General features: G+C 36.6%; 1 pseudogene; it reads left to right on the plus strand.

Moving 5' to 3' along the window:
* Positions 1-2384: 2384 nt before the first annotated feature.
* On the plus strand, positions 2385-42891 carry LOC149255439 (uncharacterized; annotated as a pseudogene).
* The last annotated feature ends 29198 nt before the right edge of the window (positions 42892-72089 follow it).

A 72089-nucleotide genomic window follows, 5' to 3' on the forward strand; every position in this document is an offset into this window, starting at 1 on the left:
TCTTTACCTAAGGATACCCAACAGTGTATTCTTAGCACTATGTCTAGACCAGGTGAGACTGCAAGCATCGGAGGAACTGTTGCCTCCGAAGGAGCGGCTCGGGAAGTTGTGAGCATGGAGGCTCCGACTCCTGTGCCTACAGTGTCGAGGTCGCCTAGGCTAAAGCCTACATTAGTGCATGAAAATCCCAATCCCAAGAAAGATAAGAAGAAGAGGTGAATGTCGATGCGTGAGTCACCAAGGAAGCACTCTACTACCGAGGCCCAGAAGAAAGATAAACAACCGACGCAGGATAAGGAGAAAGTTGTAGATTTGGAGGCTGAAGAGGGCGCGAAGGATATAGATGTTGAGGGAGTGTAGCCCATCTCCAAATTTTTGGGTTATATCCCTCTACGTAAGGGAAACATGAAGGTCACTAAGGACCCAGATGTGGCGAAATTCCTTATAAATATGCCCCTGTTACCAGAAGGCATCACCTTTGAGGACGCGCGCATGGCGTAGATTCCACTAGGATTTGGTGGACCATGAAAGGTTCCCCCACCTCATGACAAAGAACTACATAAATTAGGTGTACTATAAATAATCTGGTGTAACCACGTTGGAGCCAGTCGAGTGGATTCACAGATTGAATCAGTCGAGGCTGCTGAACCTGTTGTGCATGCCCCACTACCATCACTCCAACATCAATATCATTTGTATCAAGCAATTTCTGACCCTGGTACATGATGGATATTTGTGGCCAAGCACACCAATCCCAATTATAGACATGTTGTTCCATCGGATCATGCTCCTACCACATTCAAGCTTGAATCCAACCAAGGAGTTTGGTGGAAAAACCATTGAGCGCAACCTGGTAGAAAAGATGAAGAAGAAGTTCGATATAGTTAAGAAGCCGCAAGGGTACTCCATCACATTTATCACTAACCCCGCAGTGAAAATCACCACACAGATCCTCACTGGTAAGGTCATGAGGAAATGTCACGTGGAGGAGGTTCCGATGCCAATAATCTCATTAGATGCACAGTGCACGTAAGGCATACAGTTTAACTAGTCATGCTACCTCTGTAGTGTGTTCCTTGTGAATTATCACAAGGCTTAGGATGAGAGAAAAACCTTCCACTATGTGTGGTTGTTTCTCTCCATCGAAGTAGTAGCTTGTGAGCTTCCGGAGGATAGCAACTTTTCTCCCTTGGAGAAAGGATTGCCGAAGGCTACATAGTCTGCCTCCCTTTGGGCCACAAAGGACTCCACGTGGATCATGAAAACAAACATTTTCTGGGTATTTATGGAGGTGAGCCTTTGCATAGCCATCAACCAGAAGCCACGGTTGTCCCCGACCGTGTTTGAGTAGTTATCAGAGTACGTAGAGTTTATGCCAGACTTCCACCTTGTGTATATCAAGGCGCGGAAGGATCCGTAGTGGAAGTGGTTTGATTTTCCTTATCTTACCACAAATGGTGCCATTTAGGAGGTTATCAAGCATTGGCCAGCAGATTGGCATTCTCCATCTAATCTGGCCGCAGACACTAGCAAAGGTGCGGGGAGTTCCGCGGAGAAAAAGAAGAAGGAGGCATCAAAGCAAGTGATCCAGCAATTGGTCGAGAAGCAAAGGAAAGAGGCCAAGGAGAAGGTCCAGATGGAAAAGGAGTGTGCTGCATAGCAAAAGGCTAAACATGAGCATCATGACTTTAAGCAGATTGGTAAATCCCCGTCACCCTTGAGTAAGGAAGACAAGCAGTCAGAGCAGGGAGGTGCTAGAGATGAAGAACAAAGCACTCCATTTCGGGTGAAGAGGTACAAGGAACTACATAAGGAGGGGCCCTGGAAGAAGTCAAAAGCTATGAAGCCACTGCTAGATCCCATCACACTCATAGAAGGCAATCTCCACGAGATCGGAGAGAAAGTGTTCAATACCACAACGAAAATATTGTAGGAGTTCGATCAAAATAACCTACACTCGCTAGGCACTCTTCAAAAGGATCTGCATGAGTTGCAGATCCAAACCAGCAAGATACAGGTGGTTGTAGGGCAAGTGAGTGCTCCACAGATGAGCTTGCCACCAGGCACTAGTCAAGCTGCAGAGATGGTCATATCAGTGGATCTCCGAGCAGTTTCACTAATAGAAGGGTCCTTGATGTGGAATTGGCTGATGACAAGGTCATTGTGAACACTATAAAAAACATTGGCGCCAACCTCGCAGCACTTCCAATGCATATCTTCACATGCTGCAGACAGGTGTGATAGGGGAGCTAAGAGTGCGGGAGCAGTGCATTCTCAGCTTAATCCGCAAATTCCAGGTGAACAATGAGCAAATGTTCACAGAGAAGACAGAGGCCTTGAAGGCAAAGGAAACAATCCAGGCATAGAGCACCCAGCTCGCATCCATGGTGGCAGAGGCTTGCAGGATAGTGTCGGAGTTGCACATACCTGAGGAGGCGCTGCTTGAGGCCAAGATTAGGAAACTTGCAGTGGGTGTTCGTGATGCTAAGATAGAGGTGGCTTGAGTTCAATTCGAGCTCGACTTGAAAATCACAGAACTCGAGCTCATGTCACAGCCTTCGACGCCGCTAGAATTTAGGGAATAGCGCGAAGCTTCTGTTAAGGATACAATAGCCACTATGGATGCTATGGTTTAGGATTGCATAGCATTGATTGAGCATGCCATGGAAGTAGTGACAACCTTACAAGAAGATCCCAACATGTAGAGAGTAAAAACAGAGACCTGCAAGCTTTAACAGTAGTACGATGAAGTGCGAGTGACGATGTGCATAGTGGCTACAGTGCAGTGCCTCGTGAAGTTGTAGAAGGGGAAGTAACTTGTTACACAAGTGGAAGCCGTGTAGAAAGAAGAGGCAGTCCTTAAGGCGTGATTGGATCCTTCATTGGAAGAAGCCTATCCAGTCTCCGCCAACATATAGGATAAGTAGGCGAACCTGTAGCTTACACAACATAAGATTAAGTTGGATAGTAAAGGACTAGCCATAGAATAGATGGTCAATTAGGTGAATCAGGAAGCCATGCAAAACACAACTGAAGTTGTAGTGGTGCAAGTGGAGCTGGGGGATCTTTGTAGAAAGATCTTCATGCCAAGTGAGTGACTTGAGGGCGAGTCACGATCTCTATGTTGGGGGCCTGTTGGGATGGGGTCCCCTGGGTTAGGTTTGGGGAAAAAACCCAAATTTTGATGTAAAAATATGTAAAGCCTCCGCAAAGTGTGGTTGCAAAGTGCATAGCTAGTTAAGTGTCAAAAAGGGTTTTACCCTTGTTTTATGTAACTTGAGTTGAATTTGAAGATCTACCCATGGTTCGCGAACCATGGGATTGTATAAATAGATGTGTATTAGAGAGTTTAAGGCAAGTAATTGAAGTTGTCTATGGGTACGATGAAAAGAGTCTAGAGAGTTAGCATAGGAGAGTAAGAAGGAAGGCTTTGCAGCTGAGTGCACAGAGGCCGAAAGTGGTGTTTACAACTGTGTGCGCAAAAAAGTCTTGAGTCTATAAGCTTAACTGAATATCAATAAAGAAGATTGTTGCAGAAATTCTTGTGTTTTATCTATTAACTTTTGTTATGTATGAATGCACTTTATGTTGTGATGAATGATGGTTTTATGAAATAATGATGTATTGATCCACGACTTTACTTAATCAGTATTACTATTTGAACAAACTTAACGTTAAGCGATTACATGAAGAGAATAATGCTTTCTGTTAGAGTTATCAAACATTTAAGTAGATCTGAGTGAATAATGGTCTAAAAGTAATCTATGGTGAACATAAGTATCTAATTCGCATGTTCAAGGTCCACAAAAGCCAGTCGTATACCTTTGCAAAGGTCTAGAGGTTGATTAAAGGAAGCTACGTAATAGGCTACAGGAGCATAGTGGTCTACGTGAAGGTAGATCTAGGTCGCTGAAAGGACACCATTGATATTTGGGTGCGGAAAATTGGTTCTGTCATCCCCCCATACTTCTTCAGGTGAGACTTCAGTCCGTGCACCATGGATTGATGCTGAAAGGGCTAGTAGTGTAGGTATTTGTTTGGCACAACTAACTCTGAACCTGTGTCAGCACCCCCTAAGCCAACAATCTTTAGCACCCCATGATGCAAGTGTCCCGTGTTCCTGTGCCAAAATTCACCTACACCTTGTTAATTTTAGGTTAACATGTTATTTGGTTAGGTCAATTACTTCAATCATCCATATTAGCCCAATTTACATTTTCATTTCAAATAGTAACAAAAGAAATAACATAAACAAGATACACGAAAAACAAGCCAAGATAAGAGAACACAAATTTGGAACAAGAGAGGGGAAAACCCGAAGATGGAGAAAACCTTTGATCAATTATTCTTATTATCAATATTAAATTTTTAGAGAGAGAGAGTACAATATTACTTCCCTTAGATAAGAAGATGACCCAAACAATAATGCAATTCTAGCATTCTGTCAACAACAAACAAGTGTGAGCCTTGTCCAATGATCAACGATGGTCATGGCATGGGAAAAGTAGCCTCTATTGAGCTCAGACTTCTTCAACAATAGACAATATCCTAGTTAGGGTTTATTTTCTGACTGCTACAACTGCTCTACTTATCTTCAAACCTCCTTTCAGGACAATGACTACTCTTCTAGAAATTTTGTCCATAGTTAGAGGTTGATCTGGGCATGATTTAACCCTTAAGCTAGCCACAGGACCCATATGCTAATTAACACAAAGATTGTTGTCTTCACTTAGTAGACACTTTCCATTTTTACCCTTGGCCAAGCTAATTTAGGCTTGTGGCCTACTTGTAATGGTCTCTCTGTGTTGCATCTCACCTTCACAATGGAAGCCCTTCACAAAACAACCCACAACCTTCCTCCAAATAGCCCCTAAGCCTGTGACTACCTTTCTATAGGGTCTCGGCCTGAAGAAGAAGAAAAACATGCTCCTTGAGCAGAGCTCAAACTATCCCAGACTATTCCCAAATATCCTCGGCTCCTTTCCTTAATATCTCGGACCAAAAAATAGCCTTGCAATGGTGACAAATTAGCCCTTCCTCCTTCACTAGTGCCATCCCTCCCCCTATGGCCATTTTAGAGAGAAAGATGTGTGTTGAAGATGTGAATATTGACGTTGGAGGATTCCCATATATATAATTAGACATGATTTTTTGTCCTTATGGAGGTGAAGCTAAACTTGAAACTTATGGAGGCAAATTCAAGTTTCAATTTTTCAAATTTTCCCACCTTGATAAAGTCATGCCTTATAAAATTTATTTTGAATAAATAAATGCTTTTTCTTATCCAAATTTGATAATCTTTAGGTCGATTTCGGTCCTCTCGAAAATAGGAATTCAGTGCAATAATAATCTCGAACAAAAGAGTTGTCCAATAGTGAAATTTGGCCCTAGTTTCCAATTTTAACACTCTCTCTCAACTAGGGAGAATTCTACTTGCCAATCCATTCCATTCTGTCATCATGAAACATCTAGGCATCCCATCTCAACTTTTTTGAACACTGATATAGATAATAAAGAAGAATCAATCGAGAGTGAGTCACAAGACCTTACCAATCTCAATTGACAAAATTCAATCCACATAACCAAGGGTTGAACCCCAATCGGACTTGATTCAAAGTGATCATGGTGGTTGAACATCACCCCCTAGACATGGGGAGTATGATAGTACATGATGCATCTAGCAGTAGTGCTATGGTCCCTAATGTTAGGTCCCTATATTACTATTGTAGCCCCTTATTGTTATTAGTGCAACCCCCTTATGGCATTGTTGTGTCCATGTAGTCCCCATGTTGTTATTATTGTGCCCCATAGAAGCCCACTATTGTTATTGTTGTGCCCCTACAATAATATTGTTATGTAGGCTCTGATTACATTGGGACCACTTAGACTCCTATATATAGAAAGGAGGTATTGTCATTTGTATCATCCAAGAATTTTTCATTTGTGTAATGTAAAGGAGGTTTCCCCCTCGAAGAGGCTAATTTTTAAGTCATTGATCCACCTTTCCTATCTTTTTGTGAGCTGGTTTCATAACATTTGGTATTAGAGCTTTGAATTCTAGGGTTTCGCTCCTCCAAACAGGTCATCGTGGAATTTTTGCTATAACATTTTATCTAAGAAGTTTCAGAAGCTAAGAAAGAACCATTTGAGTTGAAATCTTTCTGAACCTCAGATCCGAATTTTAGATCTTGTATCACGATATTTTTGGAGATATGATATGAGAAATTTAGGGTTTTTGCAAGCTCGAGAATTCCATCTCAAACAAGTCATCATGGAATGTTCATTATAACTATTTTTATACCAAGGATCAGACTCTGAAAATAAAACCCATTTGAGTCGGAATCATGATCAATCTCGAGACCAAATTTTAGATCTTGATTCACTATATTGTCAGAGATATGTTCCAAGACATTTAGGGTTTCTGCAGGCTCCTGTATTACATCCCAAACAAGTAACCTTGGGCAAATTATCATAACTATCTCTCTTAGCATCTGATTGAAATTTCGTAAGAAGTTACAGAAGGTGGACAAATTTTTCTTTTCTACGTATTATTTTCAGGATCGAAGGTCGAAAAAGTGACACATGGCACTTCGTACAATTTCTCTCTACTAAAAAAGTATATAATTAGGTCATCTTGGGAGATTGGGCATAACTCTTTCTTGGAGAATCCAATTTTGATTAGACTGGTGGCATTGGAACAAAAACATAAAGGGATACTGCAGGTCGCAATTTCAAACCTTGTAGATCCAACGTTACAGAGATATAACAAATTCAATATCAAGCTACTAAAAGAAAGAAAAAGAATGACTCTAATTAAGAAAATAGAAACACCTAGTAAGAAAAATTGGATGGATGATTTGAAGAATGAGATTGAAGCTAAGATAAATACTTTTATATGTTCCATGGAAGCTAATATTGATGGTAGGCAAGAAGATTTGAAGAAAGGCATGGAAGATCTGAACAAAGACATGGAAGGTTTGAAGGAAGATGGGATAAAGTTGCTAGAAGAAAGGCCTCCTAATGACGAAAAGGTAGTAGAGGAAACTCATGATAAGAAAAAATAGATGTTAATTATGATTTCATACAATCTAACATTGGATTGAAAACCCACCATATTCCAAATATCGATCTGAGGAAGTTTGATGGCAAGGATCCCATAACATGGATACTACATATGGAAAAATATTTTGATCTACATGATGTGCAACTGTTACAAAAGGTACGTATTACATCTTTATATTTAGAGTTGAACCATTTTTTATGGTATAAAGGGATTTGTTTTCATAAACCAATTGTCACCTGGTCAATTTTCACAGAGGAAATGATAGCACATTATGAGGATACAAAGAGAGACACCTTCTTTATTCAATTGATAAATCTCAAACAAAAGGGTTCAATGGAAGAGCACATTGAGGACATCCAAAAATTGAATGTAAGGGTAAATGATATTCGAGGGAAGAAGAGGATTGATGTCTTCATAGGGACTTTCAAGGATAACGTTCAACATGAGGTTTGTCTTTGAGAACCTAATTCATTAGAGAAGGTATTCAGGTTGGCAAGAAAAATTGAAAGAAAATTTATGGCAACAAGGAATCCTACCACTCACAATTATAAAGATGGAAGTGTTGTTGCTCCTATCCTTTCACAACCTACAAGGTTGACACCAAAAAAAATTGGAAGAAAAATGAGAAAATGAACTTTGTTACAGTTGTGACAGAAAATACACTAAAGGTCATAAGTGTGTTGAGAAGAAATTATTTTACATTGATTTTAAAGAGGAGTGTTGGGCTAATTTATTAACACAAATTAACACAAGTATTTAATTATCAATCCGGGTTTGTAAAACTTCGAGGCAAGTCCAGAGTGTATGGATATTAGATGTAGCCAAGCTTAGAAGATAAAATTTGAAGAGTTAAGGAAGTAAATATTACAAATGTAAACCTATTTTAACAATTTCTAATTCACTTTTGCAATGTATGAAAGATGAAGTGGCTCCTAACTTAAGAGATCCATTTGTGTCATTCTCCTTCAATATCCCTTAATGAATAGAAATTAGAAATCATGAATTAACAATAGCTTAAGATGCATAAATAAACAATGAAGGAGACTCTTAACTTAAGATATCTTTGGTATTCTTCATCACAATTCATTCATCATTATGCTATCATTGGAAAACTGAAATTACATAAAACTACTTGAATGTAACAAAGATGAATTCTAGTTTTGATCTATTAATTCAATAGAAGGAGAATTAAACTTGAACACTTTGTTGTCCCTTCTTATTAAAATGATAAACAAACTAAGATTCATCACTAATATAAATTATCACACATTAATTCAAATAAGAAAATATGAAACAAAACAAGTAAACAAATCTAAAGCAACCAACTCATGAAAATTAAACTAGTTAACAATGAAGTGTACTTAGCTTGGAGTGGGGGCCCTCCACCCTTGTCTTGCACACTTGAGGCTGCTATCAAATGCTGAAACTTCAAGCACTCATCCACACTAATGAACAAAAAAATTAAAGTAGAACAAGTTTTTCTAATTACTCTCCAATACTCAAATGTCTCAGCATAAAGCTATATAAAAATTACATATATAAGCCTTCAAAGTTTTGGCTTAAATAGAAGATCATGAAACAAACTGATCTAAAGTCTCTCTAACAACTATATCTATTCATATACATCTATCTAAGTCAAATCCATCCAATTGATCAATAAAAATATCGACAATCCCATGAAATCATAAAACTGCCCTATTTCCTAGGGATTTTCTGGGTGGTTAGTCATGTTTGACCAGCCTTGACCGGGCCTAATAATGCTTGTTTTGACCGAACCAAGTGGAATTAGTTCAGTCCTAGTTCCCAGGCTTTCCATTTATGTATCCAGCTTGAGCCCAAGTGTCTTGCAAATATGTCATCCACATAGCCATTACGGGAATTTCTGATTCTGTCCAAAAATACTCTTAAAACCCAATTTTTGCAAAAATATCTAAAAATTGAAAAACATAATTTATTTTCTTTAATATGCATAATAAGTCCAAAATAAGGTGTATGTGGATGGTATATGGTGGAAAATGATGGAAATTAGGTTGATTTTAACAAGAAAAATTTGATCAAAAACGAGGGCCAACATCTCCCCCTTGCTTACTCTCAAGCATGTCCTCATGCTTGCCTCTGTCTCCTTGACCTTTTGATTCTATATGGTCCTGGCCTGCTAATGTACCTATGGCTCTGACCCTTGAAGATGAAGCTTTCTCTTGAGCTATCAACACCATTTGACAACAATGTGCACAACCTTTGTTTTGGCATTTTGTGTAAATAAAAATGAAATTGGGGTCTTGTACTTGATTTTTTTTTATGCCAATCTTAGACTTCGAACTTTGATCTTGAACCTACACTGCCACCAAACATATGTTAATTCTGAATTTGATTATGCTGCCCCAAATATGTTCTGAAACCACCTCTGCTAATTTGAATTTTTAACTTATGCTGCCAGTAAATATCTATTTAGACTTGGATTACACTTCCACCAAAGCTTTTGGGCTACAATATCAATTAGATAATTGGAGTCTTCTGATTTGAAAACCATGTGACTGCAACTTGGACTTGAATTTTTCAATGACAACCCATTTAAAAAAAATCTCTGACCTTGATTCTTAACTGAACTCAAATACTCCACATAATCTACAAAATGAGGGTTGAAAGAACCAGGAAAATATCCCAAATAACAATGAATTTGAGAAAAATATCTCCATGGAGCCTAATTAGGCTCATTCTAAAGAAAACCCATGTTTTTGTTTTTCAAATTTCATTATAGTTTGCTCATAAAAAACAACGAAAAATAATGGCTTCTTAGCAATTTCGAATTTAATTTTAGAAGATATGGTGCCTGATTCCTTGCCTGTTATCTCCACTGGCCTTGGACTCAATTCCTTCTATCTTTGACTGCACAGGTATTTGCTACTTCTTGAGAAATCAAAATCTTGGAGGAAATCAATTTTTTCCTTTACCAGCAACCCATCTCTAGCAATGAAATCAATTTTTCTTTGCCACAACATTTTATCCCAACACTGAAATCAATTTTTCTTTGCCTTCAATTTCTATATTTTGTCTGTTTATTCATGGATATATCATGGCAAATGGCTTACCTGGTCTTCGAAGAAAATAAAATAAAATTATTCCTCTTTTGAAAAATTCTTCAATCTTCCTCTGTTCTGGTTTTAAAAGGGAGTCCTCTGCGCTTTAAAAAAAAAATGATCTGAAAGTATTCCACCGTGTGAGAGATCAACAAAAAAATATTAGCACTGTTCCATTGCTTAGAAACTTGTGTTTCGTTCCGTGTCTATTGAAGTTCTGTTTTGAGAAAAATGTGCCCACCGTGTAAAATGATATAAAAGTTGCGCTCATTGTGCTTAGAAAATTCTCACTATGTATATAACAAAACTCTCATATTACCCACTGTTTATTAAAAGAAGATTTCTATGTTTCCTTAAATAACAGATTTGCACAATCGATGCATGAAGAGTTTGAGTTTCGAAATACCCATTCTAGAAAAAAAACTCTTTAGTTATCTCTGAGTGATAAACCATTTCCTTGTTTACACAATGTCATTTTTTTAATTATGACTCCACTTAGCACACTTGAAAATTTAATTACAACATCGCTGAGAAGATTTGTTTACTGCTGGCGAAGTTTCAAGTCCATAACTGAAGTTTATTGCCTCAGATGTTGACACTTTTTTTTACTGTATCTACCCTTAAAATTGGTTCAATTAATGATAGAAATCCGGAGATGATTTCTTATCTTCTTTCTCTACAGATTTTCTAGAATTTGTTGGGTGCTAAGTCAAATTGGCATGAGGAAATCTTGGCCTGCGTTAACATCGATGTTCCAGGGCTACCTATTTCTCCATGGCCTCTGTTGTTCTGCTGGCTGCTTATTTCTCCATGGCCTAGGCAATTTTCCACTCAGTTTTTGCTTTTTTCTTAACTCTTATTTCTAATTTGCGAGCTGTCTACGTGCATAGGAATGCACAACATTTTCCTGAGCTTGATTCTAGCTGTAATGGTGGAAGAAAGCTCGAATTTTCTGAGGTCTGTGGTTTAAAGAATGGTGGAGGCTTTCACTGCTAATCACACAGGGCTTGTCTCTGTATTCAAATGCATTTGACTGTTTTGATGTGCCAACTTCTAACCGAGATTAATCCATCTGACTATTCTGTGTGTCTTGCTCCATGGTGCCCAAATGGAATACCACCATACCATCGAATTTTCATTGCATGCCTATCGAAATAATTTCGATTTGGAATGGAACCTTTTGCATTTATCATTATACCTTTAGTAATATGCATGGTTCATCATTTCCATTATCCCTATTGCATTTGAATTCATTTTGCATCATGATTATAACTTCGGTTCATCCATTTTGTTTGTTTCATATTTACTTCTCTACCCATATACCTTAGCTTATATATGATTGCATTCTCAAATATTTAGCTTAAGTTTTCACCTTTGTTTATTTTAATTTTAAAAATGACCAAAGAATGGTCATATTTTAAAATTAAATGTTTTATCATTAAACTAACATTTTTCCTTCTTTTTGTAGATCAAAAGAATTTTACATTTGAGCCTTTCATTTTTGATCTTTATGCTTAAGAAAATTACGGTTGATATGATATGGTACATAGAATATAAAATGAAATATGGTATATGGAATGATAGCTAAATGGGTAGGATAATGGATATGGAAATGAATAGGAATATAGTGGTAGAATAATGAAGGTAGTGAAATGTAGATAATGGAGTAGAATAAATATGGAATGTAAAATGATAGTGTGATAGAATGCATATCAAGTTAAATTAGCTTTAACAACTTCTAGAAAAAATTTCAAAAATCAAAGGTTCTAAGAGAATTTTTTTTACACTTACTGTACTTGTACTTCCATAATATCTTGATGTCAATACTAACTGATAATATCCTTTGCTAGTTCATTTTTTACTCATGATGATGGTTCTTCAAGGATATTCTTTGACGGAATGTAGACACTAGATTCTGCATCTGATATTCAGGTCCCTTTTATATTGTCTTTGTTCAGGTCCCTCTGAAATTGATTTATAATAACTCAAGTCCCTCCTGTCATGTACATTTTTATGCAATATATACATGTTTTTCTTTTCCGAAATGTAATTCAGGTCCCTTCAATTCAACTGCTCACATTGTTTGCATAGTTTTATTATGAATCTGCCCCCTTGCTTATTCTGAGACTTGTCCCCAAGTCTTTCTTTTTCTGGAGGATGCTTCCTGCAAAGTCAAATTGAAGAAATGAAAACAAGATTGAGAATTCATATTGGCCAAACAAGTTGGTTTTTCGATATGAATTCGAATTTTTATTGTGCCACTTTCGTGGATTTTCACAACCAAACTCCTTTATTATTTTTTATCTTTTTCTATTTTTTTTATTTTTTATTTTCTGGATGGAGGTGGGGTGTAATGGAGTAGGGAAGTATGAAAATCTTATGAAAATCGGTTATATTGAAGTCATGATTTAGTAATAAATGGATAGATAATAAGTCTAGACTTCATCATGCATGATCACTGAGCTTAACATATAATATGGATGATGGATGAAATCATGAACAATATGGCTTATGAAAGACTTCTTTGGCAATAGATGTGACTTTTCATGGTAAAAAAAAAACTTGACTTCTTCTTTTGATGATTAGCTTCATGTCTTTTTCCTCGATCTCAATTCACGTTGTAGGGTTTTTTGGTGTTGTTGGTCATAACTAAAGACAAGCTTCAAGAGTTTGTGTTCCATTAGATGAAATCAACATCAGGTGAATTTTCACTTTGGTTTGACTTGAACATTTGTATTCATATTTTTAAATATGAATTTAAAATTGACTTTGAAAAATACCTCATCCATGGAGTTCACTCCTTCATTCTTCCTATGACCTGCAAAAACATAGCACTTGCCTGCAATACAGTATTAGATGATGGAGGAAGAGAGGTGTACAGTCTCTCTTATTCCAATAAATATCATTACAATTATTGCTTAGAAATCAATTCCAAAGATGATATACAAACAAAATGCATTTATTTACCCGTTGAGGAATGGTGGCCAGCCTAGACCTCTGAGCGGTATTTTTTTTACAAAATATTCGTTTTATATCCAAGTAGAGTGATTCCAAAGCCAAGTGGAAGTGAGTTCATATGGCTCCCTCTAGTATAAATAGTTTTTCAAAATGTTTTATAATGATATGATAAAAATTATAAGGAGTTCCATGTTTGATAAAGCTGCTTGTTAATTTTTAACTAGACCAACAATCACTATTTGAAGTGTAACTTCTTCGATAAAGATCAGATCAATGTGATTCCACTTAGAGATTAAAGTAGATTCATTTTAGTCTTTCCAATAGAAACAGGTTTTAAAAATTATTAGGCTTGATATCACAAAATTTGTGATGAACAGACCTAGGAGGCAGAGTTTTACTATGCTATTTTGAAGACATGCAGTCACTAAATGTGGCATAACTTTTCCATTTCACTTCAAAATGGAATGACCAAATTTTTTTCTTAAACTAAACTTGAATATATATCTCCCATATAAACAGGTTTTGAAAATAAGATTATTTGGTATGTCAAATATGTCAATGAACAGTCAAGACCTAGACCATGCAGATTTTGCGAGAAACAATTAGTATTTCAAGAATAACATTTTCATATGATACCAAATTGAAGTGATTCAAATTGATTTTGAAACTAGATTCCAAGGGCTATCTTCCCTATGAATTTCAGGTAAAAATGTTTCCATTAGACACCTAAAATATATGTTGTACTAACTCTATCCTCAACATTTCAATTGAGACCTAGTTTTGATTTTGATCACTTTTTTACTTGTGATATAAATTGAAAATTTCAAAATGGATTCCAAAACTAGACTTTAAGAGATATGTCAAAGAACATGATTTAGAAATAATCCTATTTGGTTACCGAAAATAGGATTGTTCTTACTGCAATTTTCCATGTAGTCCTTTCAAATGAATATTGAACAATGATTTGAAGAAATATTCATGACAGTTTGAAACAAAATTATTATGGAAGTCTTATTGTGAATTCATTCTACTTGTTTATTTATTCTATTCTATCATATTCTATTTTAGAAAAACAATTCATTCTCTCAAGTATAAGAGAATTTCCAATGCATCCATTTTCGTAACAAGATCATGAGTAAACTCACATCCAAATTTGAAAAATATACGTTAATGAAATTTTGGACATGAAAATTTATCTGATCATAAAGATTTGATGAGAAAGAATGTTGAAAAGTGGAGTAGTGTTGTGACCTAATGACTATTTGAAACCAAGTTTTAAGATGATCTTTGTTTGCCTGGCTCTCATTAATTGTCATAGCACAAAACTCTTCTTGTGGTACTTGTTCAAAATCTTGTATGCACAAGGGATCTTGTGATATACATGCTAGAAATTCTTCAATTTCTAGTTCTAATGTTTGATCTTCATTGCATATGATCCATGACTCATTTACCTCCTCACAAAGAAGCTAGAAGAATGTTCTAGATTATTTTCATGTGGATCATCTTCATGGATTTTTTGTTGCTCTTCTATCCTTTGACATAAAGATTCATCCCTGGTGAGCATTCTAAATTGACGACAAGGACTTGAGAAGAGTCTTGTGGTGGCATACCCTCCTTCTCTAAATGATTTATTTAACATCATTTTTAGATCTTGTCTTGCAAATGGATTTTGTAGTTATTTTATTTTTTTTTATTTTTTTTGGGGGTTTTGTTTTGGGAATCTACTTTTAGGATCTCTATTTTTAGGTATAAAGAAACATAACTAAAATAAATGTATCTTAAATATTTTTTTTATCAATTCTTTTAGTGTTTTTGTTTATCTTCTATTTGACTATGCTGATAATTGCCTCCCCGACAATGGCACCAAAATTTTGGGCTAATTTATTAACACAAATTGACACAAGTATTTAATTATCAATCCCAGTTTGTAAAACTTGGGGGCAAGTCCACAGTGTATGGATATCAGATGTAGCCAAGATTAGAAGATAAAATTTGAAGAGTTAAGAAAGTACATATTACAAATGTAAACCTCTTTTAACAATTTCTAATTCACCTTTGCAATGTATGAAAGATGAAGTGGCTCCTAACTTCAGAGATTCATTTGTGTCCTTCTCCTTCAATATCACTTAGTGAATAGAAATTAGAAATCATGAATTAACAATAGCTTAAGATGCATGAATAAACAATGAAGGAGACTCTTAACTTAAGATATCTTTGGTATTCTTCATCACAGTTCATTCATCATTATGCTATCATTGGAAAAATGAAATTACATAAAACTGCTTGAATGTAGCAAAGATGAATTCTAGTTTGATCTATTAATTCAATAGAAGGCGAATTCAAATTGAACACTTTGTTGTCCCTTATTACTAAAATGATAAACAAACTAAGATTCATCGGTAATATAAATCATCACACATTAATTCAAATAAGAAAATCTGAAACAATACAAGTAAACAAATCTAAAGCAACCAGTTCATGAAAATTAAGCTAGTTAACAATGAAGTGTACTTAGCTTGGAGTGGGGGCCCTCCACCGTTGCCTTGCACACTTGAGGCTGCTATCAAATGCTAAAAATTCAAGCACTCATCCACTCTAATGAACAACAAAATGGAAGTAGAACAAGTTTTTCTAATTAATCTCCAATACTCAAATGTCTCAGCATAAAGTTATATAAAAATAACATATATAAGCCTTCAAAGTTTTGGCTTAAATAGAAGATCATGAAGCAAACCGATATAAAGTATCTCTAAAAACTATATCTATTCATATCCATATATTTAAGTCGAATCCATCCAATCCATCACTAAAAATATGGACAATCCCATGAAATCATCAAACTACCCTATTTCCTAGGGATTTTTTGGGTGACTAGTCATGTTTGACCAGCCTTCACTGGGCCTAATAAAGCTTGTTTTGACCAAACCAAGTGGAATTAATTCAGTCCTAGTTCCCAAGCTTTCCATTCATGCATCCAGCTCGAGGCCAAGTATCCTGCAAATATGTTATTCACATAGCCATTACGGGAATTTATAATTCTGTCCAAAAATACTCTTGAAACCCAATTTTTGCAAAAATATCTAAAAATTAAAAAACATAATCTATTTGCTTGAATATGCATAATAAAGTCAAAATAAGGTGTATTTGGATGGTATATGGTGGAAAATGATGGAAATTAGGTGGATTTTAATAAGCAAAATTTGATAAAAAATGAGGGCCAACAAGGATGAAGGAAAGGATCAAGAAACATCAAAAGAAGAGGATATACACTAGGAACAAACCCCAGAGAAACAAGAAATGAATCCGACCATATCATGTAATGAATTGTTAAGAATTACCACTCCTCAAACTCTTAAGATAGTAGGACATATCAAGATGAAAAAGGGTAACTTCATTTTTGTGCTGAATCGAATGAAACAACAGACAAATCAACATTGCAACGAAATAACTTTTGACATAGGTGACTCATAATTTTTATGACTAGAACCATACAAAAAAATGTCCCTCAAGTGAGCTAAGAAGGGTAATAAATTATCACCAAATTACTATGGTCCGTATAAATTACTGCAAAAGATTGGTACTATGGCATACAAATTGGAGCTTCCTGCATCTTCCCGAGTGCCCCTAGTTTTCCATGTTTCATGCTTAAAGAAGGTTATAGGTGACAAGGTCCCAGTTCAAACAATATTGTTGGAACTTGAAGAGGAAGGAAAAATCATACTTGAACCTGAAGCAGTCACGGAAACAAGAACCTGATACCTTCGAAATCAATCAATTTCAGAGTATCTCATCAACTGGAAGAACTTACTGATGAGCACCAATATTCTAGCAAGAATGTTGCAAGTCTTGGGGCTACCAACTTTACTTTATCAACTCGGGGTTCGTACAAACTTGGAGGTGACAGTGCTGTATACACAAGTAAAAGTGATGGTTCTTCACTTTTTTCACTATTCACCTGGCAAGAGAGCACTAGGGTTTTTAAAGCCAGACTTCTATGGATTTAGAAAAAACTTGATTACTAATGAAGGAAAGAGAAATCTACTCTAAGAGAAAGATTATCTACTGCAATAAAGAAAAGGACTAAAATCCAATGCTAAAATCACACCATTTTGTAACTAACTCCTAAGAAACTATGCTTCAGAAAGAATGCTAAGTGAACATGTATGAAACTCTACTATCCTAAGCATGTAGGTTCAAAACATCAAACATTACTACTGTGCATGTAAATGACTAGAATAAATTTGTTTTTCTTTTTATCTTTTTCTTTATGGAAGAGTGTGAAAGCTAATCTCTTTTGGCGATGTGGAAGGTGGCTTAGGAATGTTGGTGGATGGCTGGAAGGTTTGGGAGACCCTTAGGTGACCTTGTTTGGCTTCCTATAGGCTTGTCCCTCAATTTGGCCTCAAAACAGGCCACTATAGGAAAACCTACAAGATGTCCTAAAAACCTACAGGATTCCCTGTATTTCTACAGGATACAGCCGAGAGGAAAATGATTGGTGCTGGAGGTGATGGAAGGCTTAGAGAAGGTGGTTGGTGGATGGAATGAAATAAGAAAATACCCTGGATCACTCAAAACTCAAAACCAAGGTTGGGAGATGGTTGGATTTTCTCAACATGCTTGGAGAAGTTTCCTTGTAAAATGATGAAATTGGTGAGCGTCTTAGTGAAAGAAAGGAATGATCATGGATGGATGATGTTCGAAGGAGGTTGTTGGCTATGAGATCTCTCTTTACTTCTGAAACACCTGCAGTGCATCAAACATTGATATTTTCCCAAAAATCATGTAAATAAGGAGAATTTCAATAAGCTGGGAAAATGGAGTTTAATGAGCTAGTTGTCTACTTCATGCATGAGGAAAACTTGTAGAATAATATGGAATCATTGATGACATCTACTGTAAGGCTGAATATGGTAGAAATGATGAATAAATGGGCTCCCTTCTATTAAACCCCCCTGTCATTTTGTCTAATGAATGGAGGAGCAGAGATGTATGATACAAAATCTGAATGAAGGAGGAAATTGAACAGAAATTTTTGTGGATATAATTCCCTTTTACTGCAATCAATCTTAATAAACTAGAATATTTTTTATTCTTTTCACTTGGAAAAATAGGAGGAAATGTAGAGCCTACCTCTTTACAATTCCTGATGTAGCCAACCCCTATTTTTCTCCCTCTGAAATTTCTCACTGCCAATCCTGTAGACTCCCTGTCTGTATCCTGTAGGATTCCTATGGGATCTTGTAGGATTTCCTGTAGGATCCTGTAGGAGGTCTTATGCAGGAAAAAATGAAATTTTCCTCTCCTGTAGGCTAATTGCGTGCCAAGAGCAACTTTTCAAGTGTGAGCCTCGAGAATGTGAAGGAATATATGAATGGGGATCAATGTTTATTTCCTCTTATGGTTGATTCGAGTGTGGTGGTGTGCTGGCAGACGAGGTACGAATATTTATTTTTGGACCGTTGATCCCTCTACCACATCACCCTTCTCCTCACTTATTAATCAACTCCCACTTCGGGCATCCATAGTCTGAACTGCTTTCGACCTCATCCTCCTTTTTTTTAATTGACTGTTGCCACGTGTGTGAGGACTAACTGTTTTGTCCTCATTGACTGAATGAAGATGGCCAAGTTAACTGGACACCATTCATTTATAAACCAACATGTTCACATTTTTTACATATTTTGATCACATTATGCAAATGAGAGAGTGGAAGCAAGATACTTACCTGTGGTAACAATACCTTGATGCAGTTGTTAAAGAAATGAGGTCTTTGTTGTGTGTTGGCTGCATTGGATTTCTCCTCTTTTTGTTTTTTGTCCTTTGATGATTTTATTTGATGTGTGTGTACTTGGTGTTGATGATGATGTTGTTTTTGTTGCTACTAGGCTCTGGAGGAGCTTCTTCTACCTTTGGATCTCCATGCTTCAAACTTGTTCCAACCTATGATTTCTGTTCTGTGGGATAGGCTGCTACAGGATTTCCTACAGCTGGTTCTCCCTCAAAATTATTAATCATATTCTATTGTTGGGACCTGAGGATGATTAGAAAGGGAAGAGAGGAGGTCTAGGGTTTTGTGAATGATGAAAAATAACCTTCAGGTGTTGTCCCCTTGCTCTCTGTCTTCATCTTTTTTCTCTGTTTTTTTTAAGCTGTAATTTTTTTGAAACTAATTTTTTTTATGAATGCAAGGGCTGATCATGGTGGAGAGAGGTATGGTAATGAGATGGTGATGTAGGAATTTATTTCTTTCACATGGGTAGGCCATTTCCTTGCTCTAGGGTCACTTCCTTTAGGATTCCCAAGCAACTGTAATTCCTATAGGATCATCCTGTAGGTTTTCAGGGGATCTTGTAGGTTTACAAGGAATCCTGTAGAAAACATAGAACCCTTGCAAACTGAGGCAAATGAGTGAAAAAATGAAAGGAATGGTGGAATGATGAAGGATAATGAATGGAGAAATAAAAATATGAGTTGAATAGGTCCCTTTTGATTCTCCATTGTTGCTCTGATCATCCTCCTGCTGACCTACAAATAATATTTTCATAATTTTTCTTTTTTCTTTTTTATTTTTTGTTTTAAAAACAACTAGTCTACCTCCAAGAGGTTTTCATCCTAGCTACTTTCCCTAGGCACCTCAAGAGAGGTTTTCACCCAAAGATCTTTTTATTTCTCTCTTTTTTGTTTTGACACCATTGGGCCGCCTCAAGAGGTTTTCAACCCAACAGTGGGACTCAGGTGCCTCATGGAGGTTTTCACCTGAGTCTCCTTATTTTTATTTTTTTTTCTTTCTTTTTCTTAGGGACTTGATGGGTTAGGAGCTGAGACTTGCTCCACCACCATCACTATTTTGTTGATATCATCAATGAGCCCTTGCTTTGACAATGGCCTTTTGTAAACTTTCAATATGTGCCCATTAACAAGTAAAGGAACGGCATCTGCATCTATGGTTCTAATATGCACTAAACAATTATCATGACATTTCTCTATGACATAAGGCCCTAACCATCTAGTCCTTAACTTGTCCTTGAAGTCTTTATATCCGGAATCATATAGCAAATCCCAATCACCTTCTTGAAATTACTTGTCCTTCATGTTCTTGTCATGCCAGATCTTCCTCTGAATTTGAGTTACCTCTGTGCGTAGTAGGGCCTGCATTCTGAACTCATCTAACCCATTCAACTAGAGAAATCTCTCTTTTTGTTCATTGTTGAGATCTATATCTAGTTGGGATGCCATCCTCAATGTATTGTACTCAAATTCAATGGACAGAAGGGCATTTTTCCCATAGACCAACTCATAGGGTGTGAATCCAGTGGTGGTCTTCCAGGTGGTATTATAGGCCAGGTGGCCTCAACTAGTCTATCTGCCCAATATTCTCTGCTGCTACTAACCACTTTGGTCAAGATGCCTTCCAGCATTTCGTTGGTCACCTCCACTTACCCATTAGCTTGTGGGTGATAGGGAGTGGAGGTCCTATGCTTGATATTGTGTTGGCTTAACAAGTCTTCAATCATCTGGGACGTAAACTGGCTACCTTGATCAGTGACTAGTTCTCTATAGTACCCAAACTTGCAAAATACATTTTCCCTTAAGAACTTAGCCACCTTCTCCTCTGTTGTTGCTTTGATTGCCTTGTTTTCAACCCACTTAGTTAGATCGTTAGTGCACACAATGATGTATTACTTTTCCTTGGAAGGAGGGTCAAGAGGTCCAACGCAATCCATGTCCCACTTGTCAAATGGCTCGAAAGTCACTTGAGCTTGTAGAGGCATTTAATCCTTTGGAGTAGGCTTTCTCGTCCTTTGGCACCAATCACACTGACTAGTATATATTTTCACATCCTGATGAAGAGTGGGCCAATAATAACCAGCTTGTAACATGTCGAATGTTGTCCTCTTTGATGCAAAGTGACCTCCACAAGGCCCATCATGATAGGTCAAAAGGATGTCAAACACTTCCTCCTCCCAGACACATCATCTCAGAATTTGATCCAGCCCTAGTTTGAAGAGGTTGCCCCCAATCCAAGTGAATGGAGCACTCTTCCTCACAATATTTCTTTTCTCTTCCGAGGACAAATTCGGTGGGAACTGTGTAGATACCAAATAGTTTGCTATGTCAACAAACAAGGGACAGGGAATTGAAATGGAAAATAAGTGTTCATCTGGTAGCTAATCATCAACCATTCCTTCCTCAACTATAGGAAAAGCTAATATGGAAAAAAAATATGCAACAGCAGTTTCCTTGCCACTTATCAACAATGGTTAGATCAAACTGTTGTAATAAAAGTAACCATCTAATAATTTGAGCATTCACATCAACTTTATTCATTGAATATTTGATTGCATCATTGTCAGTATGTACAAATGTTTTATAACCTATAATGTAGTGCCTAAATTTGTTCAATGAATGCATAATAGCCATGAGCTCCTTTTCGGTCACTGTGTAGTTCAGTTCGGTCTTTGACATATTCTTACTGATAAAGTAAGTGGCATAAGGAAATTTTTCATCTATCTAGCCTAGAGCTACTCCTATGGATTTGTGTGAGGCATCATCATGTATATGAAAAGGAAGGGCCCAGTTTGGGCCTCGGAGAATCAATGTAGTGGTTAACTTATCCTTCAGGGTGTCCAGGGCCTGTTCACAACTTTTTGACCATACAAACTCGAAGTCTTTAGCCAATAACCCAAATAAAGAGAAGGTAACTTGCTAAAGTCTTTTATAAACCTTCGATAGTATCTAGCTAACCCTAGGAATTTGACATCTCTCTGCTTTTGTAGAGGTGGGACCCTTTAGATGATAATTATTTTGTTCAGGTCTACCTGCAGTCCCTGTTGGGATATTGAATGACCTAGCACAGTCCCTATAGTCATAAAGAACTCACATTTTTCGAGACTAAGAGACAGTTTCATTTCAATGAATTTTTTGAGAACCTTACCTAAGTTGGATAGAGCCTCCTAGAAATCACATCCATAGGGTGTAAAATCATCCATATAAATCTCTACTGCATCATGTACTAACTTTGCAAAGATACTCAGGACTACTCTCCCGAAAGTGGTAGGAGAATTGCATAGGCCAAAAGGATGGACCGTATAGGTGAAAGTACCCCAAGGACAAGTGAAGGTGGTTTTATCCTAGTCTTTCAGGCTGATATAGATTTGATTGTACCTGTTGAATCCATCTAGGAAAGAGAAAAACTTTTTCCCTACTAGGCCATCTAGCACTTCGTTGATGAAAGGTAGAGGGAAATGGTCCTTCTTTGTGGCTTTGTTTAACTCTCTGTAATTGACACAAACCATGCATTTACCATTTTTATTTGGAACCAACACTAAAGGAGATACCCACTCACTGTCGGAGATAGGGTAAATGAATCTTGCATCTAATAGCTTTTGCAGTTCTTCTCTGGATATATCTCTGAGAGCTAGATTCATCCTCCTTTGGGGTTTCTAGATTGGTTTTCAACCTTCTTTGATATAACTTTGGTGAGTACACACTGAGGGGAGCACTCTCTTCATTTCTTTGTAACTCCAAGCAGTGGCATCCAGGTGTTCCTTTAGCATGTTGCACAACTTTTCTTCCTGGTGAACAAAAGGAGATGGGTTGATTTTCAAAGTTCTCTTAGGGTCGAATTCTATGGTTTTGATATAGATAAGGTTGGAATCAGCTAAGCATAGATTAATTTGATGGTATTTTTGGGTTTCCTTTACTAGTTCTTCTAAGGACAATGTACTATGAGTTGGACTTTGGAGTATGTGTTCAATCAAATCATCTTTGTCCAGTTTTCCCCCTCCCATGGTTGTTTGTTTGGTATAGAGTTGGGTGGAATAAAATTCATCTTCTTCCTCCTCTTCCATCCATAAAGGTAAGTCATGTTCTAGATATGGCTGAGCAGGAGGATATAGGACTAATTGATTGGACATATACCCATTCTTGATAGTCATATTTCTAGCCCTGCAGCTAATGTAGGCATCGCCAGTGGCTAGCTAGGGCCTCCCAAGGATGAGAGGGTAACTAATAAGCTTAGCCTTAGGCTAGAGAACTAGGGAATCTGCAAGGTATTTCCAAGAGTCAATCGATACCATCACATCTTCCACAATCCCCTCAGGGGTCATTGTGGAGCAGTCTGCAAGTTGCAAGACTATTGTGGTCTTTCTCAACGAACCCTGGAGGTTGATCTTGAGCATGGTGTCCTTAGTAATCACATTAATTCTAGGCCCAATATCAATCAAAGTGTGTGGTACAATGGCATCATTGATGTGCACATCTACTACAGGGCTTCCAGGGTCCAAATACTTTGGATAGATTACCTGCCCAAGCATTAAGTTGGACAGTTGTCCAATGACATTAATGGTAGGGGCATCTCTTCTTTGCCTCCCAGGATGCTTGAACCACTTCTCCTTAATCATCTTGTTGTAAATAGGCACATCTTTTATAGCTTTGAGAAGTGGAATTTTGACACATAGATTTTTCAATTCTCCCAGAAGTTTAGTTTCTTCTCAGGTAGGTTGGAGTGGTTGGGTTAATCTCTCAGCAAAGGGTGGTGGATTTACTTTAGGCATGATTTCCTCTCTTTCTTCCTCAATTTCCCTAGGTGGAGGTAGAGGTTGGCTTCCCGGGAGCACTCTCCCAGATATCATGTTGATTTCCTGAATTTCCACAACATAAGCTGGATAAGATGTCTCTCCACTATATAGTAGTTTTTCCTGTCTATTGTTCGGGTTTGGATTTGGCTGGGCAGGCATTTGGGGTTGTTTAGGTGGAAAAGAGTGTAAAATCTGCGGTTGAGCAGGTGGTGAAGGAAATAAAGTTGGAGCATTGTTGTATGGGGGCCTCCACCCTTGGGGTGGTGCATTCCACTGAGGTTGTGGCAGAGCATTTGGTTGAAATGACTGGCTGGTTGGCTGGGAATGATACTAAGGTGCAAAGGACCAAGGAGGAGGTGTAGACCAGGAAGGATGAGTAGGGGGTCCCCAAGGGGGAATGGATGTGGTCTGGTTTGGGTTGTAATATGCATGGGATGACCCTTGCATGCTCTGTTGGTATGGCCTAGGCCATGGGGTCTCCTTTGGTTTATGTAGCAGAGCTATTCAATTACCCCTTCAGCTCCTTGATATACAAATTTTAGTCCAGGTAGAGAAGGGCACTTGTTTATAGAGTGGGTTTCTTCACAAACTAAGGAGATTTCAATCGAATTCAATGGGAATTCATTCCTAGGGTGCCTCCTGGTGCACCTAGGGTAGAAAATGGCTAAGGCTCTCTTTACTTCCTCCTGTTCTCTCTTAATGTGCATAGTTTCCATTTGTAGGGTGAGGGTTTGTAGCATTTCACTCCTGAAGCATGTTTCCAATTTCACCCTTGATGGATGCTTTAGAAGAGGATGGACTGACCATAGGTTGACTACCCCTACCCTTTTTCCTAGCTTCCCTAGAATGATTTCTAAAGACAGTCTTGACATCCTCATAGGGTAACTTATCAATGTTCCCTCCTGCTAACAATTTTAGGGTATTGAGAAGATTTTCCCTTACTCCTCTAAGTAGGACTAGCTTCAGCGACTCAGGGTCAAGTGTGCACCTGGCCCTTTTGTAGCTAAGCTAGAATCTTTCTTCATAATCCTCTATGGATTCATGATGCCCTAAGGTCATCCTAAAATTTTCCTCTTTACTGTCTTTAGACCTATAGTAGTCTTGATACTTTTTGTTGATGGCTTGCTACATCTGAGCCCAAGTTGTGATGTTATCCCAGGGTAAACCCATGAACCAACACAAAGCTACATCCTTGAGAGTGAATGGGAATAGTTTCAACTTCTGCTCATCATTGGTGTAGTCATAGGTTTGGCATATGACAATAAATTCAAATAAGAAGGTGCCTGGATATTTTGAGGTCAGGCCATGGAAATGAGGAAGGGAAGAGGGGCTTATATTCTTCATCTTAGTATCCCCATTGGTTCCCTGATGGGGAAGGCACCCTCAACTCTTTCTCTATTTCATTTTTCATTTATATTTTTAGCCATTGGATCAGTAGGGATGGGTTCTTCTTATTCTTCTTCCCCTATAGGTTCTTCAAATATTTCAGGTTGCTCACCCAAGGGTTCCTCCAATTCATAGTCACTGATGAAGAGGGAAGGTTGGATATTTGAAGCAGTGGGGGTATTTGGAAAAAATTTCCCTACTTTATCCCTATTCTTACGAGGCATGAAAAAAAATGTTTTTGTTTTGTTTTGTGTTTTTTCAGACTTTGAAAGTGATTGCGAAATTGAAATTTCAGACAGAATGAAAACTTAACTAACTGAATGAAAACTAACTACTTGAATGAAATCTTACTTGCAAAATGGAAAGGAAAGCAAAGAATGTAGAACGGAAAAGAAAGCAGCTAAATTACTCTTGCAGAAATGAAAATAATAACATAATATCAGAAACAAGAAATGGATGAAAGAAAGCAGTAATCACATATTACTTAGACACCTCCCCAACAACGACACCAAAAAGTGATGAGCACTAGTATTGCAGCAAGAATGTTGTAACTCCTGGGGCTACCAGCTTTATTTTATCAAACCGGGGTTCGTACAAACTTGGAGATGACAATGCTGTATACACAAGTAAAAGTGATGGTTTTTTCCTTTTGCCACTTTTCAGCTAGTGAGGGACCACTAGGGTTTTTCAAGCCAAACATCTATGGATTCAGAAGAAGTTCGATTACTCATGAGGGAAAGAGAAATTTACTCTAAGAGAAAACTTATCTACTGCAATAAGGAAAAAGATTGAAATCCAATGCTAAAATCACACCATTTTCTAGCTAACTACTAAGAGACTATGCTTTAGAAAGAATGCTAGGTTAACATGTATGAAAATCTATTGTCCTAAGCATGTAATTTCAAAACATCAAACATTACTATTGTGCATGTAAATGACTAGAATAAATCTATCTTTCTTTTTATATTTTTCTTTATGGAAGAGTGTGAAAGCTAATATCTTTTGGCGATGTGTCAGGTGGCTTAGGAACGCTGGTGGATGGTTGGAAGGTTTGGAAGACTCTTAGGTGACCTTGTCTGGCTTCCTAGAGGTGTTTCCCTCAATTCGTCCTCAAAACAAGCCACTACAGGAAAACCTATAGGATTCCCTGTATTTCTATAGGATATAGCTGAGAGGAAAATGATGGGTGCTAGAGGTGATGGAAGGCTTAGGTAAGGTGGTTGGTGGACGGAATGAAACAAGAGAATTCCTAGGATCACCCAGAAATCAAAATCAAGGTTGGGAGATGGTTGGATTTTCTCAACATGCTTGGAGAAGTTTCCTTGTAAAATGATGAAATTGGTGAGGGTCTTAGTGAAAGCAAGGAATGATCATGGTTGTATGAATTTTGAAGGAGGTTTCTGGCTATGAGATCTATCTTTAATTCTGAAACACCTATACTGCATCAAACATTGATATTTTCCCAAAAATCATGTAAACAAGGAGAATTTCAATAAGTTAGGAAAATAGAGTTTAATGAGCTGGTTGTCTACTTCATGCATGAGGAAAACTTGGAGAATAAGATGGAATCATTGATGAGATCTACTGTAAGGCTGAATATTGAAGAAATTATGACTAGGTCCTACTCTTGCAACTTGATCAAATGTTGGCTTAAGTACAAAAAACTCTAAATTCTATGAGAAAGTAGAATTCTGCCTTTTTGGGGCTGCATAGGAGTCCTTTCCTCAAATCATGATCCCTGCAGGGAGAAGTGAGGCCAAAACACCTATTGACAAATTTTTGGATGGTTCCTTATCTCTTCTAAACTACTGCTGGAGTAAAGCACAAATGGAAGCAAACTAATGAACAAACTAATGAATTCCACACTACTTGCAATGAAATTCTTCTAAGGAACATTTAACCATGAATCTATGAAATCAATCTAAGCATACAGATACAAGAAGAGGAGCCTTTGCTGATAGGGTTGGGTCCTAACCCAAGAGCTTCAACCCTTTGAGTTAACTCAGTATTGGATCAAGAAAAATCTCATTCTCATATCAAAAGAGAAAATTACATAGCAATGTCTTCCACGAGTCTGGAGCTAAAAAATAACTAGTGTTTTTACAGCAAAAATTTGAATCCTAATGAGGCTCTAGCCCCCCTTATTTATACAACTGTAGTCCCCAACGACTTCCTTAAATCTAGGGAGGCTTAGCTCTTAAACTCGAGATAAACTAACTCTTTGACTGTCACTTGCTCGGCTGCCTTTTGATCTTCATGACTTGGCTGCTTGTACTCCAAGAGAGTGTGATTGATGTAGGAATATTCAAATGAGGGAGGAGTAAATGAGGTGTATTTACCTCCTACAATATCTCTTCCTTGTCCCATTCGAGTTTAAGCCTTTAATCCTACCAAAATTCCCCGATTTTCTCTCACAAACCTGCATTCAATGCACATTAGTCCACTAGGCATAATATCTCACTTTGACTCATCTCATTAAACAAAATATAATAAAAACATGTAATAAATTGTGAGAAGAGTTTATTTGACTAAGCTAGGAGGTGAATTAAGGTCCATTTAGTTACCCAACGATGAGGCTCATCACTTACTCGCTGAAGATTCCACATGGGAGGACGAGAATTGTATACAGAAGCATCCAAAGCTACTCAAGCGTTGAGGACAACACCTTTTGAAGGAGAGGGGCATGTTAGATCCTTATAATACTAGTGTAGCCCCTTATTGTTATTATTGCAACCCCCCTATGGTATTATTGTGCCCATGTAGTCCCCATGTTGTTATTATTATGCCCCATAGGAGCCCACTATTGTTATTGTTGTGACTCTACAATATTATTGTTATGTAGGTTCTTATTATATTGGGACCACTTAGACTCCTATATATAGAAAGGAGGTATTTTCATTTGTATCATCCAAGAATTGTTCATTTGTGTAATGTAAAAGAGGTTTCCCCCTCAAAGAGACTAATTTTTAAGTCGTTGATCTATCTCTTCTATCTTTTTGTGAGCTAGTTTCAGAACACCTAACCAATTTTCCCAACTCATTGGCCAGATGAGCAGTACTTCCCTTGTGTCCCAGACTACATAGGTAGGGTGATACAATAGTAGGGAAATAATATATCACATCCGACTCACAACCACAAATAGGTAAAGGATAAACCACATCCTATAGTCACATGTCACAATCATTGTAGGGAAAGGATGAATCACATCCTACGTGCATGTAAACCACTGAGAGTAGGGAAGGGATGAACCACATCCTATGTGCATGCAAACCACCAAGAGTAGGGAAAGGATGAACCACGCCATACATGCATTCCAACCAAAAATCATAGAAAGGATCCTACATGTGAGGAAAGGATGAACCACATCTCACTGACATATCAACCATCAATCTTAGGGAATGAGCATCCTACATGTGGGGAATCAATGAACCATGTCCCACTAACATGTCCACACATGACAACCAATAGATGTCTATTTGTATCTTTGACTGGGGTGTCTACAGGAGAAGGTAAACCACTCATCCTTCTTATATTCCATAAGAGAAGGTGATCCACTCATCCTATTCATATCTCATCAATTGTAGGGGAAGGTGAAACACTCACCCTATGGTTGCCCATATCTCAAGAAGTACCCCAAGCCTCTAGGAGCTCCCAGAGCTCAATGTTCAATCAATAGAGAATTGTGCCAGGTTACTCTTTGAAAACTAAGACTAGATCTTGATGATAATATTGATGACTGGTTCGTCAATAAGAGCCTCATTTCTCCACCTAGAAGCATATAGATGTATATATGAAGGTATACAACTCACTAAATAGCTTCTACAAACATACTGACTTACAACTATCCATTGTAGCAGCAGAGATCTTATCAACACTTAGCAATATTCTGTCTTTTGCATATTCATGATACTAAATACTTAGTTGTTCTTACTCCCTCTTGCTCAGGGTGACCTAAGCTTGTCTTTCCAGAGTTGGTAACATTTCATATGATTAGACTTTCCCTTGTTAAGATGCAAGGTATTCATCGAGTTTGTAGATAATTTATCAAAGTCATGATCCTGGCAGTGCACTCCCATAAACAAGAATGTTCTATGCTATACTTGCGGGGAGGATTCAACAGATAAATCCCTCTGAGACTGAAGAGATGAGGCATTCATGTTAGAGGTAAACTATTCATAAAACCAAATGTTTGTCAAGTCCTGAATATGTAATAATTCATTTTTCCTTTAGAACCCGATGGTAGCTTCAAAAGAGCTTCATCCTTAGTTATAAGCATCAATAATCAATAGAACCTTATCACGATCTTACCCTTTTGGGTAGGAAATCAGAGAGTCTTCAAATATTTCTCCAAGATTGAGATTTTTCCTTTTCTTCAAGTACCATTCCATTCCTATTGATCTGTATTCATTATCAACTGTCTGGGCTATACTGTAGTTGTACCAACATTTGAGTACTGTAATGACTATAAGGATTCAAAGTGAGGTCTACATGTACATAGGCTCTTATTAAAATTACATCTAACCAAGGTCTATAACCTTTTTCAGGTATAAACTGAATTATATCTGTACTTTTGGAATATGCACAGACCATGGCTCGAATTATGGGCATCTCCTTCTGACTTATTTGTTCACCCAAAAAGCATCCTTCATTTTCTTCATTTGTCCTGAATGTTCATAGCCTCTCGACAATAAAGAATAAGAAGACTTATTGGACTTTACAGAGCATACTTCTACCTTGGGAAAGTGCTCTTCATTTTATCTCACATCCAAGAAGACACAAAACCATCAATGAGTATGTTATAAGTATGGATAGTGGGAGAGAGCCTTGCATCCTTAATTTCTCAATCAACCATTTCCATCGAATGCCCAAGTGTAGATAAGAGTATATTGTAGGTTTCAATAGTGGGGATACGATTTGCATCCCTCTTCATGTCTTTGAATACTGACAGTGCCTTCTTTGTAAGACCATTGCATATATAACAAGTCATTAGAGGATGGTACACTGAGGTTACCCTGTTAGTTCCTGGAACTCTGCAAACAATTAAATCAACATTCTTTTCTCTTTCAGCAAGAAGAATCGATTTGGAGTACTTCTCTGGATCAACTGACATCTCAGATTGTGTTTAATTTTCTGTAGATTCCTCATTGGCCTGGGGAAATGGATCTGGCCTCTGCCCACTATCAGTTTGATTCAACAAGAGTAGAAGAAGTCACCAGGTGGTTTACTAGGGAGACAATTCCTTTTCAGAGCCTCTTGATTCATCTCTCCTCTGAAACATTTACTATGAAATATGAAAATAATCTCCAAACGGCAACAACACATAATCAGAGGCAGTACTCTCATTACCTCATGGATTCAATCTTTTTCAAAATGTTGATCCCAAACTCACCAGCTTCTTTTATACATTCCTCAGAGATTACCCAACTTCTGCTCTTTACACAGATGAGGATTCCACAGTTTCTATTCTTTGCATAGATGGAAGAGGCATCCAGTCTATTGGATCTTCGATCAGGAAAAAATTTTATGGCAGCTTATGATGCAAGAAGAAGCCCTTGTCATAATAAGATGAGCAGAGAGATTCTCGTCTCTAAACAAAACAAGCTCTGCAAATATTTTTGGAGGACTACGAGGAACCTATGATAAAATTGTCATTGCAACAAATAACACCCATGTTTGCACTTGGAAACATGGTGAACCAATATAGACTTATAAGAGCGGAGTATCCTTAGGGGAAAATTACAAAAAGCACCCCTACTATAGCGAAATTAGGTAGCATAATGCCAAAAGTGATAATTGAGCTTGCACCAGTCGAATCTCCAAATTGATTCCTTGAATGAAGGCAAAAATAAAGGAATTCATTCCTTCACTACTTTTCAACATTCACAGTACCATAAAATTTGTGGAATCCATGTTAGTATCTTCTTTCCAAAAGGCCACATTGCAAAATAAAAACATGAAGATTTGGCTCTTCCCATTCATATGTCCTAGTGACTACAACATGCATCAATGCATAAACAACTTTAGAAAGTGGATTTGCAACAAACAAAAAGATAAATAACATTGAAAACTTCTTGTTTAATGGAATTTGTGTCATGGAAATAATAATCAAGGCAGTAAACAATAAGAACATGGTTTTGAATTTTGAAAAACATATAAATCTCATAATTCTTTCTTTTTGTCGATTGAAAATCATATAAAGCTCAAATTGCTTTCTTTTTTTCCAATCAAATTGTTCACTATTTCCCCCATCCAAAATAGTTGTAAGCCAAACTTTTTCTACTTATAGTGATTTGGATTTTTTGTCCACTTAGATATCTAAATGCTAAAAGATATCATTTTTTTCCATCTTCAAAATCTCTAGGACATCATTCCAGATTCCAACCCTAGCAATTCAGATGTAATACAATAATCTATTCATTGGAGTATTATTGGATATTTATGATGTATTGCTCTTTAATCCCTTCAGAGAAAGCATAAAAGTCTGCTTTTGAGGATCAATTTCATTGGAGCTTCCAAGAACAATTTGTCACAGGAAAAATGTGGAGGGCCTAGTAGAAACCTATATTACATGGGAGTTCACTTGCCCCTCTCGTTCTTGTGATGCATATGGTGTTGTAGGAGTGTGTGATTTACTTGGGAAGCTACACATCCAAGTGCTCCCAAGAATGTTCCTAGCACTCATGGGAACACTCCCCATATGGTTGAAAGATGACTAATTATTTTCCTTTTTCTAAAAATATTGTGGACTATGTGAAGGCCCTAGTAGGCCCCAAACACTATGGAGGATGGTTTAGAGCTTATAAAAACTCCAATCCATATTCTTTTCTTATTCCAATTGTCATCGACTCATTTCATTCATTTCTTATTAGGGTTTTGAGAATTGCTCATGGCAAGAAAAATCAAGAATAGATAGTAGAATTGTTTCTATTTTTATTTTTATTTTTTATTTCATTACTTGTCATAGACTTCAACTCTATTTAGTTTTTCAGTTTCCAGTATCTATTTTATAAATTAGGCACATGGCCTATCTTGTAAACATTATTCTATACATGCTATAACTCTTTGGTGACAATGACCTATTACATTTCATATTCTAGACCTTCCAATTTGGCTCCTAACTTTTGTAATTCTTAGATGGCTGATGTTATTTGGTTCAATTTCATTTAATATTCTACTCCATCCTATTTATTTTGAATTTGTAACTTCTAAATAGTTTACCACTAGTTAAAAATCCTTGAGACTTATACTAAATCCTTGATGTTCTAATCTACTATGAATCACATTTGTAAGCTCTTAATAATATCATATTGCCTATTATTAGCATTAAAATATGTATTAATCTCCACAACTAATTTGGAATTATATACATTTGTTTTGAAGGTGTTGGCACTAATGCTAGGAACTCTATTTATAGTAATATTCCTTCCATTTAATCAACCATGGTGGATTATAAGGGGCTAACATGTTTTTTTTGGTAGTTAGGGTTAGTGGGGCGGGGGGAAGATCACCACGCTTGCTTTACAAATGAGGTAGTTCCTATTGTACAAGCCCATTTTAATTGAAACTATATGCATTATAATAATATAAAATGTAAATATATGTGTATAGAATGTCCCTGGGAATGCTTTCTCCCAAGACTTTTTTGTAAAAGATTGCTTTAAGAATCTTGCACTATTTGAAGGCCATGTGGCTTTGCATGATTTGTAGATTCGAAAGTAAAGGATGCTAAAGTTAGTATAGAGTTCATAGTCAAGAAATTGAGTTTATTTGTCATTTCATTGAGAATTATTACTATTGGTGGTTGTTGTTCATGTGCCTTGATAGCGTTGTGACCATTTGGTTCTAGTCATATAGATAGTTTTTTTTTTTAATTTTGATTATCTAGGCCCAAGGTAGAATAACTGAGATACGTTGACCTTATTCATATAGATTTTTTCTTGATTTTGATTATTTGGGCCCAAGGTAGAATAATTGAGATACATTGACCTTATTCTACATTACAGTCTTCCTTCATTTTGCATGCAGACATTTGAATCACGATAGTGAGTAACTCCCCTTTCTTGCTACCTAATGCTATTTTCTTAGTTTAATTTTTTTTATTTTTTTCTTAAATGAATTTTTCCCACAATTGTTGATTCTTGACCTATTTGAGTGTTTTGAGTGCGAGAGTCTTGGAAGAACATTTGGTATCACACTCTTGTGACAAACCTGTTTCGGAGCACTCTTTAGGGTATGAAGGAGTGTTCCATGCCTCCATGGGAGGCACTCTCAGAAGTGCACTTCTCTAGTGCTTTTGGAATGAATGTGAGGAACTTAAAGCACTCGCTAAGTGAGCCTAGAGGTTTCCTTGGGTGACTGAGAGTGCTCTCACCATTAAAAAAATGCTCATGAACCATTCTTATGCTTAGTGAAATTTCTTTTACAAAAGTTCACATTTGTAGGGATTTTTTCATTTGAGGCCTAACGAAGGGCCTTAATAGCCATGTAACTCATGGCTATGGTTTATGGAGAGATTGAAGGGGAGTTCAAAGGACACCATAATCATTATTGTTGGATATATCAGAGGAAAGGTCTATGTCTACTCTTTCTTTTCTTTCTTTCCCCTTGTGTTTAATGCTCTATTTTCATACTCTTCTCATTCATTTTCCTTCATTCTATTGCATGTTTTTGTCAATACATGTGTTGGTTATCTGTTTTATTCTTCCATATTTTAATGATATTGTCTATTGGCAATACCAATGATGAGAATGGATTTGAGAATCTTCATGGTGAGGATGGCCCATTCCGTGGAGAGGGACTTTTGGCTTTGTGATATATTTAATTCCATCATATAGGTATTTGATTTGTTGTTAACCAAGGAATGGAGTAAAATCTTCCTAGAAGATCCTAGATCTCATTGCCATCCAAATGGCTCTAAGTGAAATCAGTTGAAGAGATCTATGTTTTGATAGGTTTATGTTCAAACCATTTCTTTTTACAGTCTAACTAGGATGCCTCTTACCAAGATTTTTGACCTCAAGCTAGTGGAACAATAGCCTTTGAGACCTCCTTAGTAAAGGATAACATCATGAATGAGATCAAGGATCAGAGAGATTCGGGCAATCTACCTAGATCAAGGGGATAATAACAATAATTTTTTCTAGTAGTTTATGAATCATTGAAAGAAAATTAACACTGTTTGGAAAATGCCAAGGGCAGGTGGCATGATCGTTTTCTTCCATGAAAATGATCAAGGCACTGAACATTTCACACATATTTATGAAGAATAGAAAAAGGGTGACTATTGCAGAAGTGCTGCAAATGAAGACACTTTTTGTCCAGTTTTGTTAATATCATTGGGCTTCTTTGATTAAGTGAGTCAAGAAAATGTCTCTATTTGTCATTCTAGAAGTTGTTTGTATACCATTGATAAGAATTTTTTGGTCTTCAAAGCAGGTCTAGGAATGGGAAGAAACAATTATGTTGAGCTTCCTGCATTGAAGTTCCTACTGAAATTGGTAGAAAACAAAAGGCATCCTTGAGAGGGATGTCTATGAGGATTCAGAGATGATACAAAAATGTCTAAAGGGAAGGTATAGGATAAGAACTTGAAACTGTAGTGAATTCTGGAATAGGTCAAGCTCATGAAAAATAGTTTCTCTAGCATATCATTCCTTCACATTGATAGGGGAACTTAATATATATGCAGATGAGATTTCAAAAGGGGATCTGTAGCTGGTATTCAACATTGAATATATATTTGAGTATCAAAGAGACATATCATAGGCTCAATCTCAGCTGGTAATTGAGGTCTAATTTTATTCTCTGAAAGCATTTGTACAAGGCATAGATATACCTCTCATAAGGAAGACTCTAGGGACTGTTGCATCAAATCAATGGTAATTAGGGGTTATAGAGGAACTTCAGGATATGGTATTGATGTTTATGTGGAAATTTTTACTCAAGATTCAGTGAAGGGTTTATCAAAGAAACGAAATAAATATTTCAAATAATTATCTTAATTTATAACAAGAATTGAAGTACTTAGTTTCCATAGGAATTTTTCTATGGTGGGATTCGTTTCAGTAAAGTTGTATGGCTACCCTCACTGTGTTTTAAAGACTCAAAAAATAGTCAGGAATATTTTGGGATCTATTTTAATATGAATTCTTGCATGCTTCAAAGTGAGTTTCTAAAATTATTATTGGAATAAGTGTTGGAGGCCTTAGAGCTATAAGACAGTTCCATGACTTTGAAGTTTTCTCAGCCAGATATGTTAGTGGCATACTTTTGAGATCTGGAGGGAAACTTCTTATTGTTTCTTTAGATTCCTTTTGGAAGATTACTAGTGTGGTACTGGATTCACCTAATATGCAAAGATCAAGTGCTTGGATGTGTATTTGAAGACTTAGTGAACAACTAATATTCTATTATGGGAATTGTTATAATTTTGGTATGTGGGGAGGAGCCTCAGTGGAAGAAAATCTAAAAACATGGTGCACAAAGTTGTCTACTAAAATATAAACCCTCTTCCTTTCTTAGAGGCATGGGAAGTTAGGTTGTCCTTAAATGCTCAATATTTTTACGATAGAGGTGTATAGCTCCCTTCAACATGTAGTGCAGAGTTTGGTGATCCTTGATCTTAGTCACGAAGCTATTATAAAATTTTACATCATATTATTATTTCTTTATTTGCTTTGATATAATTATTTTAGCTATCACTAAGCTTCTAGTCCCTGGGACTTACTTTTCAACATTTATATACTTCCTCTAGTCCTATGTGATAGATTTTGATTTTGTAGCTTAGAATCAATACCATATTAAAGTTGCATATGCACATATGCATAACACTTGTAATGAGAGGAGGGACATTTTATATAGTATTCAATTTTTAATTATCAGTACACATTTGATATCTCCATGAGAGAGAGATGCAAGGTAGACCAGTGCCGCTGGACAATGTAGCCATAAATAAAATAAATGTGAATTGAATTCTTAAATAACTTCATAAGTGCTTATAACTCAAAAGTACTCAATATCTGCCAATGCAGTTTTGGTAGGTCATTTTGGTGACAATGACCTATTACATTTCATATTCTACACCTTCCAATTTGGTTCCTAACTTTTGTAATTGTTAAATGGCTGATGTTATTTGGTTCAATTTCATTTCATATTCTACTCCATCCTTTTTATCTTGAATTTGTAACGTCTAAATAGTTTACCACTAGTTACAAATCCCTGAGACTTATGCTAAATCCTTGATGTTCTAATGTACTATGAATCACATTTCTAAGCTCTTAATAATATCATATTACCTATTATTAGCATTAAAGTCTATATTAATCTCCACAACTAATTTGGAATTCTATACATTTGTTTTGAAGGTGTTGGCACTAATGCTAGGAACTCTATTTATAATAATATTCATTCCATTTTCACAACCATGGTGGATTATAAGGGGCTAACATGTTTTTTTTTGGTAGTTAGGGTTGGTGGGGTGGGGGGAATATCACCACGCTTGCTTTAAAAATGAGGTAGTTCCTATTGTACAAGACCATTTTAAATTAAAATATATGTGTTATAATAATATAAAATGTAAATATATGTGTATAGAATGTCCCTGGGAATGCTTCTCTCCCAAGAATTTTTTGTAAAATATTGCTTTAAGAATCTCGCACTGTTTGAAGGCCTCGTGGCTCTGCATGATTTGCAGATTCAAAAGTAAAGGATGCTAATGTTAGTATAGAGTTCATAGTCAAGAAATTGAGTTTATTTGTCATTTCATTGAGATTTATTACTATTGGTGGTTGTTGTTCATGTGCCTCGATAGCCTTGTGACCATTTGGTTCTAGTCATATAGATTTCTTTTTAATTTTGATTATCTAGGCCCAAGGTAGAATAATTGAGATACATTGACCTTATTCATATATATTTTTTCTTGATTTTGATTATTTGGGCCCAAGGTAGAATAATTGAGATACATTGACCTTATTCTACGTTATGATCTTCCTTCATTTTGCATGCAGACATTTGAATCACGATTGTGAGTAACTCCCTTTTCTTGCTACCTCATGCTATTTGCTTATTTTAATTTTTTTTATTTTTTTCTTAAATGAATTGCTCCCACAATTGTTGATTCTCGACCTCTTTGAGTGTTTTGAGTGCAAGAGTCTTGGAAGAACATTTGGTATCACACTCTTGTGACAAACCTGTTTCAGAGCACTCTTTCAGGTATGAAGGAGTGTTCCATGCCTCCATGGGAGGAACTCTCACAAGTGCACTTCCCTAGTGGTTTTGGAATGAATGTGGGGAACTTAAAACACTCCCTAAGTGAGCCTAGAGGATTCCTTGGGTTACTGAGAGTGCCCTCACCATTAAAAAATGCTCATGAACCATTCTTATGCTTAGTGAAATTTCTTTTACAAAAGTTCACATTTGTAGGGATTTTTTCAGTTGAGGCCTAATGGAGGGCCTTAATATCCATGTAACTCATGGCTATGGTTTATGGAGAGATTGAAGGGGGGTTTAAAGGACACCATAATCATTACTGTTGGATATATGAGAGGAAAGGTCTATGTCTACTCTTTCTTATCTTTTTTTCCCTTTGTGTTGAATGCTCTATTTTCATACTCTTCTCATTCATTTTCCTTCATTCTATTGCATGTTTTTGTCAATACACGTGTTGGTTATATGTTTTATTCTTCCAAATTTTAATGATGTTATCTATTGGCAATACCAATGATGAGAATGGATTTTAGAATCTTCATGGTGAGGATGGCCCATTCCATGGAGAGGGACTTTTGGCTTTGTGATATATTTAATTCCATCATATAGGTATTTGATTTGTGGTTAACCAAGTAATGGAGAAAAATCCTCCTAGAAAATGCTAGATTTCATTGCCGGCCAAATGGCTCTAAGTGAAATCAATTGAAGAGATCTATGTTTTGATAGATTTATGTTCAAACCATTTCCTTTTACAATCTAACTAGGATGCCTCTTACCAAGATTTTTGACCTCATGCTAGTGGAAGAATAGCCTTTGAGACCTCCTTGGTAAAGGATAGCTTCATGAACGAGATCAAGGATTAGAGAGATTCAATCTACCTAGATCAAGGGGATAAAAACAATAATTTTTTCCAGTAGTTTATGAATCATTGAAAGACAATTAACATTGTTTGGAAAATGCCAAGGGCAGATGGCATGATCATTTTCTTCCATGAACATGATCAAGGAACTGATCATTTCACACATATTTATGAAGAATAGAAAAGGGTGACTATTGCAGAAGTGGTGCAAATGACGACACTTTTTGCCCAGTTTTGTCAATGTCCTTGGGCTTCTTTGATTAAGTGAGTCAAGAAAAAGTCTCTGTTTGTCATGCTAGAAGTTGTTTTTATATCATTGATAAGCATTTTTTGGTCTTCAAAGCAGGTTTGGTCACGGGAAAAAAAAATTATGTTGAGCTTCCTGCATTGAAGTTCCTACTAAAATTGGCAGAAAACAAAAGGCATCCCTGAGAGGGAGGTCTATGAGGATTCAGAGATGATACAAAAAAGTCTAAAGGAATGGTACATGATAAGAACTTGAAACTGTAGTGAATTTTGGAATAGGTCAAGCTCATGAAAATAGTTTCTCTAGCAAATCATTCCTTCACATTGATAGGGGAACTTAATATATATGCAGATGAGATTTCAAAGGGGGATCTGTAGCTGGTATTCAACATTGAATATATATTTGAGTATCAAAGAGACATATTATAGGCTCAATCTTAGCTGGTAATTGAGATCTAATTTTATTTTTTGAAAGCATTTGTAGAAGACATAGATATACATCTCATAAGGAAGACTCTAGGGACTGTTGCATCAAATCAATGGTAATTAGGGGTTATAGAGGAGCTTTAGGATATGGTATTGATGTTTATGTGGAAATTTTTACTAAGGATTCAGCGAAGGGTTTATCAAAGAAATGAAATAAATATTTCAAATAATTATCTTAATTTATAACAAGAATTGAAGTATTTAGTTTCCATAGGAATTTTTCTATGATGGGATTCGTTCCAGTAAAGTTGTAGGGCTAGCCTCACTGTGTTTTAAGGACTCAAAAAATAGTTAGGAATATTTTGGGATCTACTTTGATATGACTTCTTGCATGCTTCAAAGTGAGTTTCTAAAATTATTATTGGCATCAGTGTTGGAGGCCTTAGAGCTACAAGACAGTGCCATGACTTTGAAGTTTTTTCAACCAGATATGTTGGTGGCATACTTTTGAGAGCTAGAGGGAAACTTCTTACTGTTTCTTTAGATTCCTTTGGGAAGATTACTAGTGTGGTACTGGAATCACCTAATATGCAAATATCAAGTGCTTGGATGTGTATTTGAAGACTTAGTGAACAACTGAGATTCTATTATGGGAATTGTTAGAATTTTGGTACGTGGGGAGGAGCCTCAATGGAAGAAAATCTAAAAACATGGTGCACAAAGTTGTCTATTAAAATATTAACCCTCTTCCTTTCTTAGAGGCATGGGAAGTTAGGTTGTCCTTAAATGCTCAATATTTTTATGAGAGGTGTATATCTCCCCTCAACATGCAGTGCAGAGTTTGGTGATCCTTGATCTTAGTCACGAAGCTATTATAAAATTTTCCATCATATTATTATTTCTTTATTTGCTTTGATATAATTATTTTAGCTATCACTAAGCTTCTAGTCCCTGGAACTTACTTTTCAACATTTATATACTTCCTCTATTCCTATGTGATAGATGTTGATTTTGTAGCTTAGAATCTATACCATATTAAAGTTGCACATACACATATGCATAACACTTGTAATGAGAGGAGGGACATTTGATATAGTATTCAATTTTTAATTATCAATACACACTTGATATCTCCATGAGAGAGAGATGCAAGGTAGACCAGTGGCACTGGACAATGTAGCCATAAATAAAAGAAATGTGAATTGAATGCTTAAATAACTTCATAAATGCTTATAACTCAAAAGTACTCAATATCTGCCAATGCAGTTTTGGTAGGTGATTTTGGTGGTTGGTACTAGACTTACATTCTATTCTTCTTCAAGGACAACTTCATTAGTGTGCAACTCTTCTTGGTGACTAGAGGCCGTTGTTTTTATCTCAATTCTTAGTTAGGTCCTTGACCTCCTAGATGCTAACTATGTAGCTTGGCATCATTTCCATATAAAACTTGCACTTGCACATATGCAGAACACTTATAGAGAGAGGAGATACATATGATTTATTATTCAAAGTGTGTAATTTATCCATACATAATGATATATTTGTGAGAGAGATGTATGGTAGAGAAGAAACACTACATAATGAAGCAATGAAAAAAGGACATGTGAGGATTTATGGGAGGCTCAGATTCTGAGCCCATAGGAAGTATGGTATAACAAGTATGGTATAATTTTGTCAAGGGACCATTACGTATCCTGGTAATTATTGGGTTAACAACCTAATTTAAGCATTCCTAGAGGTTAGAATGAGGGATGTTGACCTACAATCCATCTTATCTTTAGCTATCTTAACTATGCCACCTCAATTCATTGAGTAGAAGATAAACTGGAGTTACCATAACCTTCTCCTTGGGAGGTTCCGAGTAGAATTTTGGGTTGGTATGCTCTCAATGTTGAATTCTAGACATATTTGTTAGTTTCTGTTGTGCACAAAGAAAACAAGATGGAAATAAATTAATTAATGTACTCATGGTTGGCTTCCTCTGTATGCAAACATCAATTTGTAAATAGTCTCTGTGGCCTCCAATTGCACTTCCTGCATACTTACAAGGTGTCACCTTGCTAGGTATAAGGTGTTATTACAACAATATTTATTTTACTATAATTTTGTTTCATGTAATGATTGTTGATGCCAAGTATAGTCAACCAAACAATGTTGTTGCTATATTGTCACTCCAAAAACCTAACACTAAAGGTGTTGATATGAAAATATTTCTTTTACTGTAATTCTTATTTATGTAATGATTGTTGATGCCAAGAAAACTCAATGAAATGATGTTGTTGTATATGATAAGTTTGTGAGTCATATTCGTTGTATTGTCACCCCATAAATCCAAGGACCTAAAGACTCTACAAGTTTTAGTCCAACCCTTAATTAAAGGGAATGTACATACTACATTCTATGCATCCAAGATTTACTTCATCTAGGAATAAAAATGTTTTTGAAAATCTATTTATTCCATTACCTACCCAATTGTAAGTGAGGTCCCTAAGGTTTCCCAACAATCATAGTGTCATACCATTTCTGGCTGACAATAATAATTCAAACCAAGCCAAAATGAATAGAGTATTCTCCTCGCACTATCAGAAATGTAGGTGTATGTTTTTGGGTGCCTCCCTGTGCGTAAACTAGGCCTCCTTAGGGCTAAGCAGGTCAAAAGTTTTGTCTGTTTGTAATATCTTTCTATACTTATGATTTTCCTCTTTATGTTTAACAAGAAAAGTAGAAAAAGTTGTAAGACTATGAGTCACCACATATCAACTTTCTTGTTTAAGATTTTCCTATAGCTGAAAGAAACTATACTGCTTATTTGGAAATTAATGAGTCACTTTTGTGGAGCCTGATTACATTGCTTTGTCATATGCAGAGGCATCCCATTGTATGATCTACAATGCTGCCCATACCTGATAGGATGCATGATTTCTTTATCCGTCATAACAATTTACATTATAATTGGCACCTTTGTAATGCCCAGACATTTGTGTTGAAAGACTAGTTTACCTGATAATTATAGTTGTGTCAAATTTGAGTCATCAAGACTATTTTGTACCTAGAATAATATGACACCAAAAGAAAAATTAGGAATTTGGAGAGCTAATTCATTTGAGTTCACTATCTAATGTGATTGAATGTGAACTAGTCTATGACAATTCTAATTTGCTAAATAACACATTGGAATCTTGCAACGTCGACGATCTCAAGCCAAAGTAGAATTAGAAAATAAGCTCATCAAAGTAAGGAAGGTAAGGAATGGTTTTGTTCATGATTATTTATTAAATACCTAACATGTTTGTTCAAAATAGTGTTACATTAGATAATTTTAGGGCCTCTCACTCTCGGTTTCTCCCAGGACAACTCCTAGGACCACACACACATTCTAATAATCATATGTACATAATGCTCGTGATTTGTCATCGTTCCCTAGAATTTTTGGCGAAGGACCACTCCCTTGTGTCAGAATCCCTGCTCCTTCACAACACTAGTTCCAATGGACTTTCTCTCATCCTCTTTTGGCTAGCCAAATTGTATTGATTTCATCTTCTGAAGTAAGCATGTCAACATATTTGGTTATTCATATACTGGCATGTCTTATGTCTTTTAATGTATTGTTTCTCATACTATGATGTCTACTCTTCATCCTTATCTCCATGAATCACTTCATCTTCAAGCAATGCGAAGAGAAAGGGGATGTGGTGGCCAATTTCTAAATACAAATCATTGGAGACAAAAAAGTTTAATGATGATGATGGGAAATTAACAGATAGAAAACATGCACAGGCTATTAGTTCATCAAGCATTGAAGCTTTGTAGTCTGAAAATGGAAATATGAATTCTTCAGAGGTACATGGTAATTCAGGGCTATCAGGATTAGAAGTTAAAAGCATGTCAGAATCATGCCTTGATGGAATAGGTTACAGCTATACTCAAGGGAATGGAGGGTACCTTTACCACCATGCTAGTTCACATTTCCATTTATTAGGTTCCAGTCCTCTTTTAGACGGAAGTGGTGAAGTAGAGAATGGGAAAGGTATGTGATATAACATCAAATGGGTTGTAGCAGATAATTGTTGTGATCCAATGAAATTTTGACATCATTTTGGTTGGGTTGTCACATGTTTTAGTATCATGTTTAATATAATTATAAGACTGTAGTATGGGAGAAATTTACTTCAGTTCAAGGAAATTGAAACTTATGGTACTGGGAGGGAGAAAGTTGAAGTAAAGCTTGTAGATTTATTTTTGTTTTCCAATCTTATCATATAAGAAAGCAACCTATTTCAAGTTTCTTTTGGGATGATGAGGTTTGATGTAAACATAACTTGGCAACTTTGGTCAAATCCTTGTGCATTTAAGAGCCTGATTATGGAAGTAACCAGATGGAAGACCTGCTACACGTAAGCATGTTTCTGATACAATGTTGACTATTAGTAGTACTGTGATTTAGTGTTCCAGTGTTTGGTCAATAAATTAACCTACACCATCTACTATTTCTAAGAGGAAAATCATTCTTGGTTGGTTACTGATAGACAATTGATCATGTCACGATTTAAATTAGAAATTATTTTATTCAGGAGAGTATTATTAACATTATGACGTTTGGAAGGGTTGCTATCTGCACATATTCTAAGACTACAGTGCCATACACAATTACCATAGCGAGGGCATGGTAATCAAATAACTATACATGCAATAGAAGAGTAGTTCTCTTTTTCAAAAACTATCTCATGGCATGATCATTACAATGAAGACTTAAGTATTTGGTGTAATGGTCGTATATAAGCTTGACATAGTTACTCTTTTTGGGAGTCAAACCTCTTTCATTAAATCATTCATTTTCTTCTCCCAGCTGTCCTCCTTTATACAACGCTTCAATAAGTGTATTATAAGTTGCAACATTCAATACTATACCTTTTCTAATATGTCATCATCAATTATGTTTAGCTGTTCAACATTGCCCTTGAGGGAGTTGATCTCCACAACTGTAGGTAAAATCATTGATGTGGGAACCAATACCTCGACTAACATTTGAAAGATAACATTTTTCACTTCCTCTACCATTCCAAGATTAGAAAGTATGTTAATGAATGAACTGTAGCTATCCATGTCAAGGAGAAGACCATGTTCTAGCATCTCTTTGTGTAGCTCGGTAACATGTCCAATTCTTCCCTTTTGCAAATGAGTTTCAATTAAAACTGTATAAATTTTAAAGCTTGGTTTCAATCTCCTTTGATGAATTTTTTGCAGGAGGTAGTTGACATCCTTCAAATTACCTATCTTGGTGATCCAGGTGGCTCCAGAGACACACACAGGACAACAAGGGCTTATGAAAGCTCAAAAATCATAGTGATCAAAATTATTTCGAACCTAGAACAAAGCGTAGATCATGTTGTCCTGATCATGGTGGTGTGAATGGTTCGTCAATCCGAGCTCGTATGAGGGAGAATGAGCCAGTCAATGTTCTAGTAAAAGTTGGGTTGTGGGCGAGGTTTAAGTGTCCTACAATTTGACCGACCCCGAGGCATGAAACCTAGCTCCCGAAATCGGTAGAAATTGTGGCCTCATTAATTTGCCCAATATCCCTTATTTCCTAAAGGTTGGGAAAATCCCCTCTATGTTTAACAGAATAAAATAAAATATATATATATTGTGGTGGCAGGCCACCACCCCCGCCACCCCCAAAACTACATTAACAAAAGTTTATATAATTTTGGCCGACGGGCCATGACCCCTGTCGACACCCAAACCTTACAAAAAGAAATTAAATTAAAGTTTGTCTCGATAGCCATCACCCTGTCGAGCCCTCCACCACCACGTTTACATGTTATATTAATGGGATGGGCATAGGACACCTCCGGTGGACCCAACCCACACCCCCACAAAGCCTCATATCACTAAAAAAAATGGCACCGAAGTATTAATCTGGGAGCTGGCAGGGGTGGGACCTGCCCTGACCACATGGCCAACTCCCAAATGGGCAGCTCCATTAAAATGTGATACGACCCAACAAACATGCCATTAATGTCGTACCGTAATGTATCACCACTAAATTCAAATGCGTCGAAAATATGCCACCGATATGATGTCTGCAGGAGTTAAGGGGCAGGCCATCCAATGCAGACCCGACCCCTTCTAAACATATACATACCGTTTCAAACATATAAAAAAAGAAGGGCGGGATTTGATCCCCGACCCCTCCTCAACCATTTACTAAACTTTACCAACATGCCAAATTAATTTCCTTGGATTATCTGCCCAGAGAAATTTATATAAACCCAGATTTTTCAGATTCCTTGTAGGCAGATGCAGGAACTAGGAGTGGGCATGGATTTCGAGACAGAGGAGGCAAAATATTCTTTGACACCCAAAGATTCTCCAGGGAGGTAAAAATTATTTTTTTTCAAAACATAACCAAGTTTATACTCAATTTTCTCAGATTTTCGTAGGGAACGTTATGGTGAGCTTAGATTTTCCTTTTGAGTAGCCAATTTTTAGATTCCTAGCAGAGGAGAATATTTGAGGAATCTTGAGGGAATCTTCTAGATTCATTGGAGGCTAAAATTTACCAGAGTCAAAATGCAGCCAACATTATACTCATTTTTCTCAGAATTTTGCAAGGCACCTGATGGCGTAGTTGGAATTTCTATCTGAGCAAAAGATTTGCAGAGGGCCCAAAGGAGGGAATCTTTGAGGAATCTAAGGGGAATCTAAAAGATTCCTTGAGCCCTAGATTCTTAATTTCTCAGAATTCAAAAATTGGACAATCGATTTTGCACTATTCAATGTCACAAATCTGATGGTGTGTTCAAAAGTTTCAGTTGCTCATTCTATTTTTCAACCACTTTTCTAAGTGGAGTGTAGGTGTCAATATTTATGTGCGAGCAACCATTGCCATGTGATTGATGCTGTGAGATCGATGGTCGGGACAACTTTAGCCGTTTGACATCCGCTTCTTCATATGGCTGTGGATGTGAGGTATATGCAGTGTATTCATGTAATTCTTTTGCTATGCATTGTGCTGCACATATCCCTGTTTGGTGCTTGATGTGGGATCTTGTTTCTTACTCATTTTCATGATTCCTGCTTGATGTGATGCAGAATAATCTGTGTGATGTACTTTTTGTCATGATTCATCATGATTTATTGGAGATCCCTTTGTCATTTTGTTGATGGGATACTCATGTTGTCATCATGTATGTTTGCATTGAGATCCATTTTATGTCATGTTGGCAGGATGCTCATCATGCATGAATTTGTGTCATACTGATAGGAGTCTTTTCGCTTGACAGCTCCTGTAGTAGAACATCTCTTAGATCCACTCCTGCTTGAGGGCATTTTCCTTGTATGATCGCGACATCATCTCTTTTGTACATCATCACTATTGACAACACTTAATGCAGCGGCCTAGACCATCTTGACACTGGGGCCTAGAGACATAGTCCATCCCAGACGAACTCTGTTATCAATAGCTTATGTTTTCATGTGTTGATGATTGACATGTTCCTTTTCTTTACAACATGCAGATGTATTCACTTATGTTCTTTTAAAAATGCAATTTAGCACATCACGAAAGTAAAAGGTCTTGGAAGGGTCCTTCATCACACCCGGACTTGGATCAAGTGGTATCAGAGCAGTCTTTGTGTGGATGTGAATTGCAATGTGAACAATGGAACGTGTAGGGACAAAGGATGAAAAAGAGATGTATGAAACCATACTCAAAATTTCCTAAAGGGTGGAAATAATATATGAAACTCTACAAAAAGAGACAGAGGAAAAGGAGCAATTGTAGCTTCAGTTGCAAGCCACAAAAGAGGCCCTGGAAGAACTGAAGCACAACAACCAAAACCTTCAAACAAAGAACGTTGAAATGAAGATGCATCTACTTGAAGAGAAAGAGGAGAAACATAGTTTGCTATGACAGCGGCAAGCAAAGGACGAGGCCTTGGAAAAGCTGCAGCATGACCCATGTGAGGTAAAAAGTAGTTCTCTGAATTCATGTATGTTTCTTGATGATGATTTCGCTGTTTTTGAAAATCATACCATAGGAATTGGGTCCAAACTGTTGAAGAAAATGGGGTATGAAGGAAAAGGCTTGGGTGTTAATGGCCAAGGCATTGTCAACCCCATCAAAGTAGAAGAATTACCCCGTCAGATAGGACTTGGGTATGTCAGAAGGGAAGTTGGGGAATGCACTGAGACAACTAGAAAACCACCAATAATGGATGATGAGAAACCCTCATCAGTTCTTTCCAAATCTAAATAGGAGGTAAAAGATGTTGATTTCCTTTTGGTTTCATCGTCAGATAGTATGCTTTCTGTTGGAGATTTGGAGAACCCAATTACAAATAAAAACATGACACTCCTTACCAGGGCAAGGCACGAGGAGGAAAATGAACTTGGTGTTAATAACCAAGGCATAACTCAACTTTTGGAGTTTGTGCATAAACATCGATTTGCGGGCTTGAGATACACCGAAGGAGAATGCTCGAAGGTGTCAGATGCTTCCGAGACATCTTCAAATTTTTTGAGGAAAGAGAATGATGGGAACACATCCCCATCATCCCATGGTAGTGGCCATCATAGAGAAAGAGCTGAGGCAAGCTCTCATCACCATACTTACACCAGAGATGGCAAGGAAAGGCATAGCCACTCTCGACATATGAATGTTCATTTCGATTATAATCATGTTTTTAATGATGAACGTAAAACATGGCATCGAAAGACATCTACCTTTTGTGGATTCCATAACCATACATTTTCTAAGTGTTGGAAAAGAATAGCAACACAAACAAAGAAGAGGCATGAAAGACCCTCTCAACAGCAGGAAAAGAAACATGTTAAGCAAATCTAGAGGAAGAAAACCTATTGCAGTCATTGTGATAGAAGTGGCCATCAAAGAGCCACTTGTTGGAGGCTCCATCCAAAGCAGAGCTTTAAAGACAAACGATTAGTGCATGAACCAGGTAAAACGATTGTTCGAAAAGCAACACTGCCACAAGGAGGCAAGCCATTCATATTAATAAGTGAAAAATGGTTTCTAGATATGTTAGTGTTTCATGTTCGTGCTTTTGTAAATCATTTTTTTCATTTTAAAATGTAAAAGTGATGACATTTCCATCACTTGTTCAGCAACAATGATGTTTGGTCTTATTTTGTGTGAAAGTGATGTCATCACTTGTCAAGACAATAATGTTTGGCCTTCTTATTGTAAATCATGTGTTGCAGTTTTCCATCACTTGTTGAAGCAACAATGATATTTTGGCCTTGTTGTTGTAGCTGGGATATTGTGTCCATCTTGATGTAAACTTGACCACCGAGTATGTGTTATAAACTCATGGCAGGTGTGGCATGCTTGGGTCATTAGTTGGTCATGAAAGTCAAGCATGTAATTTGCAAAACAATGTACTACAGGTTGCAGAGGTGGTGGGTGTTTGCTCATCGCTTAAGGCTCCGAAGAACAAAGGTGAAGGAGATGGAAGTGAGACCTTTCAAGATGTTTGTGATGCAGACAAGGTACAGAGAAGTTGCAAATTGTTTTTCATGCTTTTGGAGGACCAAAATCTCCTCAGTGGGGAGGATTGATCCAGGTGGCTCCAGAGACACATACAGGACAGAGGGCTTATGGAAGCTTGAAAACCAAAGTGATTAGAATGATTTCAAACTAGGAACAAAGCGTAGATCTCGTCATCCTGATCACGATGGTGTGAACGGTTCATCAATATGAGCTCATATGAGGGAGAATGAGCCAGTCAATGTTTTGGTCAAAGTTGGTCTATGGGCCAGGTTTAAGTGTCCTACAATTTGATTGACCCTGAGGCATGAAACCTAGATCCCGAAACTGGTCGAAATTGTGGCCTCGTTAATTTTCCCAATATCCCTTATTTCCTAAAGGTTGGGAAAATCCCCACTATGTTTAATAATAAAATATAAATATATATATATATATATATATATATATATATATATATATATATATATATATATATATATATATATATATATATATATATATATATATATATATATATATATATATATATATATATATATATATATATATTGGTGGCGGGCCACCACCCCCGCCACCCCCAAAACCACATTAACAAAAGTTTATATAAATTTGGCCAATGAGCCATGACCCCCGTCGGCACCCAAAAATTACAAAAAAATCTAAAAATTAAAGTTTGGCTCGGCAGCCATCACCCCGCCCAGCCCTCCACTGCCACCGCTACATGTTATATTAATGGGGTGGGAACGGGCCACCTTCGGTGGACCCGACCCACACCCCCACAAAGCCTCATATCACTAAAACAAACGTCGCCAAAGTATTAATCTGGGAGCCAGCAAGGGTCGAACTTGGACAGCCCACATGGCCAACCCCCAAACTGGCGGCTCCATTACCATGTGATACGACCCAACAAATATGCCACTAATGCAGTACTGTAACGTACCACCACTAAATACAAACGCGCCGACAATGTGCCACCGATATGAGGTATGTGGGAGTTAAGGGGCTGGCCACCCAATGTTGACCCAACCCCTCCTAAATATGTACATATGGTTTCAAACATATAAAAAAAGAGGGGTGGGATTTGATCCCCTGACCCCTCCTCAACCATTTAGTAAACTTTACCAACATGCCAAATTAATTTCGTTGGAATACCTGACCAAAGAAATTTATATAAACCTAGCTTTTTCAAATTCCTTCGAGGTAGATGGAGGAACCAGGAGCGGGCATGGATTTCGAGACAGATGAGGCAGAATATTCTTTGATGCCCAAAGATTCTCCAAGGAGGTAAAAATTATTTTTGTCAGAACACAACCAAGTTTATAGTCATTTTTCTCAAATTTTCGCAGGGAACACTATGGAAAGGTTGGATTCTCCTTTTGAGCAATCAATTTTCAAATTCCCAGTGGAGGAGAATCTTTGAGGAATCTTGAGGGAATCTTCCAGATTCCTTGGAGGCTAAAATTCGCCAGAGTCAGAATGCAGCCAACTTTATACTCATTTTTCTCAGAATTCCACAAGGAACCTAATGGCACAGTCGAAATTTTGATATTAGCAACAGATTTGCAAAGGGCCCAGAGGAGGGAATCTTTGAGGAATCTATGAGGAATCTAAAAGATTCCTTGAGCCCTAGATTCTCAATTTCTCAGAATTCAAAAATTGGACAGTCGATTTTTCACTATTTGATGTCACAAATCTGATGGTGTGTTCAGATGTTTCATTTGTTCATTGTATTTTTCGGCCACTTTTCTAAGTGGAGTGCAGGTGTTGGCATTTATGTGCGAGAAACCATTGCCATGCGATTGATGCCGTGAGATCGATGGTCTGAACAGCTTTAGCATTTTGACATCCGCTTCTTAAGATGGCCCAAGATGTGAAGTATATGCAGTGTATTCATTTAATTCTTTTGCTATGCATTGTGTTGCACAGATCCCTGTTTCGTGCTTGATGTGGGATCTTTTTTCTTACTTGTTTTCATGATTCCTACTTGATGTGATGTGGAATCATCTGTGCGATGTACTTTTTATCATGATTCGTCATGTTTTATTGGAGATCCCTTTGTCATTTTGTTGATGGGATACTCATGTTGTCATCATGTATGTTTGCATTGAGTTTCCTTTTATGCCATGTTCGTGGGATCCTCATCATGCATGAGTTTGTGTCATACTGATAGGAGTCTTTTTGACTGAGAGTTCCTATACCAAAACATCTCTTAGAGCCACTCTTGCGTGAGGGCATTTTCCTTGTATGATCTTGACATCATCTCTTGTGTACATCATCGCTATTGACAACACTTAATGTAATGACCTACACCATCTTGACAACGGGGCCCAGAGACGTAGTCCCTCCTGGACAAAATCTATTATCAACAACTTATGTTTTCATCTGTTGATGATTGACATGTTCCTTTTCTTTACAACATGTAGATGTATTCACTTATGTTCTTTTAAAAATTAAATTTAACACATTACGAAAGTAAAAGGTTTTGGAAGGGCCTTTCATCACACCCAGACCTAGATCACCTGGAAATACCTTTGATAAGTGCATTGTAAGTTTTAATTTGAGGCACAAAGCCTCCTTGTGAGATGAGATCATTCACAAGATCAAGAGCCTCCAACACTCTATTTTCCTTGCAGTGTCCATCAATAAGTAAATCATAGGTTCAAAATTCAGGAGCACAACCTGTTTGATGGATGGCTTGTATAATTTTGGGGGCTCTTGGTAGATTACCCCTATAACAAAAAAAATTCAAGAACATAATTCCAAGTATCAGTAGGACAAAATCCTCTTTCCTGAATTTCCATCACTAATTCAAGTTGTTCCATATCATCTAAATCTTTAAGAGGCATATTACAACAATGAATGTCACTTGCAAATACTTGTAATATGTCAACAACTTCTGGCATCATTTGACATTGTGCACAAGTCTTGTTCAACTTGTTAAGGACTATAGGTATTGAATAGCCTGAATATGTAGAAATTAGTGCCCTAAAAATACCCACAATTGAGGTTTTGATCCTTGCAGACAGTAACAGAATGATCCATTATAGCCTGTGCATCATTGTACAACTTTTCCCTTATCAATATATGAAAGAGAGTTAAGTGAACTTGTATAGTTTGCTAAATATGTTATTTTTCTAACTAGCTTAAGCATTGCAATTCCAATCCAACATTATCCTGGATTTGGAAAAATACTTGAATTAAAAACACATGGAATCAATTTAGATGACAATTCCTCCAAGGTATCCCAACGATGTCCTGTCAACAAATTAGAGATAATATCAATATTATGAGAATTAACTTATTGTGTGTAAACACATTGTTTTTTTTCTTCACAAATTTCAGTGTCAAGGTTCTACGAGCCTGCCTATACTAAAATATATCTCGTTTCAGTAGCATGATCAAGAAAATAGTTAGTCTTGTGATCAAAATATTTTTTCCTTATGGCATGAAACGCTTGCCATCTCCCTAAACTATTTCGAATTTCATGCCTTCTTAGTAGGGGCATTGTAGTAAGTGTTAGGGCTCTAAAGATCATATAGGGTTTAAAACTCATTATTTTAGCAGCTCTATATATCCAACAAGGCCTCAGTTCACTGTTGAGTTCAACGAAGTACAAGGCCTTCCCTACCAGGGTCCCATCTTCTCTTGTGTTTGCCCAACCCATATGTCATGTCCAAAAATGGATAAGGCTGGGTGTCGTATTGGGGGCTCTGGAAAAACTAATGCCCTCATAACTCATTAATAAAAAGGCCAACATCTGAGCAATACTATTCCCATCATTTTTTCTCTTAGTACAGTGATGTGGGTCCAATTAGTTATGGTTGGTTTGTTGTTTGTGGCTTGGTTTTATATATCGCTTTCTTCTCACTTGGCATGGGACCAGTTCCATGGGCAATCAATTCCAAAATTTATCCTTCAAAGTATAGAAGTACGTGTGGAGGCATTGCTGCAGCAGTTTGATGGACTATTAATCTAATTGTTTTAGAGAGATTCATATCTTTAATTGATGTATTGGGCACATACGAAACATTTATAGTATTCGTCGTTATTTTTGGGGTCGCATTCCTTTTTGTCCTTGATTTTGTTCCTGAGATGAAAGGCCTGAGATTTGAGGAGGTCGATAGATTATGACAAGGGAGATCATATAGTGGTAGTAAAGGTGAGGAAGGTTGTTTTAACAAACCCTTTCTTGATGATCATCATACATTCTAAAGTAGTGAATCAGATGCTGAAATCTCTCGTGAAAGAGGGCATTCAAATTAATTGTTGCAAATCCGTGGATGACATTTTTGAGGTATTGTAGGATAATGTACAACTTAAATGGCATATCACCAATCATATCGGAAAGGTTTGCATGACAACATATCGTCGTGTTTTGCATGGTGGTGGCGTCGTAATTTGCACTATTTCTTGATAAGATATTGTTTTTTTTATTATTATTCCTTTGGATATGTTGGATAACAAATTCTTATACTTACATCATTCATCAACATCCCATTTGAAAATAATTTGCATTGCTACAATTCCCCAAATATAGGAATTTTAACTTAGCACTACATTTGCATATGCAAAGGATATATATTCTATGGTTTCCTTGATTTGGGATATACATCATTCCACTCTATTGAAGTTACATAATTTATAGATTAGGTTAGGCACAAACCAATTGTATTTTTTGTGTTACTCTCCTAACACTTGTTGTGGTCCAAATGCTTTAGGTATCAATATTTGCATACTATTTTTTGGGGAGATGATGGTGTTCCATTGGAAATACAAATATAGACTAAAGAAATTCATCAGCAAGTTGAGTTTTGACTTGTTTCACATTGGAGGTACAAGGAGGGTGGAGAAACACGCTCTTCCTTCATTATTCAGATGGCCAAGTGGGCATGATGGGTGCTAATGTGGAACAGTGACATTATGGACACTAAACTACGATTATCTCCCTAGGACATAGACATGAGACCACCTTGCCCTTTCCCTTCCCATGAAGATGGTTACCCACATATAGATAAATTCTTTAGCCCACCATGTGGCACAAATGATAGTCTCCTTATTATGTAAGATGATAAAGTGAGTATGATATTCCTAAAAGCACCATATTATGATGTAGTTTTTTTGCAATCTACTTGTTTTGAAATTCATTTGCTAATCTTTTACATAATTCCTTATGCAGGTTGTTTGAAATTTATACCATCATATCAATTTCATGAATACAGGATTTCTTATTGCTGTTAAATAGATTCATGTGCACGAACTACCTCCAAATTCAATTGTGAAGGATTTGCTAAACAAAATAACTTATGGCAGTTAACTTTTTACATCTAAATGTTTTCCAATACAAGAGGAGTTGAGGCCAAGAGTGAATAAAAAAATCATTAGTGATCCTTGTCAAAAGATGAAAATGGGTAATTTAGTTGAATTGACTCTCTCAATACCACATACATTTTTTCTTGAATACACGAAAGAAATAAGTAAAATGTTTTGGTAGGTCAGATGAATGCTAGGATGAAACAACCCATATGCTAGGAAATAAATCACAAGTTGCAGCTATGACATCACTTATGTAGCAATTGGCCAATTGTTTTTGGTGTGAATTAGAAAGAATGACAACCAAAAGATTTACCTTGTTGAATGTGAGTCAAAAACAAGGTTCAATGTCATTAGTCCAATATGCTCGTTATGAGCTCAACACATCACTTATGGAAATTGAAACTAGGTGGGAAGGATAACAACCATTCTACACAAACACCAGAGATAAACCCAACTGACAAATTTCTTTTTGGATCTTTTAATTATATCATGATGACCACAATTTTTTTGTAGCAAATTCATTCTACTATTTGAATAATTTAAAGCACATTATTTTAACAAGGCTAGGAGATAGGTATGGATAACCAGGAAAGGAAGGTTTCAGATTGTGTAGGCTATTTCAATTCTCATATTTCTATTTCACTTCTTTAGAGAAAATTATATATTCAAATATGAACTCAATTCAAATCACATTAAAATAGAAAAGAATAAGTATGAATATCTTTTTCTCTCCACAACCTTGCAATGACATTATTTTTTTTGAATTATTCTTGAATTTAACTGATAATAACCTGGATTTATATATTTGTTTTAACTCCAAATTGACATAAAGATAAACATATTAATACCCCATTAAGTATGACCTAAGGACGGTTCAAAGAATCTCAGCTTTAGCCCATGCACGTGGTAGAGTAATTTTGAGGTGTGAATTTTTATTAGAGGCACTATTTGTTTGTTTTTTGGTTAGAAAAAAGGTTTACTCTTGGTTTTATGTGAATTTCAATTTATCATTTGTAACATGTTGAGAAATGGAAAATAATAATGCGTGACATTTATCTTACAGACATTGATGTTGAAAGAAAGGATATATATTTTAACCAAGCTACAATTTACTTTGGTAAAGGCAGAAAAACATCTTAAAAAGCTACATACGGATAGACCATATACAGAGTTTGAACACAAGTAATATATGGATTTTTCTTTTGTAGATATATTATTTTTTCTACCCAAGATATCATATCAAGAAAAATATTGATATTGTAGGAATTGTTTGAGGACCTAATTAAGGTCAATTTTTGTGATGTCCTACATAATTCATACCTTATCATGATAGGAATACTTTAAATATGAATTAATATGTTCCTGAAACAAATCAGATTCAAAGTTTATAGATAAAAAAGAATAAAAAATTGTCAATGCCTTAGTTTTATTGTTACTAGACTCCGATGTAGGCAAGTTATAGGAAATTGGATTGGAAAAAGGATGGGGAGACAATGCAGGGCATGTCTTGGATATGATTCATTTGTTGCTGAAGATCCTTCGGGCACCTGAGTCATCGACTTTGGAAATGTTTCTAGTAGGGATTCCTATGGTTTTTAATGTTGTGATTCTTTCACCTAATGGTTATTTTGGGCAAGAAAATCGTTTAGGAATGCTAGACAAGACATCGGTGGATAGGTAAACAAATTTTTTAAAATTTCAATGTTCATCCCATGATATCCTCTCTTTGTTGTGTGATTGTATTTTGAATGTTTCTTTTGATTTTGTTTTCTCTTTTAACTATGAAATTGAAAATACTTGGTATCATGTCCATGTAAAAAACATCCAAATCTTGAAAATGAGTTAGTATTACATGAGATTAATTGAAATCATTTTGGTTGTTTTGTGTTAAAATATTTTCATGATTATTAAAAAAAATTACTTTCATGTTGTTATTTGAGCATAAGTTTTCTATATACTTGACCAAATTCACGCGTTAGAGAATGCAATGTTGTTGTGAATAAAAAGACAAGGGTTAAACATCACACTAATTATTTGTTTGAACAAGTTATCTACAACTTGAACATTTTAACATGTAACTTAGTTGGCATGATTGTGCCTAAGATTTCTCTGAAGGTTGAATATAAGTTACTAAGGTGTTCTTTTCTATGTGATGTTTTATTTGCTTTTTTTATACAGGTCATATGGCCACATAATGGCCACTATCCCCAACAGAAGAAAACTTGTTCAAGTTTCTTTCTTTTATGGGGGAAAATGGCATTGACATTGCTGGTGTTGAGGTATATGTCATATAAATATTTTATAGTCTACTTTAGTTTGTATTCAACTATTCGTCATCTTTGATGTCTTATGCTTTGCATTGTACCTTATTTTATTTTCAGGAGAGGAACTCAATATTGATGGTAAGAAGCAGAAATTGAAGAAAGAGGAGAACAATAACACTAGAGCAACAAATAAAAAACGAGAGAGAGAAGAGAACCGGTCTAGTGATCCCCTTAGAACCAATATCTTGCATAATACACACACATAGAGATTGATGGTCAAATCTTTAGAGTTGGTGAATTCACTTGCAATGCCTTGGAAACACAGTGATAATGTTTTGAAATGATGAAACAATATTTCATGTGTAAATTGTAGTCCAACCAATATTAAGTTGGAAACTCATATTGTAATACTTGACATTTTATATAATAAAATATATGTGGTTGAAATTATTTTTATTTTCACTTTATATTATTTAGTCTTGTAATTAACATATGTAACTTTGCGTTATCATATTAGATGAACATGCACATTGTATGACATTTTTTTTTTAATTTAGTCACAAAATCATACTAATTAATTTATGTTGATTAATAATGAACATATAAAAACAATCTAAAACTACTAAGTTAATAATTTGTATTGATTAATGATGAACACAAATAAGATGAATATATGACTAAATTAGTCGTTTATAATGATTATGAATGAAATTAAATGAAATGAATAGAAATTACTAAATCAGCGGTTTATATAATGAATATGAAACTACTAAGAAAAGATAAATGACTACCTCAAATGATAAATTTGTGATTACAAATCACGACTAACTTTTGCATATATAGTACTATTGGTAGTTAATTTACAATATTTTATAACACAACTAAGTTTAGTCACATTTCTTTGGTCATTAATTCGTTTCAAATGATGACTAAAATTTTCATATATGTGACTATTGGTAGCTAATTTATAGCATGTTATAACACGACCAACATTTTGGTCATTAATTTTTTTCTTAGGTAATCATATAGTAATATATTTTGTTGTATATTTAGCCATTAATTACAACAATTAATGACTAAATTAATGACCAAATTAATGACTAAATATACTACTAGATGATACAATTGAGACAACCAATTAATGACTAAGCTCAAAATAACTAAACATTGGTCACATTATCAGATAATGTAAATTAGCGACTATCGGTCACTGACTGAAAAATGGTCATTTATATGCAATTTTTTTTTAGTAACTAATTAGCCATTTTGTACTAGTGATAGGATCTTGCAGGCAGGTCAGCAAGATGTCAGGTATATGGAGATTATCAAAGGTTGCAATAGGGTACTAGTACAGGTACAAGTATAGGTAGTAGTATAGGTATAGTTACATGTGAAGGTAAAGGTACATGTAGAGGTATAAGCGGTAGTACAGGTATAGGCACAAGTACAGGTGTAGGTGCACAGGGTATGGATTATTGTCTTACATCGAATGGATTGGACAGATTCAGAGAAATGATATATGTGTCAGATAGCAGTGAACTGAAGAAGGTGATCTTGAGGGAGTTTCATGTGAAACCTTACTCAGGTCACCCAGGTTATCAAAAGAAATTGACTATAGTGAACAAATATTATTATTGACCAAATTTGAAGAAGGATGTAGCAAAGTGGGTGGATAAGTGTTTTGATTATTAGTGAGTGAAGGTAGAGTGAAATCATCCAGGTCAACTGCTATAGTTGATCGTGATTCCAAAGTGTAAATAGGAGGTCATTTCCATGGACTTCATCACAAGGTTGGCGAAGATCGTGAGACAACATGATTCCATCGTGGTTGTCATGGACAAGTTGACAAAGGCTCCACACTTTATTTATGTGAAGTCTACATTCTCAGTTAGCGATGTGGAACAGATATTCATCAGATCTATGGTTAGGTTGCATGGTTATTCGAAGAATATTGGGTCAGACAAGGGTGCAAAGTTCACTTCCATGTTTTGGAAGGATTTATTTGCAGGTTTGGGCACAAAGTCGGCCTTCAACAAAACTTATCGTCTGCAGACAAATGGACAGACATAAAGGGTCAGTAAGATATTGGGGGACATTTTGAGGATGTATTTGATGAATGACTAGCAGAAGTGGGAAGAGTATCTCCCCTTGGTAGAGTTTGTGTACAATGATGGTTATCAAGAGTCAATGAGGATTAGTCATTTTTAGGCATTGTATGGGGGGAGTTGCAATACTCCCATCAGTTAGAGTGATTCAGTCAATAAGGTATTTATTGGACCAAAGATGTTGGAAGACATGGAACAAGAAATGCAGGTTATAAAGAAAAATCTAAAGGCAGCATGGGATACGCAAAAAAGCTATGCAGATCGAAACAGGTTGTTCAAGGAGTTCTAGGTTGAGGAATAGGTGTACTTGCACATCAAACCAAAGAACTCCTTATGTATTGGATCATGTGCCATGATAACACCATGGTTTTGTGGACCCTTCAACATTGTTGAGAGGATTATGCCAGCAGCCTATCAACTTGCACTGCCTCCGACAATGAAATTCCACGATCGTTTTCATGTATCATTGCTTAAGCAGTATGTTAAATATGTTGATCATGTGATTGACTACCCTATATTGCAGGTGGAACTAGATGGAGAATTCTAGTCAGGGCCTCAGTGTATATTGCAGAACAAGGTGCCCATGCTTCGGAACCGAGCAATCGAGCAATTTAAAGTGTAGTGGAAGCACTTTGGGCTCGATGAAGCTACATCGGAGATGGTGGATCAAATGCACGCTATGTTTCCTTACTTGTTTATCGGTTGACGAAAAGAAGTTTTGGTATGGTGTTTTGGCTATATGTCTTGGTATATGTTTTAGTATATGTTTTGGTGATGTTTCGATATGTACATATGTATATGGATGTAAATACTACCATGAGCTAAGTTATAAAGCTCCAATAAGTGGTATGGGTGTCATGTTATTACTTTTTCATGTTGTTATGTTGTCATGATGGTTTTGTTTCAGTAGGGTGATCATTGTAAATACTGCATCGAGCTATGTTATAAAGCTCCATGGATAAATTGCTTTCTTTTTAGTGGTTTCGTTGAGGTCTTGGGGTGGTCTAACACCGAGGATAGTGTTCCCTGAGGGGGAGGGTTCTATAACAACCCTATTGAAAATTTCATGTAATAAAAGTTAATAAAGTCAAAAATAATAACCACCCTTGATGGGACACCTATCCCAAGCTGAATTTTTGGCAAAACATCCTAGGGGGTGTTCATTTGGTTGTTTATGGCTAAGAAAATTGGCAAAGGAAATGGCTAAGGCTTCGAAAAGGAAAAATGGAATTTTGGCACATTTATTTATGAAAATAATGGAAATTAGGAGAAAAGGGAGGTGAAAGGTCACAGGTTGCATGTGAGGAGGAAATTGAAGGAAAATAATGGAAAATGAAGAAAATAGTGGCCTCATTCATAAAAGGGATTTTCAGGATCAGTTGGTAACCTTTTGCTAGTTGAGTTTTGGATCTCCCTCATTATTCTCTCTCTCTCTCTCACTATTGGACACTTAGAGTTTTGTTGGAGCATTTTGGCATTCAAGAAAGAAAGGTAAAGAAGGCAAGAGGAAGAAAAGATCATGTAGGGAAATTTGTCATCAAGAAAATACAACAGGATTCATTGTAGGTATCAATTTGCACGTGTACTTTCCTTGCTAGATTTGGCATGCATGGTATTTCTTGTGGTTCTTCTGTTGTGTTGCCATGGGTTTTTCCAGGTGTAACAGTGTTTTCAGCATAACCTTTCCATTTCTATATATCCATGGTGTGATGGGGTTCTCATGTTTCGGTTGAGCTGGATTGACGAATGGTTTTGAAGCTGGGTGGGCTGGATCTTCAAATGATAAAGCACATGGCCTAGTGATCCTTGAACCAGACTGTGGATCACAGTAGAGCCACTGACGTAGTGACCCCTAATCCAGACTGTGGGTTGTAGTAAATCCAGTATTGTGCTACCTTGGCTGGCCTAGGAGTCTTTGTCGATGAATGGCAGGATATATGGTGAAGACAAGAGGTGTTATTCTCTTCGTCGGGACTAGTAATCCTGGGTTTAGGATATGTGGTAAAGCCTGCATAGTAGGTCTCAATTTAGGGCCTAGTGATTTGGGTTTGGATTGTGATAAAGCCTGCGATACTAGGAGATATGAAAATTCTTCATCATGTAGGTGGAGACATCTGGTGGCATCCATGCGTGTTTTGCCTAGTGATAGGGCAGATATCATGGTAAATCCTGTTATGATGTGTTCATTGTGTTGGCCTAGTGATCCAGGATGGATTACAGTAAAGCCTAGTTTCTACTGATGGGGGTGACATGGTTTAGCCTAGGTATGCCATGGTTGGTTCTTCTGGTTTGAGTCCCACATTCATGCTTGGAATATGGCATAGGGGTGAATGGCTAAAGAGAGATTTAGCTTGGGCATTCTATGGTCGTGTGGAATGTGGAAGTCACATCTTGGGTTTGTTTTTTACATTATTAATGAAAGGTTATTTCTCCTTAGCATGTTTTTGCTTTTAAATGAATGGATAATGTATCTATGGCATAATAGATGGTAATGTAGCAAATGACATGAGGGAACAATGGTTCATAGTGATTATCAGATAAGTATGATATCCCTACAATTAATTCTGTTGTTTACAACTGTAGGTTACATGTTGATGATATATTTGATGAAATAGCTGACATGGATAGTAGGTATCTGATTAAGGTATTGTTTAACTTATTGCTTTTTGCATCATTGTCATGGAAAATTTTAGGGGCTAATATTCGCCCATGGGCCAATTTTCTATACTTTTTCCAAAAAAAAGATTTGCTAATTTCCTTTTTTTGTAAAAATGATTTGCCCGAATTTTATAGAATGAAAGTATTTTACCCTAAAAATCGCCAAAAAATTATATATAGACTATAAAAATATTATAAATTTGAATATTTTTACAAATATATTTCCAAACATTTTATAGATTTCATATTATGGACTAGTGGGATTTGCCAAGGTTTCTAAACTTTAAGATAAATTTCCATCCTTAAAATTTACCCTGATCATTGTTTCCCTGTTCTTTGACTGATCTTAAGCTATCATTTCATTTTGGGTAGTGACCTGGGCTTTGGGTTTGAAAAAGTGGCTCAAATCCCAGGGTCACTCGCATAACACTAGTAAATTGGGTCTCTGGACACTGGCAGGCAAGCCTGTGAGAGTGACTTTGTGTTTGTGGACATTTCCATGCCTATATCATGAGAGAGACTGAGGCTTAATATGTCCAGAACATTATCGGGACCTAGGGACATGATGTATGAGTGGCTGACATGTCTCCTAAGGTTTATGTTGCTGATGTGGATAGGTTGGTCGATGTGTTCCGTCGATTCCACCTCCTTAAGGTCACATAGGAGGTCGAGTCCAACCATAGTAGTCTCTCATTGCATGTTTACCTTAGTTGCCTAGTTACTTGGGCAGATGTTTGAGGAGGGTGTTACATTCAAAAGTAAAATTGGTCGAATCAAATTTTAGATGAGTGGGATGTCGTTGATCTAAAATCAACTATTTTTTCTGAACTTCTGTAATAGTTGCAGTGTGGATATGATTTTCTAGAGTTTCCATATATGAATTTCTATCACATGGGAAGAAGCAGGATGGTCATTCTATTTCCAAAAATAGTTTATAATAAATATTTTGAGTTATATTGACTGAGTTATACCCATTTTAAATTATTTTTTATATCTGGAGCAACATTTGGAGTGGGTTCCCTTTGGATATGTGCCCTCCCACCCCGATTTAGTAGGCACCTTCTTCACACTCATTAGTTCCAGTATAGTAGCATCCGACTTGGGTTCTTTGGACATGTTCCCTCCCATTCCAGGGTATGTAGGCACTTGCTACTTCATCAATAGTTAGCATCAGGGTTATGGGTGACCCACAGAAAATCCTTATCATCAAAGTCCATTTTCTAGGCCGCACACTATTAGTAGCATAGTCAGTTACAAGAATTAAACGGTATCTCTATCCTCAGATATTCGTTTGTAATGGTTATGGGTGATCCACAAACTCACACTTCATCGAATTCCATTTGCTAGGCCACACACTGTAAGTATTGTAGTTGGTCACAAGCATTACAAGGTATTTCTATCCTTAGATCTTCGTTCATCACAGTTATGGGTTAACCACACAAAACACTTCTCTTTAGTGACTCTTCATATTCAACAAAGGATTCTCAAGAGGGAACTTCATGCAATGGGGACCATTTATTCTTAGGGAGGGAGGAATGATATAAATGGAAAGTTGCATATAGTCATGGTATTCATTCACTCATGGTATTTATCCACCCATGGTATTCATCCACACATGGTATTGCAAGTGGCATCTACCCATAGTATTCATTCACCCATGGTATTTACCCACCCATGGAATTTACTTGTTGTTTTGTAACTAAAAAAGACAATAAGTAACAAGTCGCATTTTGTATAAAGACAAATTGTCCACCACAATGTAGCTTTTATAGTTATTCTATATTTTAATAAAATAAGTTCCTTTTTGGTTTTATTTACTGTGTGTTCTCTCCCTTTTTTCTCGCATTTCAAATTTTCAGATCTTGGGGGCCTCCCCCTAAGATTCAGATCATATAGATACAAAAAAACATTACTTTACTTTCAAAATTAAAAACAAATGGACCACACATTTACTTGTTTATACTAATTTGATTGATATATTTTCAAGTTATGGTGCATTATAACAATGTTATTCCATGCATGGCTATTTCCAACTCACTTCTTTTTCATATCAGAAAAAAAAAAAAAAAAAAAAAAAAAAAAAAAAACATATTTCTATTATAGTGGTACAAATAAATTACATACTTTACTTGTGGAGGAAGACAGTTCTTCAAACATCACCTCAAATGGTGGATCCAAGTGGCGATCTAATCCCAAACAGGATGTCAAAAATGTTAGCCAAAAAACATACCAGAGTGACTAGCACAAAATACCTTCCTCATCTGATGTTACAAATAAAAACAAAGGACAAGGACTGATATTAACCATGTGGAAAAGTGTAGATGTAGAGACATAAGGGGCATATGCCAGACAAAGTGACAAAAAGGAAAAAAAAAAACCTGCCTCATGTGAAGATATAGTTAAAAACATAGAATAGGTACTGAATATAACCATGAGGAAAAGTGTAGATGTAGATACATAGGGGGCATAGGCCCATATTGTGACTAATCTAAATTTCAAAAAAAGGCCCATGCCTAGAAAGATGATTAGATCTCAAGATGACATGAACCCTGCAAACTGTTATTTTAAAAAAATTACAATAAGATCTGGTTGGGATCCGAAGTGCAACCATCCTTTGACAGATGATTAGCTACACCATTTTGTTACCAATAGATGCGGAAAATGGAAATGGAACTGAACTCTTTAATCAAGGATTTAGTTGTGAGTTTCCATTTAGTGAGGGACAAAGTGTTTAATGTGCCTCACTCATTTTCCCATTCAATGAAAACTTTGAAATCTCCAAGAATGTTTATATTCTACATCCCAAGCTAGATAGCATAGTGAAGAACACCCAAGAGGGAAAGGTTCTCAACATGAGTATTAGATCTAGAGCCACCATGGTAATGGAATTGGTAAGATCGAGAAGCATCGATGTAGATGGCCATGCCTCATCCATAGAGGCCAAAGGGGGAAGCCCCATCAAAAAAGCCAGTAAGAAAAGAACCTAAAATATTGCAAGGAGGAGGATGAGGAGCCTTGGGGATAGAAGATGAAGAGGTACAAAACTATATAATTTTGTTGTTTGTTTTCCAAATATTACATAGAACATGCTACAAAATAAGAGCATTTTGATTCTACTAAATTCTCCAGATAATGACGAAAACCAAAGTTCAGATGTGATGGTTATCCATAGTTTAGTTGTCAAGACAAGAGATAATGTCTGAACAATCCCAGGTATAAGGGGCATCAATCAAATGGAGGACCCTTGTCCAAACTGATGTTGTGAAAGGTCAGTGGATGAAAATATGGTTAACATCCTTACCTTCATAATTGCAGAGAAAGCAACGTCCCAGACCCAAGAAACCCCTCTTACAAAGGTTCTCTCAAGTCATAATATCATTGTGAACCACCAACCATGAAAAACATTTCCAACTGCTTTTTGCACTTTAATTTTAATACACCTCATATTTAGTTAATTTATCCAATTAACTCCCTTTTATTAGATATATATTTTAAAAATAATTAGTTATAATATATTTTCATCTATAATTTTAAGTATATTATATATTTTTTTGAGTAAAACTTATACTATTAAAAATTATATTATTTTATTTGTAAATATAATGGAAAAAATAATATGAAAATTGAATAATAAAAATGATGTATTATTAATTCTTTGAAGATAAAAGATTATTTAAAAAAGAATTTTGGTGCAAATACAAATAAAGATAATCATTTGTTATGAAACAAGAACCATGTAATGGCATGTCATAAGTTTTTCTTTTTTATATCAATGTATTCTTGTTTGCAATTTGTTTTTAAATAATAAATTTGAACTATAAAGGATATAAATGAAAAATAATATTAACATAAAAAATATTATAAATAAATAATAGAAATCAAATTTATTATTCAAATAATGGTTACATTTATTTATAAACACAACAATTAGAAATATGTTTTTTATTCTCTTAGTGAATGTGCAGTAATTACATTAATGCCAAAATACTATAAAGGAAAACAAACAACATTTTCCCTCCATTTATATTAAGAAATGTCATAACTAAAGTTAACAAAATTTTAAAATACAACCATCATAACATAAGCTTATGCAGGCATATACACAAAGTGCTAAAAAACTATGAGAGAACCCTATTTTTTTTTTTTTTTAAATAGAACTTTTCCTCTTATTCAATATTAAAAAAATATTTATAAAAATATTAAATATTAAATAAATTTAAAACAAAATATCATCAATATCAAATCAAATCGATTTTTAAAATAACCAAAATTGCCAGTTAAATCACAACCTTGTGTAACAATAACATAGCAACATGGTGATTATTAGTCCCTGCCAGCAGGCGGTTGGGACTATAGTAATCGAAAATGTCATGTTAGCATTAATCTGGGCTAATCTGTATGGCAAATAACTTAAGTTTTTAGTTGTTGAAATTTTTACAACTTATGAAATAAGTTTCACCGTCTTATTTGGCTTCTACCCGAGGCAGGGAGGACGAAGCATATGTTATATTGATGTGTTTGCATCACAGTTAGAGAGAATGTAAATTAAAGGTAAACTAATGCTAGCATTAGTCAAAGAAATTAAATTCTATGCAACTGGTCTTAAGGCAATATCATTTAGGTTACCTAGGCTGGTATTTGCATGTTGACCACTCTTCATGAGCTATCTTTACCACGAAAGCTTATGGTAAAGCTTATATCACAACATATCAGCATGTTGACCACTTGTCACTAGCTGCCTTGACCAACAAAGCTTATGATAAAGCTTATATCACAGCATGCCCTGGGTTATATTACCACCAAAGCTTATATCACACCATGCCCTGGGTTATCTTACCACCAAAGCTTATATCACACCATGCCCTGGGTTAGATAAATAGATGGTTTCAACCACCTATGGCTGGTATTACTATAGTTGCGGTTTGGTATTTCTATAGTCGCATGTTGGTCAAGTAAATAGCTCGTTGTATGATATAGTTTCAGGCTGGACTAAGAAGAAGAGATCTTGTATGGAGCAAGCTCTGAGTCTCTATAGACCATGAATCTAGAGACTCTAGAATATCATATAGGGAGCATCTAATGAAGGCGGAACACTAATCAAAGGCATGCCAATCAAACACAACTTTGATCCAGGACCAAGTATGCACAGTGCTAATGGACGGAATGACCTCTAGAGAATCAGTTAGCATATTCTACTAGAAAAACGACTCTGTTAACTTGGCATTTATTATCTTTGCACAAAATGAGATTTGTGAACCTGAAGCAACACCGAGCTTGGGAGTTTTAGCTGAACAAGAGCAGAGCCTTGTATTGCTCCTTAGCCTATACAACTTCTTAGCAAGTATTGCTTTCAGAACCTCTTGTACGTACTCTGGTTACATTCTTGAGATCATGCTTTGAGATGAAAACCCAACCCCGAATTGTGATTCGAGCCTGGTGATCTGGAATTCGTGAAAAAACCCCGGTTAGAACTCTATAGCCATCACGTCATTGTTCCAAACGAGGTCAGGAACCCAAGGATAATGCCCTATTACTAGAAATTAGAACTGTGAAATCGAGAGGATCTCCTATTATCTGGGCTCTTTCATCTGGCTATAAATGGTTTTAAGCCCCATCCAGTCCTCTACTTATTGTGGTCATTTTGGCACATGAAAAACCTTACAAAACTTATAGCGTCATTTTTCCTAGTCCGTTGTGCAACACCAAATTGAAACCTTCATTCGCAATTACCCTTTGCAGTACCAACAAATGTGAAAATTGGAAACATGACCTTTATAAGCCTTTACATGTTCCTTCTAGGCCATGGGAATCTTTATCTATTTATTTTCTGGGTAACTATTTGTGTTCCAGGCTTTGACCTATCTACTTTGTAGTTGGGGTGGCGTTACAATATTAAGGCAGTCCTCAAGGGAGGGGTGATTCCATCTAAGTTTTTCAAGGACATCTATTTTACTATCATAATGACATGTACATGTCTCAGTTTCATAATATTATTGCAACGTGGGTTGCATGCAATTAAGGCATGAGCACCCACAAGTCTGAAGTTGGTACACATGTTTTCCTTATTTGGTTTTTCTTGTAGCATTCATTCTAATATTTTATGACAAGGCGGTAGATAAATTATGCATTCGCATTGATACCAATGTTATGTTGGAAATAATACTGAGAGGGGGGGTGAATCAGTATTATCAAGCAATTTACCAAATCTTCCTTATTTGATCTTTTGAATTATTCTTGCATATCAGTACCATAAAATAATGAGCATGAATAAAGAAAATAGACAGTCACACCAAAGAACACAAGATGTAAGGTGGAAACCCAATGCGGGAGAAAACCACCTGCTGCAATATGTCTCTATCTTCTTTCAAGAAATTCTTTTTACAATGATTTTGTACTGGTGCAGTCCTTTACCAGCACGCAGGCTGCAACCTGCAGAGAGCTACAACTCTCTCTCGTTTTCCAGTCTCTCCTGGAAGGGAGCTACAACCCCCTACTTATTTTTATGAAGAATCAAATGATCAACAAGAATACAACAGATACAGTCCACTACAGATATCAGATCAGTAATTACAGAAATAACCCAGAACACCTTATGAACAGAAATATACAGTCAACAGATCATCTTAAGACAGGGACGCATATTTTCTTTCTGTGACCTGTGACTGTTCCTGCCGACGCACTGTTCCTCTATGCTTTGCTGCGACCGGCGCACCCAGAAACACTATCGCGCCGCGTCTTTTGCTTCAGAGACGCACCCAATAACACAGTCGCGCCGCGTCCTTTGCCTCAGAGACGCACCTGAGCCTTTACTGTACTGCGTCCCGGCGCACTTTCCCTTCACTGAACCTGCGTCCCTTCAGATATAAAAGATATGAGGACTTCAGAACCAACCCAAACACTCAGATCCACAGATCTGATCATGCGCCATAGAGATCACAGTCCATTAGAAGATTCGCCTTCATAGATCTGGACTAGATCTCACCAAAAGATATTCAACCAAGATGATGCCTAATCCAAATGAACTCCTTTGCTTTATATAGGCAAGCTTCTCCCCAAAACATGGAACAAAACCACGAGCCGACACCATAGAAACACAAAACCGTCGGCTAGATACCACACAAGAAACCCCCACGTGCTTTTCTCTGCCTTGAAATGTGTGCACTGGGCGGACGCACCTCCTGAACGGCTGGCCTGCGTCCCTGGACGCGGGTTCTGTATGGTATACCTGCGGGGACGCACTTGCTGAACATATTTCCTGCGTCCTTCTTGATTTATCACCTGAATGGGTTTGCCATCAAGGACAACACCTGAATCATAATGCCAACAATCTCCCCCTTTGGACTTGATGGCAACCACATAATCTTCAGCTTCATTCTCCCCCTTTGACATCAAGGGCAAAGGGTATGCTCCCCCTATGCTCATGCATCTCCAGATCTGTAACCAGAAATCCATCATGAAGGAGATAGAGACATATTGCAGCTATTTCCAAGATCTCCTTCTCCATAATGCCAACAATGCATTATGTGCTCCCCCTGAGCCTATACCACCAATAGGAAGATGATCAACAGTAAGATGATGCATCAACAACCCCCAGCTTTTGCCTGAGGTATTCAAAAGTGTCCCTGGGCAACGGTTTGGTGAAAATATCAGCAACTTGTTCCTTAGAAGGAACATACTCCAACTTGACCTTCTGTTCAAGTACTTGTTCCCGGAGAAAATGGTACTTGATTGGTATGTGCTTGGTTTTTGAATGCATAACCGGATTCTTTGAGATGCTGATTGCACTTGTGTTGTCACATAAGATAGGGATTGGAGGAGTACAAGTGATTTGATAATCCTGCAAATTCTGCATCATCCAAAGGAGTTGGGTGCAACAAGATGCAGCAGCAACATATTCTGCTTCAGCTGTAGACAAGGCAATTGAACTCTGTTTCTTGCTGAACCAAGAGACCAGTCTGGGACCCATAAAGAACGCACCACCACTTGTGCTTTTCCTGTCATCCACGCTTCCGGCCCAATCTGCATCTGTATAGGCATGAAGAGTAAGATTTGTATCTCTAGGATACCATAAGCCATAATTTTGAGTCCCTTGAAGATATTTGAAAATTCTCTTCACTGCTTGAAGATGAGTCTCCTTCGGATTTGCCTGAAATCTTCCAACTATTCCAACTGCATGCATGATGTCTGGTCGGGTACCTGTCAAATATAGTAAACTTCCAATCATAGATCTGTAGGTTGGTTGATGTACTGCTGCAGATTCATCATTTGCACTGAGACTACATCCTGTGACCATGGGTGTACATACTGGTTTTGCATCTTCCATGCCATATTTCTTCAAAATCTGCTTGAGATACTTGGTTTGAGATAAAAAGATTCCTCCTTCCTTCTGTTGGATTTGCAAACCAAGGAAATATGTCAGTTCTCCTAGCAAGGACATTTCAAATTCTTTCTGCATGACTGAGGCAAAGCTTTGACTCATAGCTTCTTCATTGCTGCCAAAAATAATGTCATCTACATACACAACAAGTATTAGCAATTTGTCATTTTCAACTTTTATATACAGATTGCTATCTGCTGAACCTTTTAAGAAACCTTGTTGATGAAGATATTTGTCCAACCGGTAGTACCAAGCCCTTGGAGCTTGTTTGAGACCATAGAGAGCCTTTTTCAATCGGCATACAAGATTTGGATCATTTCCAAGAATGAACCCATCTGGCTGTTCAATGTACACTTCTTCTTCCAAGTCTCCATTCAAAAAGGCTGATTTCACATCCATTTGAAATACTTTGAAGTTCTGAAAACTTGAGAGAGCAAGGAACATTCGGATGGCCTCAAGTCTTGCAACAGGAGCAAAAGTTTCTTCAAAGTCTATTCCTTCTTGCTGCGCATACCCTTTACAGACGAGTCTGGCTTTGTTTCTAATTACTTCTCCATTTTCATTCAATTTATTTTTGAAGACCCATTTTGTTCCAATAACATTCTTATCTTTTGGTCTAGGAACCAGCTCCCAAGTGTTGTTCTTTTCGATTTGCTCAAGTTCTTCATCCATTGCTTTCACCCAACATTCATCTTTGCATGCCTCTTTCACATTTTGTGGTTCGGTGGAGGAAAGTAATGCCAAATAGCTTGAAGCTTCTGCAACTGTTCTTCTAGTTTGTATACCTGCTTCTTTTTGTCCCATGATCTGAGATTCTGGATGGTTCTTCTGAACATATCTGGATGGAGTCTTTTCTTCTATTCTTGTCCGTTCTTCTGCTTCTTCGTGAGGTTCTTCTTGAGATTCTTCTTGAGGTTCTTCTTCTTCATCATTCTGTCTTTGAGGGTAGCTCTCATCTTCTTCGATGTCTTCACGATGTATTTGCCTAGGAATATATCCCTTTTCATCAACCACTACATCAATGCTGTCAACAATTCTGCCAAGTCTTTTATTGTAGCATTTGTATGCTTTGCTATGTGGAGAATAGCCAAGAAGAATGCCTTCATCTGCTCTAGGATCAAGTTTGCCAAGCTGCTCCTCAGTATTCTTGATATAGCATTTGCTCCCAAATATTTTGAAGTGCTTTACCGAAGGAGTTTTACCACTCCAGAGCTCATGAGGGGTTTGAGTGCTGTTCACCCGGACATTTGTCTTGTTGAGAATAATAACCGCAGTATGTGCAGCCTCACCCCAGAAGGTTGCGGGGGTTCCTGATTCATCAAGCATAGCACGAGCCATTTGTTGGATTGTTCTGTTCATTCTTTCAACAACTCCATTTTGCTGAGGCGTTCTAGCTGTAGAGAATTCTCTCCTTATCCCATGTTCATCACAGAAATCGAAAAATTCATTTGAAGTAAATTCCCCACCTCTGTCAGATCTGAGGCACTTAATTTTGTGACCTGATTCATTTTCAGCCAAGGCTTTGAAGGTTTTGAATTTTTCGAATGCTTCATCTTTGTGCTTCATAAGACCTAACCAAACAAACCTGGAGAAATCGTCAATAAATAATATCAAGTATTCCTCTCCTCTAGGTGTTCTTTTTCTGAATGGTCCACATACATCTGTATGTACTAGCTCAAGAGGCATGCTGGCTGATCCTTCTTTCTCTGGAAAGTTAGTTCTGGTTTGTTTTCCAAACTGACATGATCTGCATATGGTGTTGTCAGGAATTTTGATATCTGGAAGATCGCGAACTGCCTGATATTTGCAAGCTTTCCTTATTTGTGAGAAGCTTAGATGTCCCAACCTTCGATGCCATAACCAGTGCTCTTCATTCTTGCTTAGATAGCATTGTTGTTGTCCTTCATCAAATATGTATAGATTATTTGGAGTTCTCTTTCCTTTGAGAACTGTTTTACCTGTATCAAGATCACGAACAAGGCATCCATTTGATCTGAATATAACCTCGGTTCTTTGATCACACATCTGGCTGACACTTAGTAGATTATGCTTCAATCCATCAACAAACAAAACATTTCCAGCCTTAACATCTTCTTTTAAAGGAGCAATACCTTTTCCTTTTATAGTTGCAGGAGTATCATTTCCAAAAGAGACTTTCTTTCCCTTTTCTAAATTAGAATAAGACTCAAGTTTTTCTTTATCACCTGTCATATGCTTCGAACATCCACTGTCAATGTACCATAGATTTTCTTGTCCTTCTGCATAAAATGCTATCCCACATCTTTCTGTTTGAGGTTCCTTTATTCTCCATGTTTTGGCGCCTGAGGCTTGTTCCTTTTTCTGCTCTTGTACCTTTCTTTCCGGAAACCTGCTTCTGCATTCAAAGTCTTTATGTCCAAAATTATTGCAAATAGAACATTCAACTTCATTTTCAAGAGCTGAAAAGTTGTTATAGGTCCTTTTTGTAATCCCTGTCATACTTCTTTGTTTTTGAGCTTCCCTAGTCATGATTGTTTTATACGCAACACATTGAGCTGCTTTGTGACCAAAGTTATGGCAAGAAAAGCATTGTCCATTGAAGAAGCTTCTGCGATTATTGGATCTACCAGCCAACTGATTGTAATTTCTATTTTCATCTATTCTTGAACCAAATTGAGAAGATTTTACCTGTGGCTGGTTGTGGCTTTTGTTCACCCTTAAGCTGGATTGCCCCTGATAGTTTCTGCTTGACATTTGTCCCTGCTTTACCTGATGATCTTCCTTGTGCTCTTGCTCATTTCTTCTTGCTGCATCAAGATAACTTTTTGAAGTGGATGCTTGAGAAGTTTCTCCATTATAGCCCAAACCTGTCTTATTTAGTGGAGACCGCTGCACACTGATAATCTCATCCAAAGTTTCAGATCCTTTGACAAACTTGAGATTAATAGTTTTTGTTTTCTCAATTTCTTTTCTAAGACCAACAATTTCACCTTCTAATTTTTCAAGATGTTTTTCCTTTTCATCAATTTGGAATTGTAGAGTATCAATAATCATGTTCTTTTCTTCTATGCATCTCTTGAGTC

The sequence above is a fragment of the Pinus tabuliformis genome, chromosome 7 (assembly GCF_031772625.1).
Source record: "Pinus tabuliformis cultivar Carrire ecotype Pingquan chromosome 7, CPIR1, whole genome shotgun sequence".
In the NCBI taxonomy this organism is placed as follows: domain Eukaryota; kingdom Viridiplantae; phylum Streptophyta; class Pinopsida; order Pinales; family Pinaceae; genus Pinus; species Pinus tabuliformis.